Source organism: Trachurus trachurus (genome assembly GCF_905171665.1).
Source record: "Trachurus trachurus genome assembly, chromosome: 15".
In the NCBI taxonomy this organism is placed as follows: domain Eukaryota; kingdom Metazoa; phylum Chordata; class Actinopteri; order Carangiformes; family Carangidae; genus Trachurus; species Trachurus trachurus.
In genome coordinates, this window is record NC_139906.1 from 5008917 (window position 1) to 5081005 (window position 72089).

A 72089-nucleotide genomic window follows, 5' to 3' on the forward strand; every position below is an offset into this window, starting at 1 on the left:
TTCCCCTGAGTAAGTATTATATATAACCATCTAATGATCTTCCATCCATGAATGTTCCTGTTTTTTACGCTTTAAATCACATAATAATTTCACATTAAAGCACAACATACTCATACAGTAGTAGTGTACATTTTATTGGACTCTATTTGACGTGTGCACACATGCAGCAGCAGCAGCAGCAGAGATGCAACCAGTGAGCGCTGCAAACTGACTATACAACGACTATTCATGTGGCAGAAATCTGATTTGTTGATGCTGCTGAATCAGAATCAGTGGTTTCAGCTCCTCTAAAGATGTAAAGATGTTAAACCGTGAACTCGACGACTCTCCTGTGACCTCAGCATCCGTTCACCATGACGACACTCGTCATCTTCTCTGTCGGCAGGTTAACGACAGTCGCATCCCAGCGCTGTAGCGTCTGCTGTCCACATACTTTTGTCAACGTAGTGTAAATTCATAAAGTGGCCTTATTTGACCGGTTTGATTCACTCTTCACCAACTCGCCCACTCCCTTCCCTTTTCTCTCCCACTTGCTCTTTATTCTCTCTCTCCATCCCTCCCCCTCCCTCTCTCTTTCTCTCTCCGCTTTACTCTCCTTCCTCTTCTTCACTTCTCATTTCTCTCCATCTCTCCCACTCTCTTTCTTTCTCTCTACCTCTGCCCGTCGCTCCCGCTCTCTCCCTCTCTCCCTCTCCCTCTCTTATCCCTCCCCCATCTGTGGGAAGCTGCCATTGTGCGCATGTCGCCGATGAGTCAATTTGTGGAGGCAGTGCACGCACACACACACACACTTAACACACACACACACACACACACACACACGTATCCTGTCTCCCACGAAGGCATCTGTTTTAGTCTGTCTCTCTGTGAGATGCAGCACCAACAGAGAAGAGAGGGGGAGATGAGCAGAGGGAGGAGGGAGGAAGAGGAAGAGGAGAAGAAGAAGAGGGAGGGTTAAGAAGAGAAAGAGGAGAGAGGAAGGAGACGTAGCAGAGTGAGAGAGAAGAGGAGAGGAGAGAGTGGAAGAAGGACTGATATCAGAAAGAGTGAAACAGACAGAGAGGGAGAGAAGACAAGACAGAAGACAGGAGGAAGAGGAAGAAGAGGAGGAGGAGGAGGATGTTGCTGCTGCAGCCGAGCATCTCCGCCTCACTTCTGTGGAGTTTGGGACTCGGACATGACAGAGATGCAGCATCCAAGTGCAGTGTGTGAAGCCTGAGTGTGTGAGTGTGTGTGTGTGTGTGTAACAGAGAGTGTGTGTGTGTGTGTGTTAATGTGTGTGAAGCCATGGCGAGCGCTCAGCCTGGCGTCCATGCTCTGAAACTCCAGACTCCCTCCGTCTCTCACACGCTGAGGAAAGGAAGCAACTTCATGAAATGGGACGAGGTAAGAAACACAAGCACCAAAACCAAAACACCTGTTTGTTTGACATGTCATCTTTTATATTTTGTATTTCTCCTTGTTTCCATATAAATATAATATTAAATATATAGAGAGATACATAAATATAATCTAGCAATGTAAGGAAACGATGATCATCATGTTGAATCCGATCCAGTTGAATTGAAATGGAGTGAGATAAAGAAGAGGAGGATGGAGAGGAGGAGGAGGAGGAGATGTGCCATGTTGTCAGATGTGTTTACTATTCATTTGTTGATTGAGCTTTGGCAGCGAGAACCTGTGGATGAGACGCCAGCAACACACACACACACACACACACAGGAGAGTGACAACGCGTGTGTTTATGTGTGTGTGTGTGTGCGAATGTGTGCAAATGTGAGATCCCATTGTGGTCAGTTCCTCTGTTGCCACCTGTTGGTATGTAACCACATTAGTATGCAGCATTTACTGTGGTGGTGTGTGTGTGTTTATATGTGTGTGTGTGCTTTAATAACGTGTTGCTATAAAAGATGCACACATGCACACAACTCCTCCAGTGTGTCACCGTCAAGCACATAATTGTAGGTATTTGCGGAGCTCAGTATGTGTGTGTGTGTGTGTGTATGTGTATGTGTGTGTGTGTGTGTTGGTATGCCGAAGTACAGAGCTCTGACAATGAGAAACGTGCTGTCCGGTTGCCATGGTAACTGGCATGGTTACCACCACCTAAACAGATCTGATGTGTGTGTGTATATGTGTGTGTGTGTGTGTGTGTGGAAAAATGGATGTTTGGCTGTGTGTGTGTGTGTGTGTGAATCAATGTATTGAGATATATAATATAATGAATCATACTTAATTAATCCGATATACAGTTGAATCCATTCAGTGTGTGTGTGTGCGTGTGTATGTGACGTTATTTGAATAACACGTAGAGCTGAGCTTTATGAAAAATAGAATCGGTTGCCATGCCAACGAGTGACAACCAGGGATCTGGTTAACCATCTTCTTCTGAGCTTTTCTGAATTTTTCTGAATCTTTTTTTTTTTATTCCTCTGAACATCAGCGTCACCGTGACGACATCAGCAGCTGCTCCAACGTAACGAATCCATGACCTTTAACAAACAAAGGAATGTATAAAGAACTTTGTAAAGCACAGATATAGGTATGAATATTATGGGATGGTGGACAGAAGAGATGCTGCCAGTGTTAAAAAAAAAAAGGAAAAAAGCAGGTCACCAAATGTGTCTCTGACCTTTCTGTGTCTAATTTCTAAATGACCCTAAACTTAATTGGAAAAACTCAAGGCTGCAACACAACGGCCCTCGGCCCCCAGACCCCCAAGGGCCCCCCCCAAAAAAATGACTTGGGTCCACATATTCTGAGGTGTTGTAGGTTTCACAGTTGCACCACTGAAGTAACGGATGTGGTCTGGTCTGATCTCAGCTGTGTGTCAATATCTAATCTCAGGACAATAACTCTTTTAATTTATCTTCAGCTAATTAGTCTCAGAGTCGTGTTTTATGAGATTCCCCCACTGTGTCAAATTAACATTTACTACATCACAGCAGGACTGTGAGGCTTCGACTACCAATTCTTTTCTCTTTTTTTTCTTTTTTAATTGTTATGACAATCTTCTCTTTATTGTTCACAATCAGGAAGTGACTAATTATGAATCAATTATCATAATCTTTCACTGATTATTGTCACTTGACTTAATGTGTCATTCACAGTTTTATTACTACTTTATGTATGAGTGTGTATGTATGATCTGTATTTGTTAATATATTTATTATTAGCTACTCTATTATCACGGTTTCATTATCGGTGCTAATAGAGAGAAAAGAAACAGAAATGCAAATGGTCAAATGATACAGCGTTTGTAACTTCCTCAGAAGGAAATACTTGTGCTAATCAAATTGCATGTGTAAGATCTTTATCTTACCTAGTTCAATAACGATCTTTTCACTGGATGTATAAACTGAGGTGAAACAACTTGACATTTCAACTTCTTTGTTGTAGTTTTAACATGTTGACATTCATAGATTCATCAGCTGTGGTGTTCCTCAGGGCTCCATCTTGGGTCCCGCTTTATTCTCTATCTGCACTTTCTCTGACTCTAGACAGTTTAAGATGCTGAATACGAGGTTTTTCTATCACATAACACAACTTTGACTTAAGATATGTAACATTTTACAGTTGAACAAAGCTTGTTTAACAACACAACTGTGCTTTTGTCTTTAGTTTAGGGAAACATCACTCTGCAACTCAAGATGCAAAAGATTCAAGATTTTATAATTTCATTTGAAGAATCAAATGTTTCAATTCGAGTTTATTTAATGTTTTATAATATAATATATCTGCTGTGTGCACCTCATAGCCAGTAGGATTACACATGTCAACAAAGAGCATACATGACATACATATCTAGTACATTGGTTTTTATGGTTTGTTTTTTAAGCAGCAGTCTTCAGCTGCTCGTCGGTCACATGAACTCGTCCTCTGAATCACACATCACATTTCATACGACGAGCAGAGACTTTGCAAACAGCTGCACTGTTCGGTTCCACCTGGAGCCAATTAGAAACTGTCGTGGTGGGTTGCTACGGCAACAGGGACAATAGTTGGATGTTGTGACAACTTCACAGAACATTAATCTGAAGCGTGGAGGAGTTATACTGCGTCCATTGTGTTTCCCTGTTTTAATGAGCCCATACAGAGGCGTTTGCTGATTCTGGACACTGACAACAACTGAAATATAATAAAAGTGTGTTTTTTTTATATAAATATATATACTATATATACACACACACACAGCTACTTAAAGCAAATTTAATCATGAGAAAGTATCAAAACTGTGTCACTCGTAGTGATGATGAACCTACAGAGAGTTATTACCTGAATCGGCAGCTCCCATCGGCTTAACACAGCTTTACAGTTTCAGCTCATTATTTAGTCGTCTGTCCTCCGACGTTACTGCTCTGGTTCACTCTCATGCTTTATTTTCTAGAAACAGCTCAACAAAACCACCAACCATCCACCATCAAGCACAGCAGCAAACAAACAAACAGCATTCAGATAGAGAGCAGCTGGTGAACACTGTGCAGGATTTAGACAGATTTCCCTCAGGAGATCAAAACCAGAGCTAAAACAGCTGAAGCTTTGACGTGTGCTGCTGATGGTTGTCATATCAAGTTAAACCAATTATGATATACTAGTGTCTTTACTATTTATACCTGCTGCCTCACAATGGAAAAAGCATCAGTTATGCCATTGGTTAGCATTGACCTGTTGCATTGTGGGAGGAGAATTTTCATTTTTATGGAGGAAATTGTTTTCTGATTACCGGTATATACTTTTTCTGACTAGTCACCGGTTTTTCTTCTGTTTCTCTTCAGGATCTTTCCACCGTTACTCCAGTGACTCTCTACGTGGATCCACATGGATTTTACCTCTACTGGAACGAACAAAACAAGGTTGACTACTGTACACACCATACACATACATGTGCATGAACCATCTTGAATCTAAAGTTTACTTATCAGATGAACAACACATTTAGTTACATACTAAACAAAATAGGTTTTATTAATCTATAAAGTCCTCTTTACTTAATGGGGGAGCTTACATCAGTCCGACTGCCCAAAAGTCCGACGGCTCATTTCTCCGAATACCCATTCGACAGTGAGTGTTAAGGTTAGGTTTAGGGTAAGGTTAAGGGTTAGGGCTACTTTGTCGGAGAAATGGGTAGTCGGACAGACGTCATGCGCCCTACTTAACGCACCAACTTTAGCAAAATCTAAATTTTAAAAGACGTTGGTGTCAACTGTTTCTACTAACTAGGCTACAAGAGCCATAGTCAGTACAGTCCATTGCAACAGTTTGTTTTTGTTTTGTTGGCAACACCTGATACAGCTGCTAAGTGCTTATAGTTATGCTAGTGCTACCTGTCAGTAGTAAAACAGAGCTACGCATGTTATACTAACTCCAACACCAAGTTGAGCAGATTTCTTAATTTGTGTGTATCAGCTGCCATGTCAAAAATACATTTAATCTTGATGCAAAAAAAACAACTAACCAAGTCAGTATCTTACATATGTTATTATATAGTTAGCCAAATGTGTGGTGTTTCTCATGCTAACCTGAAATTAGTGTTTTCATGCAATTTACTTATTTTCTTTTCTTTTCTTTTAAACTGACATACACTTGAGAAATTTAAAACTGCAAGAAATTCATAGTGTCCTTATTTTGACAAAGTAAATCAAAAGTTATTCTGTGATCCCAGATCCCAAAAAAACTTAAAACTGCAACAACTCTCCATGTTGTTTCTTATTGATCATTTCAAAACATAAAACACACCATCAGAAAGATGATATCCTGTGGAAAGAGGCTGCTCCAATGTTGGAACGAAGAAATTATATCAAGTTTGTGTATTACAGGTAATCAAATATGATTTAATTGGATGAACTGTTAAGAGTTACAGTACCATATTTCACACATCAGAGCTGATGCCGCTTTTCAATGTGTGCACCATGTAAATTCCTTTTTCACAAATAACACTATACAGTATGCTGTACATAGCTATGTGCAGTACTCTTCCTGACCTTGAACATGACATATGCATTTAAATGCTGTCAAACAAAGGAGCAGCATATGCATTAAATATGTGCTGGATGATGTGAGCTCTGTAACTGCTTGTGCAATATGACGAGAGGCTACAGGAACAACTTTGAATAGGAGCGGCACACTGAGGCTTATAGACAGCATGTAATCATTGATTGTCACAAACCCACACGCTCACTTTCTCCGTCTCTCTGGGGTGGCCTTAAATCCTTAGCAGGAAACAGGATGAAGCACTTACCTGCCAGATGACAGCTGACTCTGTGTGTGTGTCTGTGTGTGTGTGTGTTGATTGTATGTTTCCATTAGGACACAGAGCTGTTGGATCTGACCCTGGTGAAAGATGTCAGAACGGGGAGAAGCACCAAGACACCGAAGGTATCGTCACCTCAGCTTCACCTTTGTGTTGTTAGGTCCATGTGATCTCCTTCCTACATCACCTTCGTCCTCCTCCTCCTCCTCCTCCTCCTCCCCTCACCCACTGCATCGCACTGACCTTTCACTGACCTATTGTTTACTCTGTGCTTGAACCATCCCTGCCAGCCTCTGTGTTTTTATTCTTCCACTATGAGTTGTTGTGTCCTGTCTTTCTACCACTTTGTGTACGCTGTTTAAAAACCACTATAAAAACAAAAGATTTTGATGTGCATTTTAAATCTTATCCTTATTATTAACATCACTCTGCTACCTGATGAGTTTAAATCAGCATCACCAGAGCTGCTGCTTCACAGCTCTCCAATAATCTCCTCGTTTACCTGTGCATCTGTTTCGTCAGGCAGAAAGTTAAGTTTATACTATTACTGTATGTGAGGAGGGAATTAAACTTATAAAGTAAAATAAAAAAAGATGATCAGACTGTATGAATATTATTGGAGGGATCAGTTTTAATTCCAGTGACAGAAAGAATCACATTTGTTGGAATTAGGTCGACTAATAAAAGTGATACAGACTCACATTCATATTAACGTGATGATGTCAAATTGGAGCATTTACAATGTGAGAGGCAGTGTGAGTTTAGATACTAATCATAATAATTTTATTTATAAAGCACTTATCAAAACAATGTTACAAAGTGCTTTACAAGACAATAAATTAAATAACAAGGTACGATAAAAACAACAAAGATTGTAGCAACCAAATAAAACAGAACAAAGCAAAAACAATCGAAGTACAATGTAATGATTGCAAAACGATGAAAATGATGCCACAATGCAGCAGATACATAAAGTCACATGAGCTCTGGATTTTTTTATTTTTTTCTGCACATTCATGCCTAAATGTATATTTTGCAGTGAGAAAGATCAGCAGCTTCCATCCTGCAACTTGTGGCCAGTTTTAAAATTATGGTTTCAGCCGGAAGGACAGGAAAATGCAACATGAATCAAAACTATTGAACTGTCTTTGCAAAAACTACCGGTCTCTTAGCTCAGCCTGGATGAAAGTTTATAGTTTTTATGAATGTGGAAAAAACAGATTCTCTCTCCTTTGAATCATCAGCAGTTTCTCTTTTAAACATGTTTTTATCTTCCTCTAATGTAACATCAGATGATAGATAAACAGTATCATGAGACACATCGTCCTCCATCTCTCTCCTCCACTCGCCTCACCTCAGCTCACCTGTGAGCCTGCAGCAGCATCCACAGCTCTCACTCGCTCTCTCTCTCTGTGTCGTCCAATAGGAGGCCAAGCTGCGGGAGCTGCTGGACGTGGGGAACCTGGTCGGTCGTCTGGAGAACCGCATGGTTACCGTGGTTACGGCCTCAGACCTCGCCAACGTCAACCTGCTCATCTTCATCGCCACGCAGGAGGACGAGGCCAAGGTGAGTGAGGCCAGACTCAGGGACTGAAGAGGATGATGAGGATGAGGATGAGGATGATGATGATGATGATGATGATGATGATGATGATGATGATGATGATGATGATGATGATGATGATGATGGAGATGAGGATGATGATGATGATGACGATGATGATGTCACCAGGTGTGGTGCGAGGAGCTGTTTTCTCTGTCTTCCAACCTGCTGAGCCACAATCTGAACAGAGACAGCACTCTGCTCAAAGCGTGAGTACACACACACACACACATCACAAAATTAAAAACTAATGTGGCCGACAGTTTAAAGGTATAGTTCAATAATTTGGCAAATTAGCCCATTGCCATAATCCCTATAGTAATAGCAGTAGGTTCGTTACCTTTAATTGTCAGTGCAAGCGTTGTTTTAGAGGGAAATACAGAGACTGCTTGCTGAAAAACTGTCCCTGAAGGCAACGCGCATCAGCGGTTTTGCATGAATTTACCTCTAAAAACAACTCTGTCTGGTAACGTTGTGTTATTATCTCATAGTGTGGTGAACGTGCAGGTCACAACTTGTCCACCAGAGCGTTTTGGAGTTGTTGGATTGTGTATTTGATGAGTTTGATGAGAGAAACCAGGAAATCCCATGAGCCTCTGGAGCGTAGCTCTGAGCAGCTCACGGCTCTGCTCCACTGTTCTAAAAATAGCTTGCACCGACAATTAAAGGTAACGAACCTACTGCTATGACTATAGGGATTATGGCAATGGGCCAATTTGCCAAAATGTTGAACTATCCCTTTAAATGAGGTGAAATGAAGACAAATCTACAACTCTAGATTATTTGAGATTTAGATTTAGAGAGTCAGAAGAAGTGGACACCTGTGTGAATATATGTCTTTAATAATTATTTAATTGTCATTAAAACACTAAATTTAGCACTTATATGTTTCTTTATCTTTCTTAGTGTCAGGAAAAAAGACCAAATCCAAATGAGCATCATGGTTTAGGATTAAGAGACGATATTCAGACAAATTATATCAACTATATCCGGATGTGAGTTTGTCTCAGATCGCAGGTTACAAAGTTGTTTGCAGCTCTTCACTTCAGTGATGATGTTTTCAAGGTTGAAAATTAACTCAAAAAGCAGAAAAACATAGGAAACTTTGGCTGCTCTGTTTGGATTGAACATCTGAGGCTTTGATGATTTAGTTTCCTTTTGTTTTGAGGCTTTGTGACCAGATGATGCAGATGTTTGTGACACGATAACAATGACAGAATCATTTCCGACTAAATCTTTTTTTTTTATATATTACCTCACAGCAGGTCAGAAATGTTTTTGCAGCTGAGGATTCCTCAGACCTTCACCAAGTTTTCTTGTAGTTTGTTCAGTAGATTTTTAAGGGAAAATCAATGAAGGTTCTGATCGTTGATTGATAATTTCTTAAATTCTTGTATCTCTGTGTTTCAGGTACGTGAAGCTGACCCTGCAGCCGAACGCAGAGGGGAGAATCCCCGTCAAGAAGTGAGTCACCGATCATCGTCATCATTTACTGTCCCTTTAGTGTTTAATCAATGAATCTGTCTGAAAGTTAACTTTGAGGCACGTGTCTGAGTCGACGGCTGAGGATGTGATGTGTCAAAAAATAGCCTGGCGAAATCTGCAGAGACTCGCACAAACTTAAACTTTGCTCTTTCCTGTCCCTCGCTTCCAAAAATAAACTTAATTCCATGTGCACTTGGGAAAGCAAAAACAGGGACAGGATTCATGGAGGTGCTTAATTCAGCTCTGACCTGGTAATCAACCGCTGCCGGAGCATGAGACGGAGAATACAGTTAAGATGGAGAGATGTGTTTTACAGGCAAACCAGGAGCAGAATTAAGGTCACTGCATTTATCTTGGAAGGCAAAGGAAAGGAGAGGGTTTGAAGAAACACACTCGTATTATTTAAAGGTCCCATTTCTTATTAACATGTCTTGTTTGATTATTGATCAAGTCTGGATTCTTTATAAATACTGTGAAAGGATCAAGGCCACAGAGAGATGCACACAGCCTTTATTTAGAAAATGAATAAAACCCAGTGATCAGGACTTCCTGTAACTTTGTGATGTCACAACAAAGCAGTCACCAAGCCCTGCCCACTTGCAGGATTTTGTTTCTCTGAGTGTTTTATCCTGGAATCTGCTTTATTATTTGAATAGACTCTATGCCGAGGGTCACATGACCAAACCGGAAAACGGGTAACTCCACTTCCGCTTAGATTCTGACAAGCACAACGCGCGGTAAAAACGAATCAAACCCACTTCATTTTTCCACGATTTTGTTGTTGCTCTTCCCAGGATGGCACAACAACTTTTTTATTCACGATGCCTGCAGGAATTACCCAATCTGAGCATGTCCGACGTCCATTGAATTATATCTAAAGCTCCTACCACGAAAATGGACAAGCTTAATGTTAATAGTTGTGCTAATACTAACTCTCGCTGTCTGTAACTTACTGCCAGGTTATAGACTACTTGTTCCCTGCAAATTCTCACGATTGATTACTGGCTGTGTTAATCTGTTTTTATGAGCCTGTCATCGGTTCACTGCTATTCCAACATGGAAATAAACATTTAAGACTTCCACTGCTTATTTTCCTCATATGTAATGTAGCATAATGTAAAAAAACATCTTGTGGACATGGTAAAAAGGTTAAAAGCTCTAAAAAATGCCTTCTCTATATTTAGGAATGAAATATGAAGTTTATTCAACAATGTCCATTGTTAACATGAAAAAAACATTTAATATACAACTTGTAACCTCCTTGTATGACGTCGGTCTGAAGGAAGTGCCGGCTGCAGACGGTGGTGCTCTTTTTTATTATTACGTTTTTTCTTTTAATATTGTGAATCCACTTCTTTCTTTGGTCCACATAGGTCATTCAGGAACACAGCAAAAGCTGTGGTTGCTAGCACTTCACCTTCTTTTCCCTGTCTTTACTCAACATTTTTCAAACATAAAACATAAAAGCGATAAAAAACATTATACATTACATACAACATAAAAGAGACTATAACGTTATAACTACCTGTAGCAAAAGAACGCGTAGAAGTAGCTGGCTGTGGTCTGTTTGATTTGTTTTTACCGCGCGTTGTGCTTGTCAGAATCTAAGCGGAAGTGGAGTTACCCGTTTTCCGGTTTGGTCATGTGACCCTCGGCATAGAGCATATTAGAGATGAAAGAGTGAGATGCAGCCTTGAAATAGGTTTCAAAAACACAAAATTATTAGATAGCTCAGAAAACAGTCAGCCAATCAGAAGAGAGGCCTCACATCCTCCTCTCTTCTGATTGGCTGACACCGACATGAAGCTGAGGGAGGAGATGGGTAAACTACTCTGAGATGGCTTTTGGTTCTTTAAACTAGAAATATCTTTTCTTCTTCAAAGGAGAAGAGTCAAATCTTTAAGTTCTGGTTTCGCATTTGGGTTGAGTCACGGAAGAAGTTAAATCTGTGGTGTTTAATTAAAAGCGGGGGAGGGAGGTATTGTATTTTAAGAAGTTAAAGTGTACTGTAGGTTCGGGGTGGGTGACATGTTGTGGTTAAGGATGAGCTGATAATGGTGCGATGTCGTCGTCATTGTCTGTCTGTTGCAGCATCGTCCGACTCTTTTCATCCGACCGCAAGAAAGTGGAGAACGCCCTGGAGAGCTGCCGGCTGCCCTACGGACGGGTAAATTATCACTAGTAGCTCTAAAGTCAACAGCACATGTAAGACACACGCAGTCTTTTTCAGTTTGATCCCTGCTTTTTTTCTTCCTCCTCTTCTTCTTTTTTTGACCTCTTTTGCCTTTTTGTCCAGACTGATTCACGAGTAAAACCAGCTCAGATGTGGGTCATCATTTTTTTTTTTTTAATCTGAGATGCAAAGAGTCGGATTCATGTTGAATTGAATTTTTTTCTGCAACCTCAGAAAGATTTTTGAAACTTCTAGTAGGAGGAGGAGGAGGAGGAAGGTGCTGCAGGCGAACAGGATGCTGTTGTCTTTAAGTTAATATCCATGTCTTTTCTATATATTCAACAGGGCGACGGCATCAAACTGGAGGACTTCACGCCGGAGGTTTACCGGAGCTTTCTGGACAGTCTGTGTCCTCGTCCTGAGCTGCCCAACATCTTCAAACTGCAGTGAGTGGAAAAACCTGAACCGGACCTACGAGCTGCGATAAGCTCAGAGACTGTTTATTATATATTATTATTATTATTAATGCTGGAGAAGCTGCTGTTGCTCCACAAAATTAGATTTATTTTTTAGAAGTGTGTTGTTACAGTATTTGCTCGGGGCCAATTTCTTTGATATGTGAAGAATGATAAATAACGATTCATCTCGTGTCCCACTTGTGCACAGAAGAGGATCAGAGAGAGGATGTTAGTGTGTTAAGAAAAGTCTTCAATCTATTATGTTCAGCAAATTCAAAGCCAGGCTGGAGGTGATGATTATAGTTGTTATTACTCATTAATCAGTGGGTGAGTTTGTAAAATCGGACAATAAGGACAAATATATACCACAAAAGAGAGCTCCTGTTTTCATATTCTTATGCTTAATATTATATATATTATATATATTATATTTAACAGCAGGTTTATGCTTCTCAACTTGACAGGACTAGTCAATATTATAGTCTATATAAGAGAACTCAATATAAAACTGTCAGAAGTTGAAGTGATTCTCATATTATGTCACTGCAAAAGATGTTGATACTTTAAAGGGATAGTTCAACATTTTGGCAAATTAGCCCATTGCCATATTCCCTATAGTCATAGCAGTAGGTTCGTTACCTTTAATTGTCGGTGCAAGCTATTTTTAGAACGGCGGAGCAGAGCCGCGAGCTGCTCAGAGCTACGCTACGGAGGCTCATTGGATTTCTCGGTTTCCCTCATCAAACTCATCAAATACACAATCCAACAACTCCAAAACGCTCTGGTGGACAAGTTGTGACCTGCATATTCACCACGCTGTGAGATAATAACACAACGTTACCAGACAGAGTTGTTTTAGAGGGAAATTCAGAGACTGTTTGCTGAAAAACTGTCCCTGAAGGCAACGTGCATCAGCGGTTTTGCATGAATTTCCCTCTAAAACAACTCTGTGTGGTAACGTTGTGTTATTATCTCATAGCGTGGTGAATGTGCAGGTCACAACTTGTCCACCAGAGCGTTGTGGAGTTGTTGGGTTGTGTATTTGATGAGTTTGATGAGGGAAACCAAGAAATCCCATGAGCCTCCGTAGCGTAGCTCTGAGCACCTCGCGGCTCTGCTCTGCCGTTCTAAAAATAACTTGCACCGACAATTAAAGGTAACGCACCTACTGCTAAGACTATAGGTAAAATGTTGAACTATCCCTTTAACGCCCTAAAGTGAGGATCTGACCCGTGTGACCTCTGACCTCTGCTCTGTAGAGGAGGGAAGGACGGCGCCATGAGCGTCGACCAGATGACGGAGTTCATCAACAACAAGCAGAGAGACCCGCGGCTCAACGAGATCCTGTACCCGCCGCTCCGTCCTGCGCAGACACACACCGCGATGGAGAGGTACCAGCACGACCAGGCGCTGCTCAAACAAGGTGCACACACACAGAGACACACACACACTCATGTACGTGCACATGTCGGTCCTCAAATCCTCCTGTAACCGTCCCACACACCCACAGAGAGTAAACTGCTAAAATAAGAAGCTCGGCTCTTCACATTCGTGTCGGATCCTGCAGGAAGAAAACTTGGCAGCGGCTTCAAATCCTCCACCAACAACAACTTTTGTAGGAATCTTTATTTTTTCCATCTGTGATAACAAAAAAAAAACCAAGCAAACCACTGACCTACATAAAAAAAGACTTGCTTCTGTTTCTTCTTGATTCTGAAAACGTCTTACCTGACTTGTATTTGCATCAAATCGAATTTAGGAACAGTTTTATAGTGTTAATTCAGATATTTTTATAATAGAAAATAATCCACAATATTTTATAAGAGTTTGAAATGAACCTTCACCTCATTGTAAACAAGTGATAAGAAGATAAACCTCCTCAGTTTTGTTCAGTTGTTTTAAAATGATCTATAATATTTATATTAAGGAGCAAAAACAGGAAGTTATATCTGCACGTCTAAGAGCTCGTGTTAAGAAGACAAAATGTAATAATCTCCAAAAGGCTGAAAGGATCTTTGTGTTTTGTTTTTTTAATAGTTTAAAAAACCATCCAGACGATTTACAGCTTCATAAAATATTAAAACAAAGAAAACACATTATATTAAGTAGATTTAGACTTTATGACAAACTCTGTGTTTTTGTTCCTTTAACCTGTTTTTATGGGGAAGTCTTTCTTACTTTAATAATGTTTTGTTGTGTTTAATTTGATTTCATTCCGTATTTTGCTGTTTTCTTCTATTGTTCTATATTGAATTTTGAGCTTGTGCATCACCACCGTGGGCGACGGACGGACGGAGTTTGAAATGAGCTTGACGATGACGGACACTTTGACCTCTGCAGGTCAGATCTCCGTGCAGGCGTTCTCCAGCTACCTGTCCAGCGACGAGAACGGAGTCATTCCTCCAGAGAAACTGGACCAGTCTGAAGACATGAGCTTCCCGCTGTCGCACTACTTCATCAAGTCATCGCACAACACCTACCTGACAGGTACACACACACACACACACACACACATATACTATATATACTGTGCATTAACAGATTAATGCCTGCTGAGCTATAGGCTGAGGCACTTTGTGTGGAAACAGGAAGCTGATCAACAACATCAGCCTGGAGGAGTTTCCAGCTGTGAGGGGGCGGCGGCTGAATTAGCTCCGTCTGGATTTCACTGCTCCGCTGTTTATTCATTCACCTCACAGCTGAAAACCAGCAGCAGAGAAATCACAACATGACAGTTTAATGCTGTGAACAAAAAGCTGCACACACTTAACACAGAGCCGGGCCAACAACACCGCAACCTCACATACAGCGAGCGAATGAAACAAAAGTCTCGCGCAAAGGTGTCCTGATATGCAGCGGGACGATTTTGTCGCAAGTATATTCTATTGGTTCAGAATCCAAACCAATGAAATTATCGAGGGACAGCGCTATTTTGAGATTCCTGGCATTTAGTTGCCATTTTTCAACTCAACTCAAAAGTACTTCATTATTCCGTTAGGAACTTCGTTGCGGAAAGACATCAAAAGTGCAGGTGCAAAACAACGATCCACACATACATACCACAGCCATACCCAACACAACAATAATACACATTCCTACAACCACACATAAGTGCAAGTACTCGCAGCAAAGGTTAAAAACAAAGGACACATACAAGGATAAAAATTAGTTAAAAACAGGTTAATTAAAAAAGGAAAAAGTTATGGTGGGAGTTAAGTGTTTAGAAGTCGGATTGAGGTGGGAATGAAACTGGATGATGCTCTCTTTGTCCGGAGTGGGAGTGACCTGTATCTGCGTGCTGATGGTAGTAGGCTGTAGTTGCTGTGTAGTGTGTGTGTTGTGTCTGTGGCAATCTGTGTGCCTTTTTTCTTGACCTGAGTATTGTAGATGTTGATGAGTGGCTCTTGTTCCTGACCTATGATTTTATTGCTGAGTTTGACTATTTTGTTTAGACTGTTTCGGTGGGTGATGCTGAGTGAACCAAACCAGGCTGTGATGTTGAATGTGAGGATGGATTCGATGAAACATTTATAGAAACATCTTGGAGTATTTGTTTTATTTTTTATTCCTCTCATATTCTCCTCTCTCTGCTAACTAGCTTGTCAACAGGAAGCAGCCTGTACTTTTCAACCAATAAGAACCATTTAGGGGCGGGACACGGCCGCAAAATGTCGTCCAGATAGAGACAGAGCGAGCAAGTTTTTCAGGGTTGAGCGACATCGCTGGACAGAGCGATATTGCTCGCGACCACTAGGGGGCCCAAAAAGCAATTAACTTTTTAATGCGTAACTTCTGCCGACCCCTTTCTGCGTAATTGCAAAAATCTTTAATGTTGTTGTTTGACTTCACATTGTTGTTGCAGTTTATTTCAAACCAAAAATAAATAAAAAACAGATGATATGTTAACAGTTTGTTACTTTTAGTTGGCCCCTATGACATTCAGTATCCCACTCAGTACTATATCACTTTGAAAATTAAGTCTAAATCAACCCCAAGCTGCACATTTAGCTGAATTTGCGACCATTTGGGATTAAAAACCATAGATGGGTAAAAACATGTCAGGCTAGGATGGTGATTGATAATGACAGATCAAGGCAAGGCAAGGCATCTTTATTTATATAGCGCATTTCATACCAAGGCAACTCAATGTGCTTGACATAAAGACAAAACATCTAAAAAGAACAGCATAAAACTGCATAAAAACAATTTAAAAAAAAAAAAAAAAAAAATTAAACATTAAAAGCAAGAGCAAAGAAGAATAAAAAAACTAAACTTGGCAGTAATAGGGGGGGCCCAATATAAAATTGTGCTTAGGGCCCCATAGAGACTTGGGCCGGCCCTGCACTTACACACACTGAGAAATATTGTATTTTCCCAGAGTCTTCAGGATGTGTGTTGTGTGTTAACGGTGTTGTGTGTTGTGGTGGTGGTGTGTGTGTGTGTGTGTGTGTGTGTGTGTGTGTGTGTGTGTGTGTGTGTGTGTGTGTGTGTGTGTCTCAGCCGGTCAGCTGGCAGGAAGCTCCTCGGTGGAGATGTACCGGCAGGTTCTCCTGGCCGGGTGTCGCTGCGTGGAGCTGGACGTGTGGAAGGGAAGAACGGCCGAGGAGGAGCCGGTCATCACGCACGGCTTCACCATGACCTCAGAGATCCCCTTCAAGGTGAGTCATCATAAATGTGTCGTAAATCTGAACTTAGTCTCATTGTGTTTGTCATTGTTTTAGATCAGATGTTGTTCTCTGATTTCCAGATGTTTTTAAGTTGTTTATAAAATCCCACGTCCTGTTTATGAATCCCGACATGACATCACTCCTCTCTTCCTTCATGAAGCCGTTGTCAAAGGTCTAGTGAGACAAATATGGTGACATTTCAGTTTCAGTTTGGTTTATTTGAAAGGCACAATGCACATTAATAAACATTGTATAAAAAACACACATGTAAATGCACTCAAATTAGCTTAAAAAGTTGGTTTTCATCGATTGTCCCTTTGCCAGTTTATACAAGGCAACCTTTAAAAAAAACAACAATGGAATAAAATATTGTATTGTTTTTTATGATACCAGCTGATGCTCTAGTGCTTGCATTAGAAACTTTCCTGATCTACTGCTGCTTCATTCAGGAAACATTCTATAGTTGAGACGTGAGACTGATTTGAAGAACGTGTAGAATAAAAAGCTTGTGGTGGAAAATGTTACAAATCTTCCACACAGCACAGAAACAGCAGCCGGTACAATCTAAGAATCACCTCGTCGGGCTTTCTCAGGTTGGACAGTAGCAATAAAGTTTGGCAAACATTTAAAACAAAAGGAACATTTCTTTATTTCTAAACCTTCAAACATTAAAGGATCATAGGGCAGGATTAATGAGAACGGCCAGTGACGTGACGGCCGCTGCGCGTAACTACAGCAACCAGCGAAGCCACCGGCACGGGAGCGCGCACAGACTTTTCACTGTTTACTTTACTCTTTACAGTCTTTCCTATCTGGGGGGGGAGGGGGGGGGGGGTTATTTTACTGTAGGTTCTCTCTCTCTCTCTCTCTCTCTCTCTCTGACAGACAGACAGACACACACACACACACACACACCTCTTCACTGTGCTGCAGCAGGGGGCTGCTTGTCTGTTCCTCTGAGCTCCTCTGCATGGATCTGTATGGGCTCCTACAGGCCGGTACTGAGAATTAACGCGCCGGGTCCGGGTGTCGGACCGCATCTGTCAGGGTCCGCGATCCCATGCAAACCAATCAACACCGGACATATTCATGATTTCATAAAAATAAAATAAAAACGGACGCGTCGCGGACACGCCGGCCAGGACGTGAAAAGTGGACGTGTCCGGGCAAAAGAGGACGTTTGTCCACCTGCCTGATAACGTTATTAAAGTTATAACGTCGTCTTTTAACCGCTAGCTGCGGCTAACGGCTAATAATAAGACAGTAGTGTGATGAGGGAGAGGGTGTGTAAGTTAGTGACCTGCCTGCTGCTGTGTGCGTGTGTGAAGGGAGGGGGAGAGAGAGTGGGGGGGGGGGGGGGGGGGGTTAACAGGGCTTTCAGTTGTGCTGGGTCGTTTGCTGGCAGTAACAGTAATTTGGATCCACCGTGGTTCAGAGCGATTGATATAACGGGGAGTGTCACCACTCTGTTACTATATCAGTCGCTCTGCCGCGGTTGCCCTCTTCATGTCTCCGTTCCATTGATCCATTCGAAGGCAGTCGTGGACGCGCTGACGTCAGGTCCGCCGGCCAGGGCGCGAAATTCACCCCCTGAATTGCAGCGCATTTTGCAGCACAGACCCCGGTCAGAGCAACGGAGAGATACGCGGGTGGGCTCGTTCTTTTTGGTTTTGAACGCTTCCTCACCCATTATTATTTAAAAAACGTAAAACGCATGGGTATTTTCTCACAAATCCTGCCCAAATCCTGCCCTATGATCCTTTAACCTCAGATCTTTATTCAATTTAACTAAAAAAAAAGCAGGAATCACAATGTGAGGTAGAGAAGAAAAGTTGCGATTGGTTTTACCACTGTGACGAACACGATATATCTTCTATTGAATTTTTCGAAATAAGAGACAATTCATTCCTCTGACTCAGAGCTCTGTTTCACAGGAATGAGTCAAAAAATATTTGAGTTAAGTTGTGTAAATGTCTCAAAAAAAAAAAGAACTTCTCAATATTAATTATACTGTTTTGTTGTTTTATCTTTTTCTGAAGCACTTTGTTTTTCATTGAGAATAGTGCTTTATAAATAAAGAATATTATTATAATGATGTACTTATGGGTATCTTGAAAGGCGCTATATAAATCAGCGTTACAATGATTATAATTATTATTTACTCCAGTTAATTATCCCACCTGTAAAACAGCGACAGGTTCGTTTCATTCTCCAGTTTTCAGTCTTGTCGTCGTTTCGTCTCTTGTTTGACAGGAAGTGATCGAAGCCATCGCAGAGTGTGCGTTCAAGACGTCACCGTTCCCCGTCATCCTGTCCTTCGAAAACCACGTGGACTCGTGAGTCAATGTTGATTGAGCTTTTTTTTATTATCATTTATTGTTATTTCATTATTGTTATTATTACCACAGAGTGAGATGTTTAATAAATTACAATAATTACATGTTCATCCACCTGTCAGTTTGAAGCAGCAGGCGAAAATGGCCGAATACTGTCGATCCATTTTTGGAGATGCGTTGTTGATCGACCCTCTGGACAAATACCCTGTAAGATCACACACACACACACACACACACACACAATATATCTTATGTTACACTATAGTTTAGATGTTAATGTATATTGTGTGTGTGTGTGTGTGTGTGTGTAGCTGGAGTCGGGCGTCCCTCTGCCCAGTCCTCAGGAGCTCATGGGTAAAATCCTCATCAAGAACAAGAAATCCCACAAACCCCCCAACAACACCGACACCAAGAGACTGACGGACCAACCTGCCAATCAGAGCAACGAGCCATTGTCTCCTAGCAACAACACAGGAGGTAAGACACAAAGACAAAAGCAGGTTTTTCGCTCTTCTTTTCTTTTTTTTTTCTTACCCAGAAATCCACATGAATCACGTTTCAGCTGTGACACAAAAAAACACAGACGATAAACCAGGAGCTTCAGTGTTTTTGTTTTCTCATGCGTCGCCTGCAAATCAGCTCCATGTCGGACGGACCCAAAACAGAACAGCTGGACCTGCATTTGTATTTCACAATTCACAATTTTTAAGATTTCATTACGTGCAGCACTAATTCAGAATCAGCATAAACTCTTCATGTCCATCAATATAGACTTCTGCACAGTATAATGCAAGTTTATAATATAAATGCATAAATGCAAAAAAAACAAAGAGAGCTGACCTTGATTTTGTTCCTTTTTTTCATAGATACCAGTTCTAAACCATAATAGTGAAGAATTAATTTGTAATTTGTTTTAGAAAAACTCTCATAATACAGTTTATTTTATACATTCAGAGTCACAACAGTTGGACCTGCAAGATTCTGCATCATAGTAAAGAATCAATATCTGCCTCTGTTAGAAATGATAAGATGAGATAAGACTTTTTATTGATTATTGAAATTTACAGCAGCAGAAGTAGAAGTAGAAAAGCAAAGATAACAATTTTTAACAGTATAAAAATAATTAACAGTATAATTTTTGACAGTAAAAAATAAAAGTTAAAGGTTGCTTCAGGAAGCATCAGATGAACACAGGAGTCACCATCAGTCAGAGGCTCAGGTCCACGAAAACGAAACAACTGTCACTTCACCAGCTATTGATAAAATATCAATACAACACTTAAGGATTTTTCATCTACAGAGTTTTTTTTTGTACATAGCACAATGTGAATACAATTACATTGATAAAGAATACGATTTGTGTGACATACAACCCCTTAACCAAAAATAAATCTATAAAAACAAACAAAAACAACCTAAGAACTTTTTTTTTCTGTTTCATATGGTAGTAGAGGATTAAAGCATTAGTACTGTTGTGTTAACTACCGTTCAGACGTTTGAACCCCTTCAGCCACATTTTAGGAGATAACAACACGTCACCTTTAAAAGTGGAGCTACACTCTGAATACAGGACTCATTAGACTCATTAGAGGATCGGACGCCCCTCATGACTCGGTGTTAATTTCCATCCTGACTCGGCCGTAGTGACGCCTCCTCCTCCTCCTCCTCGTCTCCGTCCTCGTCGTTGGGGACGTGTCACTAAGGAGCGCGACCTCCCTGAAGAGGTCGTCGGCTCCGAGCTGCAGCAATTAAAACAGCAGCAGAGCAGGGGGACGTTCAGGATCCCCGCTGACACACCTGCTGTGTCCCGACACACACACACACACACACACACACACACACACACTGACTGTGACCCTGTGAATCACTGCACACATTTGAGTTTTTTATGAATGAACATTGATTATTGGTTCATTTGTGATGAATGTCTCCACATCTCCACAAGTTTTCCTTCTTACTGATTTAAAGGAGAATTCTGGTAATTTTTTTGCTCCCCCAACACTGGGTGACCATCAGGACAACGATTTAGGGGTCAAAACTGACCGGAATTCTCCTTTAAATTAAAAAAAAAAACCCAGATTGTTTTCATATTTCAAAAAGAAGAAGGAGGAGGAGGAGGAGGGATGAAGAGCTGATGAGGATGAAGACTTGTGTGTGTAACTTTAATTTCTAACAGAGATGGAGGCTGAGAGTGAGGAAGATGATGATGATGACGATGATGATGGTAAAAAGGTCAGTGGTGGCGTCGCACGGAGCCGAGGGGCCGTCGCTCGCTCTCACCGCTGTCGCATCGACATTCCTACACGTCTGTTGACCAAAACGTTGTTTATTCCATTGTGGTGTTGTTGTTTATCCTTTTTGCCATTGTCACTGTAACGTTGTTATTGACTCTTGTTGTTGTTGTTGCTCTGCTTTTTGTCGTCATGACGCTTTGTTTTCGCTGAAGCTGCTCAGTTCCCTCCTTGTCGTTGTTGTCGTCCTGTTTTATTTTCCTGTGTGTCCACAGTCGGCCTGTGAGCTACGATCCACTCACTGTTTGACTAGTTTTTATTAAGTTTATCTCCACAAAGAGGAGGAGGAGGAGGAGGAGGAGGAAGATGTTCAACCTAGTAAAACAAGAAAACATCCAAACTGTTGATGAAAATAAGAAAATGAAGAAAAAAAATCACAATTCATGAAGAATTGGACCCAAACAACAGAGAAACTTAATTTTGGGCTGTTTACTCCTGTTATTGTTGTTGTTGTGTTCTTATTATGACTCTGTGTGTCAGTTGCTGCTGTTGCTGTTGTCGCCTTAAAGGAATAGTTCACAAAACAATTAAATTCATCCTTGTGCTGATGAATACTCCAGAGTAGTTTTTTATTCCTCAAAGTGCATCTGGAGACCCGGGAGGCCAACGAAAACTTTATATGAGAGTCAATAGGGCCCGACACAAAAATGTCCATAAGGGGCGGTGCGAGGCGCAGTGGTTAGAGCGGCCGCCCCATGTAGAGGCTACAGTCCTCAACGCAGGCGTCCCCAGTTCGAATCCCGCGCCGGGCGGACCTTTCCTGCATGTCATTCCCCCTCTCTCTGCCTCCCCCTTTCCTGTCTATCTCACTATGTACTATCACATAAAAGGCGAAAAAGCCAAAAAAATATACTTAAAAAAAAAAAAACGTCCATAAAACTACACAAAAACCATTTAATATTCCTCCACACTGCTCGTCCACTGCAATCCAAGTGTCCTGAAGGGAGATAGTCCAGAGTTTACTGGAAACGACCTCATTTAGGACATTTTTACAGCCTAAACAGTCAGTCCTGTATTTAATTTGCCTGGGGACGTGACCGGACTTGCCTCAATTAAATTACGTTGTTTCGAGCAAACTCTGGACTATCTCCCTTCAGGACACTTGGATTGCAGTGGACGAGCAGTGTGGAGGAATATTAAATGGTTTTTGTGTAGTTTTATGGACGTTTTTGTGTCGGGCCCTATTGACTCTCATATAAAGTTTTCATTGGACTACGAACCGGCCTCCCGGGTCTCCAGATGCACTTTGAGGAATAAAAAACTACTCTGGAGTATTCATCAGCATGAGGGTGTTGTCTATAATGACCGAATTTCACTTTCTGGTGAACTATTCCTTTACTAGACTGTATCTAAAGTGTGTGTTGTTGAATCTGTCGCCTCAGCGCATGATTCATCCATGACAGCGTTGAATCCTTGACTCTGAGTCTGAGTCTAAGTGTGTGTGTGTGTGTGTGTGTGTGTGTGTGTGTGTGTGTGTGTGTGTGTGTGTGTGTGTGTGTGTGTGTGTGTGTGTTTCAGGGCTCGGCTGAGCGCGAGGCCGTGGCCACAGAGGAAATGTCCACTCTGGTCAACTACGTCCAACCGACCAAGTTCAACTCCTTCGAAGCATCAAAGAGTAAGAAAAGGCACAGTCATACTGACTATTGAGACTTTTTTCTTTTTTTCCAACTCTAAATTAATCATTTTTAAGATTTTCTTTGAATGCAGCACAAATTCAGAATAAGAAAACAATTCATTTCCATTAATTCAGACGTCTGTGCAGTGTAACAGGAGCTTATATCACATAAATTAAAAAAAAAAACTAGTTGACTTTGATTTTATTCTGTTTTTTTAATAAATAAAAGCTGTAAATCACCAATAATGAAGATTTATTCACCTCAGAAAACAGTTTGAGTCGTTCTCACAGTGATTTAATGTTTCTGCTTTTATCTGTTGATGAGTTTTTGTTTTGTTTGTTCTCCGGAGCAGAGTTGAAGATAATGAGTAGAAAATAGAAAAACCAATGTTGTGATGAGTCATTTTGACCTTTAAGGATGATAATAATACTGATAAACTTTATTTAAAGCACGTTTCTTAACAAAGTTTAAAGCTGCTTGTACAACTGAAAATAAAATAAGATAAATTAAACACAAGTTGTGCAAAGTTTATGGAACTGTTATCTAGAGAAGTTATTGTGTGCGTGCGTGTGTGTGTGTGTGTGTTTAGAGGCGGCCCGCTGTTACAACATGTCGTCTTTCGTGGAGACCAAAGCGCTGGAGCAACTCACAAAGTCGCCAGTGGAGTTTGTGGAGTATCCTTGGCAACGGTTGCCACAGCTACCCCACCATGGCAACAGCCTCTTCTTCCAGTTCTTCATCTTCTTCTTCTTTTGATGTTTCTTTTTTCTTCAGAAAATCTCAGTCACTAAGCAACTTTTAATATTAATGTGCCTCCACAGAGAAGCAGCAGCAGCAGCAGCAGAGAGATAATACGACTCACATTAACATGTATGATGTGATGTTTGTGATATTTTAAACACTTTTCTTCGTCATGACGTCGTCTAACTGTGTCCTTAACTCAGCGTCACTCAGATACAATAAATCCCAGCTCAGCCGTATCTACCCGAAGGGAACCAGAGTCGACTCGTCCAACTACATGCCTCAGCTCTTCTGGAACGCCGGCTGTCAGCTGGTGGCGCTCAACTACCAGACCATCGGTGAAATAACATTTAACATGATTATTTCTAGATTATCTGGATTATTTAAGTACATTTTTATTCTAAATAGTAAATCCTGATTATTTTCAGTCAGTTTGGTTTTACCTCATAACCTCAAAACCCTTGTATCTGCTCTAGCGTTGAGTCATTTAAAGGGATAGTTCAACATTTTGGAAAATTGGCCCATTGTCATAATCCCAATAGTCATAGCAGTAGGTTTGTTACCTTTAATTGTCGGTGCAAGCTATTAATAAGATAGATAATAATGGAGCTTTAAGAGACATAATCTTTTTAGAGGTAAATTCATGCAAAACCGCTGATGCATGTTTCCGTCGGGGAGAGTTTTTCATCAAGCAGTCTCTGCATTTACCTCTAAAACAACTCTGTCTGGTAACGTCGTGTTATTATCTCATAGCGTGGTGAATGTGCAGGTCACAACTTGTCCACCAGAGCGTTTTGGAGTTGTTGGATTGTGTATTTGATGAGTTTGATGAGGGAAACCAAGAAATCCCATGAGCCTCCGTAGCGTAGCTCTGAGCAGCTCACGGCTCTGCTCCGCCATTCTAAAAACAGCTTGCACCAACAATTAAAGGTGACAAACCTACTGCTATGACTATAGGGATTTTGCCAATGGGCCAATTTGCCAAAATGTTGAACTATCCCTTTAAGACCATCTTGAACAAAATGTGCATAATTTAGCTTCTCCTACTACTTTGCAGCAGCATCTTTACCTGCAGTTTTTGTGACGCTGTCGGCTTTTGTTCCTCTCAGATTTGTCCATGCAGCTCAACCTCTTCGTGTTCGAGTACAACGGGCGCAGCGGCTACAGGCTGAAGCCGGAGTTCATGAGACGACCGGACAAACACTTTGACCCCTTCACAGAAAACACAGTGGACGGCATCGTGGCCAACACGCTCTCTGTGAAGGTGCCGACTGTGAATCCTGGTGAAACCTGGGAGCGTTGTGTCGCTACGAGTTGTAAATGTTAAAAAATCCTGCATGAAGAGGGGTCAGGAAAAATGTGTTAAAGGGACAGTTCACCCAAAATTGAAATTTCACTCATTATCTACTCTCCCTCATGGCGACTAAGGGCTGGGAGAAGTTTCAGAGTCCTCCGTGGCTTCTCTGACTTACAGGGGGTCTCGGCGCAACAGTGCATGTCGCAAATGGATACCAACTGTCTTCGTAACAAAAAGACACACCAAAAAACATCCAAATACCTCCATGCTGCTCGTATGTAATGTCCGTCTTGTAATGCGAAATTGTCCCTAAAAAAATTAAATAAGTCTATATTTCAAGCTTGTTTGTAGCGGAAGCTCCTCTTCCCAATTGGATGAACCAGGGTCCGTCCTCTTCCCGGTTCGAGAAGCTTCCACTACAAAACAAGCTTGAAATATAGACTTATTTAATTTTTTTCGGAACAATTTTGCATTTCGGGGCTTCAATACAAGACGGACATTACATACGAGCAGCATGGAGGTATTTGGATGTTTTTTGGTGTGTCTTTTTGTTACGAAGACAGTTGGTATCCATTTGCAACCGTTATATGGACATGCACTGCTACGTGCTATGTGCTATATAAATAAAGTTGATTGATTAATTGATTATGCCGAGACCCCCTGTAACTCAGAGAAGTCACGGAGGACTCTGAAACTTCTCCCAGCCCTTAGTCGACATGAGGGGGAGTAGATAATGAGTGAAATTTCAATTTTGGGTGAACTATCCCTTTAAAGTGTTAATGTATTTATTTGGTTGTGTGTGTCCCAGGTGATTTCGGGTCAGTTCCTGACGGAGCGGCGGGTGGGCGTGTACGTGGAGGTGGAGATGTTTGGACTTCCTGCCGACACCCGGAGGAAGGCGCTGAAGACCAAGACGTCTCAGAACAACAACGCCATCAACCCGGTGTGGGACGAGGAGCCCATCGTCTTCAAAAAGGTGACATGTTTAAGAACAGGAGGGAGGAGTCACATGACATCACATGACATGACGTCACTGACCCACCTGTTTGCTCTCAGGTGATTCTTCCCACTCTGGCGTCTCTGAGAATCGCTGCTTTTGAGGAAGGAGGGAAGTTCATAGGTCATCGGATCATCCCGGTGTCGGCCGTCAGACCAGGTGATGAGTTCATTTATCAATCCCAGAGGGCAATTCTGTTCGGCAGTCCACCAAGAACAATAATACAAGCTCATCCACAACAACACATCAATACAAACTCAACAATACAGACTCATCCACATTCGTACATATGCACAGGTGCCAGTTTGTATTTACAATGTCAGTGGAAGCAAAAGATGACATTTGTCTCCCGTTTGGCCTTCCAGCGTGTAAAAAAAATCAAAAATCAAAAATAAATAGATCAATAAATAAATAATCAAAAATAAAGATAACATTTTTTATTTCCACAAGCTTGGGTCTAGATTTAAGAGTCTGATAGCAGACGGGATGAATGATCTGGAGTAACGGTTGGTTTTCCGTAGTGGAGCTTTAAGACGGCGCCCTGAGGGCATCAGCACAAATTCAGATGACAGGATATGGTCATGCTGATTATCTCTTTTAACCTGAACTAAATATAATATGTATGTCCTATGTTAAAAAAATCACTATCACTATTTCACTGCTGTTTTTCTGTTATTCATTCATAACCTTTATTTAAACTCGGAGATATATTGAGGAGCAACCTCATTTACAATATTACAATTTTCCTTTATGATTTTCAAATAAAACAGTAAAACAGAGCAACAACAAAAAAATGCACATTTCTTATTATTATTATCAAATACATCCCTGATTTGTAAAATTAATATGAACATATTTCTTTTTCCTGTTGTAATTCATGTCTGTGTTGACTGTGAATCCTCTGACAGACGCTTCCTGTCTCCTGCTGTTTTTAAAAACCATCACACACATCACAGAGACGGAGCTGCTGTTTGTGAATGAATGATATTTGATGTGAACTCTCTCTCTCTCTCTATCTCACTCTCCCTCTTTCTTTTCCAAACACTCAGGTTACCGCTACATCGGCCTGAGGAACGAGAAGAACCAGTCTCTGATTCTCCCGGCTGTGTTCGTCTACATCGAGGTCAAAGACTACGTCCCCGACACCTTCGCAGGTACAAAAACTTCAAAAAAAACTTTAACAAACAAACATGAACTCAACTCAACATTTACAGGTTTTTATTTTAATGACTCAGGCTGTTTAAACCACAACACAGTGTTGATACTTTTTCACTTTTATGGGTTGAACTCTGCAGCATCTGGGGAAACTTTACACTTTGTTCTTCTTATTACAAACAGTTTGTAGCTGTTATTAAAATGTCTGTGGATGTTTATTCATTTCATTAATATACTGAGCAGGTCAGAACTGTAAAACTGACCTGAGCTTAAATTAAAACATATTTTAAAATGTGCTTGTGCAGGTCCAGGTTCTGTTATTTTCATTAATTATATCATTGCTGATTACGTAAGTAGAGATAGAGCTGTTCCCAGTCAGTACTCTTACATACGTGTGTGTTTTTTTGTTGTCAGGAGCTTCTTATTGAGTTTTTTATTATCATTATTTCATTTTTAATGCATCATTGATGCCCATTATGCTTTCCTTTTCACTCCCTCACATTAAAGACACACACACGTCATATTAACATACATGAAAACACACATATGAGACAATCTATACACATGATATTCTTTTAATTCCCATATCTCTGTTTCGTTTTCATGGTCGTCTTTTATGTGTGAGTCTTCATATCACACTTGGTTTTTATAATACCATGTCACTAATAAGTATATAATATAATATTGCTAATGGGAACACTGCTTATGTGATGTGATGTGAATTTTATTTAGAGATACATTGAACCAGATGTTTCCACCTGTATTTCCTGATAAATACATGTTATAACAAATTGTCTGTCGTTTTGGTCATCGTGTATCAGGTTTTAAACTCTGTTTCATGTTTCATAATATAGAGGAATTTCTTCCTGAGTTTGAGACTTAAAGTTTTTTTGATTTTTTTGTGTCTGTTTCTTCTTCTCACTTCCTGTCCAGATGTGATCGAGGCTCTGTCCAACCCCATCCGATACGTCAACCTGCTGGAGCAGAGGTCCAAACAGCTGGCGGCTCTGACGCTGGAGGACGGAGAGGAGGAGGCTCAGACCGAGGTCGGCGTTTGTTCGTCTTTACCCTTTTTTTTTAGTTTGTTTGTTTGTCTTCTTCACCCTGAAAAAGCTCAAAACAAAACTGGGTTAATTTTGTGTCTCCATTGAGAGCAGCCTTTGTGCAGTGAGGACAATTTGTATGGTAGATTACTGATCCCCTTGGTTCAGGCTACAAATTTGTTAATTGTTCATATGTTTATTATATTTAACCTCCAACAGGAGAAAAGGGACGATGTAAGAGAGATGTGAAAATAAGGACAGGAGTGAAAAAGTGTTTCTTTTATTTCTTCAAATTTACTCTACGATAACTTTCTTTGAGAATGTATGTTTATATATGTCTCTGCTCCCTGGTGGAGAAGTTGTTGTATACTGTTTGAAAATTGTGTATGTGAAATGTTAAATATTGATATGTGGAATCAATAAAAAACGTTAATAAAAAAAAAAAAGAAAAAGCTCAAAACGTGGCTGTGACATCATGTTGTTGTTGTTGTCGTTCCTCAGGATGAAGTCGACAGCTGTGCAGAGCGGAAGAACGACCTGAAATCAGCTCCTCTGGAAAACGGCCTCAGCCCCGCCCCGGGTCCTGCAGGCCACACCCCCGTCGCCACGACGCCCAAAGCCCATGCGGCCAATCAGCAAGCAGCTAGGACGGCTGCTACGACGACAGGTACTGTATAGCATCCACCATTCAGCATTCAGAGATGGAAAAATGAGACTTTGTGCTGGTTTTATGTGTTTTGATGCAGTTTTAATAATAATACGAGTCATAATTTCAACGTTTTTATTAAATGTGATGATGTTGATTTTCTTCTCTCTGTGTTTCAGAGGCTCCGAAACCGGCAGCAAAGACTGAAGACCTGGTTCTCAGTGTTTTAATAGGTCAGTAGTTCCTGATATGAAATCATTTAATTAAATAAAATGAATCCTGTTGATATTTGACTGTATCTTGCTGTAGATACTGTATATTCCAGATATAAAATGATGTGACTTCACACTTTCATGTTTCACAAACAGGATGAAAAGTAAAACCAGACATCAGCACATTTTAATTACGCTTTTGTTGTTGTTGTTGTTTCACTTTAGTAAAGTTTAAATCAATGTAAGTGTAAAAACACAACTTATTAATGGTTTTGAAGCACCAAATGAACAGAGTAGTTCAAAAAAGTCATTTTATTACCATATGTAGAAGTGGAAAAATGTAAAACCAAGCACTCAGACACAATTAGCATTAATGTACAAACGCAGAGAGCAATAACAAAAATACAAAATGTACAGAGTGAGTAGCTGATAAAACAACTGTACATTACTGTGGCTGTGTTTATGTGGATTATTGGGTTTAATTGATGCTGTTTTAATCTGTTTATATCATTAAAACCTCAAGTTGTGTTTTCTGTCCTTTGTCTGACACTTTATAAAACTTAAACAGCTGAATATTCATCATTGATTCGCTGAATTAGACGTTAATAACATCAAATAAACCACATTATGAACCTCTTCAGTCACCAAAGTTCACGTCTCTGGGTGTTTCTCCGTGCAGACGTGCCGGTGTGCTCGATGGAGAGTCTGCAGCAGACGAAGGTTTACCTGAAGGAGCAGAGACGTCAGTTCAAGGAGCTGAAGGAGCTGGTGAGACGACACCAGAAGAAAACGTCCGAGCTGCTGCGAGAGTTCAACAACAAGTACAAGAAGACGGCCCGACAGTGCAGCAAGAGCCGGTACATACACAAACAAACAAACACACACACATACAGTACACAGAGGAGGTGTTATTGTGTATTTGTGTTTGATGTGTATTTGTGTTACGTTGATCAGGGGTTCGTGCTCGGACAGTGAGAAGGACGAGCGGCTGCAGCAGCTCAGAGACGAGCAGCAGCAGCAGCTTCTGGCTCTGAGGCAGGAACAGTACTACAGCCAGAAGTATCTGCAGAGGGAGCACATCAAGACGGTAAAACTTAAGATTATTATCAATAAAGTTGTGTGAAGACCTAAAGTTGTAGCACTGAGACCAAAGCAGGTGGGATAGTGAGTTTAAAATAGGTACAAATAGCACGCACATCCCAAAAAAAAAGTGTAAAGCTGGGTGCTGGACCAGAGGGTAAGTATGAGATGAAAGAGGAAGTCCGCACTCCTGCAAGTTTTATTAAGTGTAACGTTTCGGGCATATCCTTCGTCAGACATGTAAAGTAATCCCTAGGGTCACCTGACACAATCAGGCGTAGTGAACCACAGGTGTAAACAATTATACATATACTTTTTACGTCAGTGCATACAATACAATAAAAGCTAACACTTTATCAAATAGAAAATACTATATATAATAGAAAATGTTACAAAATATTTCCCTGTGTGGATGCAAACCGAAATGCACACAAATCACAAACACCTTGAATAGCACATGAAGACATCAGGCATAGACCATCATAAACTCATGTGAAAAAATGTTCTTTAATAGGCATCTCAGAAAAATAACTATCCACAGCACAGCAAGAAGAGAACGCAGGATAGTGAGTTTACACATCAATACAAAAAGGAAAACGAGAAAGAAAATGTTTTTTGTTATTTGCATTCAAGATTTAAAGTGACACACACACACTCACATTCACTGGTGGTCCAGGTTTTTCCAGTGATTCATGGTGAACCTTGTGTTCCCTGCAGCTGACGGAGCGGCTCAGCGGTCTGGCCGAGGAGAGTCACAACGCTCAGATGAAGAAGCTCAAAGACATTTGTGACAAGTAAGATTCACCTATCCATCACCTGCGAGCCGTCATTTGTCCACCAGAGCGTTGTGGAGTTGTTGGATTGTGTATTTGATGAGTTTGATGAGGGAAACCAAGAAATCCCATGAGTCTCTGTAGCGTAGCTCTGAGCAGCTCACGGCTCTGCTCCGCCGTTCTAAAAACAGCTTGCACCGACAATTAAAGGTAACAAACCTACTGCTATGACTATAGGGATTATGGTAATGGGCTAATTTGCCAAAACGTTAAACTATCCCTTTAAAGCTACAACTAACTTTCAGATTAAATTATATATAAAATAAATGTTTAAAAAAAGCCAACACATTTTTAAAATGACTTCATCTTTCTGTTAAAAATCATGTCACAATCTCTCAGATTTATCCTCTGAACCTGGAAATAAGATGAAACTTGCACTTTTACTCCTCATAAAGTACTTTTAGTTGTAATGCAGTATTTTCACAGTACACTGATGAATTTGCACTTGTACTGAAGTAAATGATCTGAAATCTTCTTCTATTACTTTCATCACTGACAGTCATTCCTGAGATTAACATATGTGTTTACATAAAAAACAACGATGTTAAAAAGCAGCTTTGAGATTAAAAGAAGAGACAATCACAACACGTTGTGATAAAAGAGACGAATGTTGCATCTGGTGATTTATCTGCTGCTGCTCCGGCGCTTTGATGGAGATAGATGAGCGTTTCTTCTAAAAGCACCTGCAGGTTTTTTTTTTTTGTGTTTGTGTGAATTTTACCTTCGGTTTCCAGGAAGTCTCTCAGACGTCTCAGTTTGAGCCGAGACTTTTCCCACGGTGCGGCTTCACAACTCTTTGAAACAACGGAGAAAAAACTGTTTTTTGTTTTTTTTTTCCTGCTGCTGCTGCTGCAGGGAGAAGAAAGAGCTGAAGAGACAGATGGATCGAAGGAGAACGGAGAAGATCAACCAGGCGAAGACCAAAGAGAAGCATCTGGCCGAGGAGTACGATCCATAAACACACACACACACACACACACACACACACACACACACACACACACACACACACACACTGATATCGCTGCAGCCTCTTCATCTCCTTCATGCACAAATTCATCCAGTGAGTTTTGTCAGATTTAGTCCAAACTCAACAGAGCTCAATGCAACTGTGTGTGTGTGTGTGTGTGTGTGTGTGTGTGTGTGTGTGTGTGTGTGTGTGTGTGTGTGTGTGTGTGTGTGTGTGTGTGTGTGTGTGTGTGTGTGTGTGTGTGTGTGTGTCTGTGTGTGTGTGTGTGTATCCAGGGAGAAGATCGAGATCAATAAATCCTACGTCAATGAAGTCGTCCAGAACATAAAGCGGGTGAGCGGAGGATGATGATTCGACTCCTGCAGAGACGATGACGACGATGATGATGATGAAACTTTGATGTGTGCAGCTCCTCGGTGTCTCTGTGTGTCGTCTTAAAGTCTCTTTGAATGTCTCCCTCTCTCTCTCTGTGTCTCCAGCTGGAGGAGACGCAGACCAAACGCCACGAGCAGCTGGTGGAGCAGCACAACGGGCTCCTGCAGGAGATACAGGACCAGAAACCAAAGGTAAAAAAAAAAAAACAAGGTGTTCAAAAGTAACCTAGTTGGATTTTTGGATGATGGATTGAATCAAATCTTGCCAGGTTCTTCAAAACTAAAGAAATCTGATTACATCATTATCCTCCTGATCCTGCAGTCGGGTGTGATTTAAATTAGATTCAAACTGGTCAAATAAACAACATTTATCATGTTTTATAAACACATTTATTGATTTATGTTTTGCACTTGATTTTTTAAACCATTACAGTGCTAAAGTAAATAACAGTAACTTTTGATCATCCCACAAATAAAAAACTACTGGATATTTAAATTAAATTTGAAACACATGGAAAAATATTCACAATGTATTTGAGTAATGTACACATTGAACATTGAAGAAATAAAAAACAGCACAGAAAACAATATAGAAACACTAGAAGTGACCGCATGCTGCTGTACCTGTTTTTTTTGTTTTTTTTCAGTGTGATACTCAGTCTCATTTACAGCACTTGTTATCCAGATTTGGTAATAATAAATTGTATTTAAAAAGCGCCTTTCAAACCACTCAAGGACACTTTACAGAAGAGAGCATCAAATAAAATCATCAGAAAACAACATCCAAATACAAGAAACATACAATTAACAACATTCAAAACATCAGTAAAAAATAAAAAAGCAAATATTAAATGTACAACATTTAAGAAAACAATAATGAAAAAATAAAAGCTGTGCAAAAGCATGGAATAGGTTGGAGTGTTGGAGTTATGGGTGGTGGGGTGGGTAAGCGTTTTTGAAACAGGGAGTGAGTCGGTATTACAGATGTCGGGTGGTAAAGAGTTCCTGAGTCTTGAAAAGTTTGTATCTAGATCTGGTCTGATCCAGTTTTTCTGAACAACTGTGTAAGATAAGTAAAAGAAAGAAAAGTAAAGATGTTAAAGATAATGTGATCCTGGATGGTAAAACAACAAGGGATTTCAAAATCTGGATCATTTCCACCTCCACCCACGTCTCTGCACATATTTCATGCTGCCGTGTCCTACACAACAAGCAACGTCTTATATTATATTATATTATACATGCGGCTCCAAGCTGCTGCTGCTGCTGCTGTGGATCCACTCCCACACAGTTCAGTCTCCTCTGCTGACGTCAACGCCGGCTGTTTGAGTGATGCAACAACACATCACCCTCTGGCAGCCCAACAGGAGCCGGTAACAGTCGACAAACAGCCTGGTTGAATCTCTGAGCGGAGCTTGTTTCTGACTCACCTGCCCAATTCCAATTCTAATTTTCATCCCTAGCCCTAGCCCTTAAAGGGATAGTTCACCCAAAATTGAAATTGCACTCATTATCTACTCACCCTCATGTCGACTAAGGGCTGGGAGAAGTTTCAGAGTCCTCCGTGGCTTCTCTGAGTTACAGGGGGTCTCGGCGTAGCAGTGCATGTCCATATATATGTCCGGTTGCAAATGGATACCAACTGTCTTCGTAACAAAAAGACACACCAAAAAACATCCAAATACCTCCATGCTGCTCGTATGTAATGTCCGTCTTGTATTGAAGCCCCGAAATGCGAAATTGTTCCGAAAAAAATTAAGTAGTAAGTCTATATATCAAGCTTGTTTTGTAGCGGAAGCTGTACGAGCAGCATGGAGGTATTTGGATGTTTTTTGGTGTGTCTTTTTGTTACGAAGACAGTTGGTATCCATTTGCAACCGTTATATGGACATGCACTGCTACGCCGAGACCCCCTGTAACTCAGAGAAGCCACGGAGGACTCTGAAACTTCTCCCAGCCCTTACGCCGGGTTCACACCGGACGCCGAAGCGCCGCGAATAGCCGCGGAACGGAGACCGCTTCCCTTCGGCGCCCAAGTTAACAGGTTCTGTAGTTCAGACCAGAGGCGACGCGCCGCGAAGCGCCGCGATTGCTCGCGCCGTGCATTTATCGTTTCGGCGTCTGTTCTATTTTGTGCGCGAGCCGCGAGCAATCGCGTCAATCTTGGCAGGAAGTCACACATGAAACAACGAGAGAATCCGGTCAATTTTCAAAATAAAACACTTTTCAAAATAAAATACAGCGACTGACAAATGCGACCGTATTTATATTTGTCAGACTCTCAACAGAGAGCAAGAGAGATGAAAACACACACACAGGATAGGGAGACACGGTGGGCTGGCTGCAGGAGGGAGGAGGGGAGTGGGGAGGGGGGGGGGGGGGGGGGGGGGGGGGGGGGGGTCAAAACACACAAACAAACAGGGAAAGAGAGAGAGAGAGAGAGAGAGAGGCAGAGACGAGTTGTTGTAAAGTGAAGGAGGACGTGAAATTAATCTTGGAAGTGAAGTACAGGGAGTTGTGTGACCCACAGCACATGGTGTTATAATTATATGAGGTTATTTACTTATCCATGATGTAAAAAACACAGCTCTGAATGTGAGTGAACAACAGCTGAGGAGCAGAGGCGGTCGCGACCGCCGCGGAGAAATCAGCGTCTGGTGTGAACTGGAGGGACGCGGCTCGCGCGCGATTTCCGCGGCCGCTCCGCTTCGCGGCGCTTTGGCGTCCGGTGTGAACCCGGCATTAGTCCACATGAGGGTGAGTAGATAATGAGTGAAATTTCAATTTTGGGTGAACTATCCCTTTAACCTTTGCCCCTTGAAACGGAGCTACAAGGGGTAGGGCGTTGAAAGTCAACCCCTACAAATTGGGACACCCCTTCAACAATCACATACGTCAGGCGGCGCTACCCAGGCAGCGCTGCTCCTCTGTCCAATACACACACGAAGCTTCACTTTTAATTCAAACAAACTAATGCGACTGCCACAATTGTTACATTTCATCAATGAGACCAGTATTTATCTCCTAAAAAGAATGTTACCAGCCGGCGGTAAACCTCTAAAAAACCTGCAGGTAAGTTAATTAGCGATCGTCTTTTCTCCCCCGGGATGACGACGGAGGTTGGCCGGCTGACGAGCTCTCTAGATGGGGTGGTGTCTCTGTGACGAGCCGTTGATCTGCTCCACAGGTGGAGCTTCACTTCTCCGAAAAACATTGGAGCAAACGTCTAAACAGCCGTCATTTCAATAAACCAACCTCTCATTGGGGATCTAAACAGTTACTTTCAATTCAATTCAATTCAATTCATTTAGCTTTATTGGCATGAACAGAAATTTGTTGTTGCCAAAGCATTGTACAAACTATTTACAAAGACATTTCAATATAACAAATATACAGTATTCCATCCATCCATCCATTGTCCGCCGCTTATCCGAGTCCGGGTCGCGGGGGCAGCAGTCGGAGCAGGGATCCCCAGACTTCCCTCTCCCCGGACACTTCCTCCAGCTCTTCCGGGGGGACCCCAAGGCGTTCCCAGGCCAGCCGAGTGACGTAGTCACCCCAGCGTGTCCTGGGTCTTCCTCGGGGCCTCCTCCCGGTGGGACATGCCCGGAACACCTCACGAGGGAGGCGTCCAGGGGGCATCCTATACAGGTGCCCGAGCCACCTCAGCTGACTCCTCTCGATGTGGAGGAGCAGCGGCTCTACTCCGAGCTCCTCCCGGGTGACAGAGCTCCTCACCCTATCTCTAAGGGAGCGCCCCGCCACCCTGCGGAGGAAACTCATTTCGGCCGCTTGTATCCGGGATCCTGTCCTTTCGGTCATGACCCAGAGTTCATGACCATAGGTGAGGGTGGGAACGTAGATCGACCGGTAAATCGAGAGCTTTGCCTTTCGGCTCAGCTCCTTCTTCACCACGACGGACCGATACAATGACCGCATTACTGCGGCCGCCGCACCGATCCGCCTGTCAATCTCGCGCTCCGTTCTCCCCTCACTCGTGAACAAGACCCCGAGATACTTAAACTCCTCCACCTGAGGCAGGAACTCTCCCCCGACCTGGAGGGTGCAAGCCACCTTTTTCCGGTCGAGAACCATGGCCTCGGACTTAGAGGTGCTGATTCTCATCCCAGCTGCTTCACACTCGGCTGCAAACCGCCCCAGTGCATGCTGAAGGTCCTGGCTCGAGGGAGCCAACAAGACCACATCATCCGCAAAAAGCAGAGATGAGATCAAGTGGCTCCCGAACCGTACCCCCTCCGGCACTTGGCTGCACCTAGAAATTCTGTCCATAAAGATAATGAACAGAACCGGTGACAAAGGGCAGCCCTGCCGGAGTCCAACACGCACCGGGAACAGGTCTGACTTACTGCCGGCCATGCGAACCAAGCTCCTGCTCCGGTCATACAGGGACCGTACAGCCCTCAGCAGAGGGCCTCCGATCCCATACTCTCGGAGCACCTCCCACAGGATGCCACGTGGGACACGGTCGAAAGCCTTCTCCAGATCCACAAAACACATGTGGACTGGTTGGGCAAACTCCCATGCGCCCTCGAGCACCCTGCGGAGGGTGTAGAGCTGGTCCAGCGTTCCACGGCCAGGGCGAAAACCGCATTGTTCCTCCTGAATCCGAGGTTCGACTATCGGCCGAATTCTCCTCTCCAGCACCCTGGAATAGACTTTCCCCGGGAGGCTGAGGAGTGTGATCCCCCGGTAGTTGGAACACACCCTCCGGTCCCCCTTTTTGAAGAGAGGGACCACCACCCCGGTCTGCCAGTCCAGAGGCACTGTCCCCGACTGCCACGCGATGCTGCAGAGGCGTGTCAGCCACGACAGCCCCGCAACATCCAGAGACTTGAGGTACTCAGGGCGGATCTCATCCACCCCCGGTGCCTTGCCACTGAGGAGCTTCCTGACTACCTCAGTGACTTCAGCTTGGGTGATGAATGAATCGACCTCTGAGTCCCCAGCCTCTGCTTCCTCGATGGAAGACGTGTCAGTGGGATTGAGGAGATCCTCGAAGTATTCCTTCCACCGCCCGACGATATCCCCAGTCGAGGTCAGCAGCTCCCCTCCTCCACTGTAAACAGTGTTGGCGGAGCACTGCTTCCCCCTCCTGAGGCGCCGGATGGTTTGCCAGAATTTCCTCGAGGCCGACCGGTAGTCCTCCTCCATGGCCTCCCCGAACTTTTCCCAGACCCGAGTTTTTGCTTCCGCGACCGCCCGGGCCGCCGTCCGCTTGGCCTGCCGGTACCCGTCAGCTGCCTCGGGGGTCCCCCGAGCTAGCCAGGCTCGGTAGGACTCCTTCTTCAGCTTGACGGCATCCCTTACTTCCGGGCTCCACCACCGGGTTCGGGGATTGCCGCCGCGACAGGCGCCGGAGACCTTACGGCCGCAACTCCGGATGGCCGCGTCAACAATGGAAGTGGAGAACATGGTCCATTCGGACTCAATGTCTCCGGCCTCCCTCGGAATCTGGTCAAAGCTCTCCCGGAGGTGGGAGTTGAAGACCTCCCTGACAGGGGATTCTGCCAGACGTTCCCAGCAGACCCTCACGATACGCTTGGGTCTTCCAGGTCTGACCAGCTTCCTCCCCTGCCAGCGGATCCAACTCACCACCAGGTGGTGATCAGTTGACAGCTCAGCCCCTCTCTTCACCCGAGTGTCCAAGACATACGGCCGGAGGTCAGATGACACGACTACAAAGTCGATCATTGACCTCCGTCCTAGGGTGTCCTGGTGCCACGTGCACTGATGGACACCCTTATGCTCGAACATGGTGTTTGTTATGGACAGACTGTGGCTAGCACAGAAGTCCAATAACAAAACACCGCTCGGGTTCAGATCGGGGAGGCCGTTCCTCCCAATCACACCTCTCCAGGTAACACTGTCGCTGCCCACGTGAGCGTTGAAGTCTCCCAACAGAACGATGGAGTCCCCAGTTGGGGCACTTTCCAGCACCCCTCCCAGGGCCTCCAGGAAGGCCGGGTACTCTGCACTGCCGTTCGGCCCGTAGGCCGAAACGACAGTGAGAGACCTATCCCCGACCCGAAGGCGCAGGGAAGCGACCCTCTCGTTATGCGGGGAGAACTCCAACACATGGCGGCTGAGCTGGGGAGCTATGAGCAAGCCCACACCAGCTCGCCGCCTCTCACCATGGGCAACTCCAGAGTGGAAGAGAGTCCAACCCCTCTCAAGGAGTTGGGTTCCAGAGCCCAGGCTGTGCGTGGAGGTGAGCCCGACTATCTCTAGTCGATACCTCTCAGCCTCCCGCACAAGCTCAGGCTCTTTCCCCCCCAGCGAGGTGACATTCCATGTCCCTAAAGCCAGAGTCGTCATCCGGGGATTGGGTCGCCGGGGCCCCCGCCCACGGCTGCCACCCATATCACACGGCACCTGCCCCTTATGTACCCTCCCGCGGGTGGTGGGCCTACGGGAGGGCGGGCCCACGTCGCTCGTTCGGGCTGCGCCCGGCCGGGTCCCGTGGGCCAAGACCCGGCCACCAGACGCTCGCCTGCGAGCCCCGACCCCAGGCCTGGCTCCAGGGTGGGGCCCCGGTAACGCCAGTCCGGGCGACGTACACGTCCTTGCTGTTACTTTTTTCATAAGGGGCTTTGAACCGCTCTTTGTCTGACCCGTCACCTAGGACCTGTTTGCCTTGGGAGACCCTACCAGGGGCATTAAGCCCCGGACAACATAGCTCCTAGGATCATTCGGGTACTCAAACCCCTCCACCACGGTAAGGTGGCGGTTCAAGGAGGAGTAATATACAGTATTACCTATTTCAATATTCAATAACAAATAAACAATATTCCATATAAACTACATTACAATAGAATTTAGTACAAAAATAATGGTGCAAGTTAAGATGTTAAAGAGTTACTTTCTCTCTCTCTGTGTTGCAGCTGCAGGGAGCCATCGAGGCCGAGTTCCAGGAGAAGTTTGCGTGTTTGCCCGGAGAGATTGAAGACTTCCTGCAGGACAGGAAGACGCCGGAGGTGAGAGGTCACAGCAAGTCCCGACCGTCCACGCCTCACGAGACTCTGTCAGAGGAGGACTGAGGAGAAAGAAGGAGAAAGAAGAGGAGGAGGAGGAGTCAACAACCGAGAAGCAAATCAGAAGCAAGACAGAGAGAGAAGGAGTGAGGGAGGAAAAGAAAAGAGGAGAAGAGAAATAAAAAAAGACTGTTACTTTTCTTTTTAATGGACGAATGCTTTAACAGTTTTTTAACTCTTGTGCATGCACTTTGCTGTACTCCAGCGTTTAGTCAGATCCCATTTAGTCTGAACTTCTGTCATTTTGATGGACAATTGAAACCCAACAGTTTGTACTGCATGACATCTATCTATCTATCTATCTATCTATCTATCTATCTATCTATCTATCTATCTATCTATCTATCTATCTATCTATCTATCTATCTATCTATCTATCTATCTATCTATCTATCTATCTATCAGTTTGTGAACCTGAGCACATCAGACTGTCTCTTATTTTTTATATGCAGACCGTGAGAGACGCAGCTGGAGGTTGATGGCTTTTACTCACACACACATCCACCACATCTGGCTGTATCTGTAAACCTGACGAATTACAGTGTCATTACAAATAACGCTGCACACACACACACACACACACACCGTTACGTAACACTGAATCATTTTACAGTAAAGGAGAGTTTGCAGGACGTGTTTTTTCACTCATGAGGATTTTAACCCCTAAATGTCACCGTGCTGAACAAACCTGTAACCTTTAAACCTTCAAGTATCAACAAACGTGAGTGAGGAGAAACTCAAAACTTTAAAACTTTAAATTGGATCTCAAAGATATGAACACACATTTCATTAACTTATTTATTTCTTTGTTTATTTTATTTATTTCTATGCATCACTAAATCAAAACATCAATAGATCGATACATCAGTGCAAATAATGCCATGTAATATTTCAAGAGTAGCCTGTATCACCAGACCCTGTGAGTTTTTATTAATTCCAGAGCCCACTGGTGGTCAATGAAGGTATTACAAGTGAGCCGCCAAAAATATGCAAGTATAAATAAATAAAAACGACAAAATAATTTTAAATGTTTAAAAAAATATTATTCTAAAATCATTTAACAACTGTTCCTATTCTTTTTTTCTTTTTTTTGTATTGCAGACTAGAAACCATGAAAGATGAGTTAGTTTTTTTATTGGTAGTTTGCTTGTTTTCATTTTTCATTCCTGACCCCCTGAAGTCTGAGGCAGTGACAAATGATTCTGGCAAAAAAAAGAAAAGAATATATATTTAAATATATTAAACTGATCTCCTCCTGGTTTCACTTAAATCCTGGATGTTTGATTATTATGATGAAAATCCAAAGTGCTTTAAGACGACATCATAAAAGTCATGATCCACTGATGTAGAAGTTGAACAGGGTCTGATCCAGAGCTGCAGTGTTTGTTGTTAATTGATCTGGTTTTAATGTGATGAAAGAGGAGACTCTGTTTCATTATGCACTTATTTATTTGTTAGTTTATTTATTTATTTATTAACTAATGAGATGAGGTGACAAACGTCTCCAGGACATGAAGCTGCTGACATGTTGAAATAACCACAGTTTATCACAGCATGAGCGTTAACTTAAGGCTTTTATGGATTTTTAGAGGTCGTCAGACTTTTACTTGTGTTTGTTAAACGTTTGGAGAGGATATGCACTGACAGATGAAGTACTTTGGTTTGTTTTTCTTTGTAAATTAAGTCTTTTTTTTTAAATTTATTTCCTTCTTTTTCTAAAGTGTCTGTTTTCTGACCAGAAGCAGCGTCGTCCATCGGTTCCCTTGGTTTTTTATTTTGTAGACGTGGAGAAGCTGCCACTGCATGATCTGTTTCAATGATGTGGAAGTTGTTTTGACATATTTACCCTCTTCCTCCTCCTCTTCTTCCTCCTCCTCCTCCTCCTCCTCCTCCTCCTCCTCCTCCTCCTCCTCCTCCTCTCCTGATGAAGATGAATATTCATTTCCTTCTTGTAATTTTGATGATAATTAAGCAGCAACAGCTTCATTTATAAAAACCGTTTCAGACTGAAATGAGTCGACTTCTTTTTGACTCTTTGTACAGCGATCATCTGACAGAAACAGGACTTGTTGGGACATTTTACATGTTTTGTTTTGTTTTCCTCTGGATTTAAACCGCCGAGGCTGAAGCTGCGTTCAACAACGTTTTATCAAAGTGAAAAGTTCAACTTATCCAGATTCACTCTTTATGACATTTAGGAACATCATTAAATCATTGAGTTATAGTTCATGTGTTCAGAGCAGCTGAGGTTGTTGAACGCAGCCCGGCTCTATTGATTAAAGTGAGCATGCTTTATTAGTCAGTTTATCTGTTTCCTGGTTTTAATTGAATGCTATTTTAAGACTGATCGGAGAAAAAAACAACTATTAAAACATTTGATCTACAAACTTTCCTGCCTGATGCTGCTACTGATGTGTTAACTAAGTGTGTGTGTGCGCGTGTTATAATAGATAATTACTGTTGTCAAACACATCACAACAAACTCACCGCCCTCAAACTTTACTGTTGTTGTTTAACACTGTTAACACTGTTCACAAGCAGTGACGAGGCGTTCAATGTCCTCGACGTTGTGGAGGAGGATTTTTTTTGAAGCTGTCACATTTAATTAACTGAGTGAAATAAACTGGATTTAAAGGATAAACTCAGACAATACAGATGTTCAGTGGAGTAAATCTACACGTCATTAAACACTGTGAGTGTTCCTGCTGCAGCTCGTTTCTATAGTGTGTTGTTTTGATTATTTCCTCAGTGGAACATTTAATATTTATTTTGCTTTTTATTTTTGGTTGAGATCCAGAATAGTTTCTGATCCCAAATACAGGAATTTGACATCCATAAAATCATTATAGCTCTAATGTCTTTTAATCAGATGCTCAGAAAGGTTTTTGTGACGACTCCACAGATGAACATCAGTCATTTAGCTGATAGTTTTGTTTAATTTTTGGCTCTTTTACCGTCTGTTTCAGTCTCCAAGTTCCCATGAATGTTGTTTCTGGTTCTTCAGGTACAGTATAAATGTAAATTCACTCATATTAATTCATTAATATTTACATAACAAGTCTCATCAGAGAGATAAAAGAGAAAAAAATATTTTGATTTTTCGAATCGCCTTTAACACCTTTTCCCATGTTTATAAATCATAATAATAATAATAATAATAAAAACTTCAGTGTCACATTTCAACAATATTGTCTGATATTTTGCTTGACAACTCCAGCTTATAACTTTTTTTGAATTTTATAGAAAGAATGAGAATTGGTCTCTATGGAAGAGGTTTGTGGACGATTATGCAGCTAATAGATCTTGATTTGAAGTTTTTATTATTTCACCAGCACTGATAAGAGATGGATATGAGAGCCGATTAAATGCCTGCAATGAAAATATATTGATTAGAATCTATAATGTGTTAGATTTTTTTTTTATCATCAGTGTGTGTCCTCTTCTCTCCAGCAGATGGAGGCATCGCGTCGTGAATGGCCTCTCTCTCTCTCCGTAGAAGAAGAGCCGCAGCCTCTCAGCATCAGCACCAGCAGAGACATCCCTCCTCCTCCTCCTCCTCCTCTCTCTGCTCTGCTCTGCTCTGCTCTGCTCCTCTCCGTCCACTGCGGAACATCACCACCTCGGCCTGTTTTCCTCCCCTCTCAGACCCAGCAGCAGCTCGCCATGGACAACTCGGGCAAAGAGAAGGAGGCCATGCAGCTGATGGCTGAAGCCGACAAGAAGGTCAAGGCGTCCGGATCCTTCCTGGGAGGGATGTTCGGGTAAAAGGAGGCTTCCATTATCATCTTCTGTTTACCTCTCTCTCCCTCCTTCTCTCTCTCTCTCTGTGGTATGGGGGGAGGGCTTCATGCATGCACGCACGCAGGGCCCATCATCAGACCTGTCACTGCTGTTTCTGCTTTTATTCTCTGCGCTAAAATGTCCAAATCGCATCCAGCGGTGAATCCCTGTGTCACCGCGCTGCTGTGATGGGCAGTGAGCCTAAAGATCCAGACGCCTGATCGGATCAGATCTTGTGTGTTGCATCCAATCATGTGTTTAGGATCAATAATGATCAGATCTGATCCGATCTTACTCTATATAGGCTACATCGCTTTCACTTTCACTGTGACATTGCGTCCTTGTGAGATAAATATTCATCCAGCGGCGCCTCGATCGGCTCGAAGCGTCAGAGATCTGAGCTGTCATCGCTCTCTGGATGTGGCCTGCGTGTCGTGGCCTGTCACGCAACAGAAATGTAAATGTAGCTAGTGCATGATGGTCTGTCTGGTCTGGTGTAACGGAGCAGAGGAGCAGAGCGGGGCTCGGCTGCAGCGTGAGGCCGAGCCAAGGCTGCAGGGAGGCGGGGAGAGCAGCGCAGTCAGGACGGTGCGAAGAAAACAGTCGGTGGAGGTGGAGATGCGGGGGCTGTGTGTGTGTGTGTGTGTGTGTGTGTGTGTGTGTGTGTGTGTGTGTGTGTGTGTGTGTGTGTGTGTGTGTGTGTGTGTGTGTGTGTGTGTGTGTGTGTGTGTGCGTGTGTGCGTGTGCGCGTGTGCGTGTGAGAGAGAACAGGATGATGATGGGAGTGGGCTGGTGGCCTTCATCATGTGTTTGGGAGGGGTGGATGTTTACAGGCCGGATAGATAGATAGATAGATAGATAGATAGATAGATAGATAGATAGATAGATAGATAGATAGATAGATAGATAGATAGATAGATAGATAGATAGATAGATAGATAGATAGATAGATAGATAGATAGATAGATAGATAGATAGATAGATAGATAGATAGATAGATAGATAGATAGATAGATGGTCCTTCACTGAGATTGGTTATTGAGTTGCTTCCTTTTAAATTTTAAATGGCAAACAGATAATCAATAAAACAGTCAATGGATGGATCAATAATGTAAAGTCACTGTCTCATCTGATGGACAGAAGAAAGAAACACAGACACACTCTGACATCATTGCGTCAGATTTTTTTTATGTCTTTGTCCTAAAAAAATATACTTATGACGTTGGATCAATAAGTTGATCAAGATTCCTGATTTAGCCTCCGGCCCCAAACACTGAGACGTGAAGTGGGTCACATCTGTTCTGTCCACATGGGAAGCAGCAGGAGTTTTATTATTTATTTATATTTTAATGAGTCTCAGTCGTGGATCAGTGATGACATCGTCCACTGTGACTCAGAGCTCCTTCACACTCATGTGTTAAAACACCGTGTTCATGTAGAAATGGAGCATTAATTTGGCACTTACTCAAATACATGAAGGAAAAACATTGAGGCTCATAAATCACAACATGTTATTGATCAAACAAACACCAAGATAGTAACATCTGTAACATCTGCACTGGACTGAAACCTTCTCTGTTTGCTCACAACTCCACACAGAGAGAATCACCAGCAACAGCTGCAATAACAAGGATCAGTAGGATTCAATATGATTATTATTGTGCAATATTTGAACTATAACTAATATTATAAAACTATTATAACTTAAGAAATTGCAGATGCAGTTTGATTTATCTCCTTGTTGCAGCTATAGATCATGTCTGTCAAGGAAAAAAAAAATGTTTTCTCTAACAAGATAAAGTTCTCAGTCTGTTCATGGCACTTGAATCATCTGTATTCCTGATGAATGTGATCCTCAATCCAATAAAGTCAGAAAAAAGTCCTCCAGTATTGAACATTTTAGAAATGTATATAATCAAACCCTAAAAACTTATGCACACCTCAAAAGACAGATAGGTGCGTCGGAGGAGAGGACCGAACGGCTGGTTTATTAGGGTTACAATGTTTCCGTCTTCACGTTGTAACCTCAGTAAACCTGATGCAGTGTGCAGGAGTTTCCTCTGCTGAGTAATTTATAATATAAATGTTTGATACTTGGTAATATCATGATGTATTGATTTTCATTTTTTTGTACTAACAGTCTGTCGTTGCAGGTGTTTCCTCCTCTGACTCTCACATTTTCCTGAAGTCAAAATAACTAATACATCTACAGTATATAATCTATATAGGAGTCCTCAGATTTAACAGAGTTATTACACACTTATTGATATGTAATGATTAGATGATGAGACTGTTCAGTCTCTCCACCTGCTGCTCAGTGTCTCTGTCTCTCTGTCTGATGGAGGAGGAGGATGGAAACACTGTGAACTAGTTCATGCTGCCGTCACGTGACCTCATGTAGGACGTATGTCAGACTGGATGTTCAAATTAACACGAGACTAAAGAAAAAGAAAGAAAGAAGTAAAAAGACAGAGAAAGTGGGTAGAAGAAAGAAAGAAGAAAAATGGAAAAAAGAGACAGAGAGGGGGTGATAGATAGAGGTAGATAGATAGAGATAGAGAGGGGTAGAAAGAAAGAAAGAAAAAAGAGACAGAGAGGGGGATGATAGAAAGAGGTAGATAGATAGACATAGAGAGGGGTAGAAAGAAGGAAGTAAAAAGAAAGAAAGGGGGTAGGTAGAAAGAAAGAAAGAAAGAAAGAAAGAAAGAAAGAAAGAAAGAAAGAAAGAAAGAAAGAAAGAAAGAAAGAAAGAAAGAAAGAAAGAATAGAGACATCCAGAGAGGGATGATAGAAAGAGGTAGATAGAGAAAGGGGGTAGAAAGAAAGAAAGAAAAAAGAGACAGAGAGGGGGATGATAGAAAGAGGTAGATAGATAGACATAGAGAGGGGTAGAAAGAAGGAAGTAAAAAGAAAGAGAAAGGGGGTAGGTAGAAAGAAAGAAAGAAAGAAAGAAAGAAAGAAAGAAAGAAAGAAAGAAAGAAAGAAAGAAAGAAAGAAAGAAAGAAAGAAAGAAAGAAAGAAAGAAAGAAAGAAAGAATAGAGACATCCAGAGAGGGATGATAGAAAGAGGTAGATAGAGAAAGGGGGTAGAAAGAAAGAAAGAAAAAAGAGACAGAGAGGGGGATGATAGAAAGAGGTAGATAGATAGAGATAGAAAGGGGTAGAAAGAAAGAACAAAAGAGTGATTTGCTGATGTGAGCAGATTTCAGAGTTTGAGCTGCTGCTGCTGCTGCTGCTGCAGGCGTGTGTGTCCTCACACCGACGTCCTTCAACTGGACTCTGCTGCTGCTGCTGCTGCTGCTGCTGCTGTTGGTGTTGGTGCATGATAATTTAACACAGCTTTTCATTTTAGTGTGTGTGTGTGTGTGTGTGACGGTTTTCAATATTAAAATGAATCAACGCTCAGAAAAATGAAGCTTGAAAAAAAAATCTATTATTACCTACTATTTTAAAAGTGCGTCACAAATTGAAAAGGTCAACAAGCTGGAAATGATTCATTTGTTTTTCTCTTTCTCTTTGTGTGTGTGTGTCTCTGTGTGTGTGACAGGGGGAACCATAAGGTGGAGGACGCCTGTGAAATGTACGCCAGAGCAGCCAACATGTTTAAGATGGCAAAGAACTGGAGTGGTAGGTAACACACACACACACACACACACACACACACACACACACACACACACACACACACACACACACACACACACACACACACACACACACACACAGTGTATGTCACATCCATACTGCACGCTCAACAAAAAAAAATGAACACATAAATCTGTGCACAAATAAACAAACACCCACTCAAACTCCCCCATACTCTTACACACACACACACACACACACACAGACACACACACCTATTCCAATGCTGTTTTTCCACCCACATTTCAACTGTGTATAAATAATGCAGCAGTCAGCAGCGCACAATATTGCGTTGCCAGCCTTAAACACACACACAATGGACTCATATATGAACATTAATGATGACGACATTGTTGCAGAAACCTGAAAAGACAAAGGAGCCAATAATAGATCAGACTTTAGCTCTTTAGATGTGTGTGTGTTTGTGTGTGTGTGTGTGTGTGTGTAATCATGATCACAGTCATTTGTGTATTTGTTTATTTATAGGATCCCCATTAGCCGATGTCATGACATTAGACTGTAACACCTCATCATCATATACACAAACAGCAAACAGTCTAATCTAAAATATATTATTAGGTACAAAGAATACATCATACATCACATTACAGTACCACAACAGTTCAACCCACAAATAAATTCCTATAATAGATTATTATACATTATATATTTCTTACTCATTGAATTTACAATTTATTTAAAAAATAGTCTATTACTACCTTTTTAAAAATGTGTTTTTTTTTAGTTAATATTTTTGATGTTATTAGGTAATAATGTGTTCCATCCTATAATGGCTCTGTATATTACAGTAGGTTTTACGTAAAAAGTTTGTTCTTGGTTTAGGAGCCAGTAAATGATCACATCTTGATTGTCTGGTTGCATATTTGTTGACATTTCTGGTGAACACTATCTGGTCTGAGAAATATTGTGGTTTTTTATTGTTACGTAATCAAATTTCTCATGAAAGTTATAGGAGACTTAATTTCAGTCTGTCTCCAACCAGAAGCCATGATAAATTCTGATGCATTTTTAAGATATTTGCATGCAGTGAACAATTGAAATGGGCTTCCATACTTATGAATGTGCTATGCACCCACACTTCACATAAAGTGTTCCCCCTAATTCTAATGTTTCCCATCATCTCTCATATGTGTAATCCTTGTTCTCTCACTAAATGTCAAAGATCCTGTATCCTTATGTCTAAAGAAGACCTTCAAAAGTAAACACAACGGAAATATTACTCATTGATTCTTATACTACATACGGAGAATCATTTATTCACTTCAGTTACATTTACAACATTCAAACAGTTTGTTTAAATGAATCTCAGATATGGAAAAGAAAATAATAAATCATCTCCTACAGTAATTAGTGATAATCATAAATCCGGGAGACCTTATTTATGGATGGATTTAAACAACAACATTTGATCTGACAAACACATCACTGGAAATGTAATTCTAGATCTTTTTTTTTTTGTTACACACTGAAAAGAAAATATCCCAATAGCCCATACAGTGTAAGATAAGCAACAAAAACAACAACAACAACAACAACAAACAAATCAGTGTAAATGTGATTGTAGATTTCTTAGTTTCCACAGTGAGAACAAAGCTCAGTGATACAGGAAGGTCTGGTGGTTTCTCTGTTAAGGCCCAAACAACAACAACAACAACAACAACAACACACAAACACATCAACACAAATATCCAACAAACATTCAGAGTTCAGAGAAGTTTCTATTTCCATGTGGAGAAATGTGAGTTTAGGTAAAGAAACTTCATCATGAGCAGTGATCTCCTCCACGGCTCCAGCTCCACCTCAACAAACTCAAACATCAACACAACAAGAAAATGACAACAAGAGGTCAAAGTCCCGCCCACAATGTTTAATGATTGACAGGTGATCTCTGTGCAGTGCAGAGACACAACAGCAATGAGCTTTTAGCAACAAACATGGAGACTAAAGAAAGAGATGAACTAAAATACAGATTTTAACCAACTGCACCTTAAATGATCTTTGACTATTTGAGTTTACACAACTCTGCTGTGTTTCCTAAGTCCCAGAAAAGACAAAGTCCAGCATGTAGAGGCTGAGTGAATGTGGTCTGGACTCTGTGGAGGAGAGTCATGGTTTCAGAGACGCTGTAGAAGGACAGAATACCTGCTCTGTGGTCCAGGTACACTCCTACTCTGGAGGACCGAGGACCTGAGACTGGAGTCTCGATCTTGTTGAACCAAAATCTGAAACTGTTCTTGGAACAATCTAATGACCAAGATTTGTCACTACGTCCAAACAAACTTCCATTCCCTGCTCTGTTGACATTCTTGTATGCTACTGCTACATAAACTCTTCCTCTCCTCTCCACCTCCCAGTAACAACGTCCAGTCAGACTCTCTCTACTCAGGACCTGCTCATATGTGGTGAATCTGTCTGGGTGACTAGAATAAGACTGTGGTTGACCCCATGTCACTTTTCTGTTTCCTTCAGATAATATCAGGTATCTGTTTACTGTGTTTGGATCCAGTGTGATTTCCTGTGAATATCTTAAGAAGTCAGCTCTGGTCCTGGGCTCTGGTGGTGGTGACAGTAAAACATCCACTTGAGTCTGTACTGGTATTGGTTCTGGTACTGGTACTGGTCGGTTGAATTGCCCCCTTGGCCCTACCTCTTTGTTTTGCGCGTTCACGTGAAGTGGTAGGGTGACCCGATTCTGAGTCACTTGAGTCTCAGTCCTTGAGACATTTGTCCATGTGTCTCTCAGAAGGTCCTGTAGTTTATCTCTGAGCTCTGACACAGCTGCTGTCACATCCTCAAAGTGTCTGAGAGGACGGATGTTGATGCTGGATGAGTGTGTAGATGGACTGAGTGCTGACAGTGAGGGGTAGTTGTGTAGAAACTGGGTGTGATCCTCTGTGTGTGACAGCAGCTTCAGCTCAGCGTCTTTCCTCTTCAGCTCAGTGATCTCCTGCTCCAGCTTCTTCTGAAGCTCTTTGACTCCACTCACTTGAGTTTCCTGCTGGGATCTGATCTGCTGCTTCAGCTCAGAGCTTCTTTTCTCCATGAGACGGATCAGCTGAGTGAAGATCTTCTCACTGTCCTCCACTGCTTTATCAGCAGAGCCATTGATGGCCTCCACCTCCTGTTGAAGCACCTTCACATCTTTCTCTCTGAGCTGGATTCTCTGATGGATTTTCTGTCGACTCAGCTGCAGCTCTCTCTGCCTCTCAGTCCTTTCTGCTGCAGCTGAGACTGTGTCGTGGCCTCTATGTTCATCCACAAGGCAGACAAGACAAATACACTTCTTATCAGTGCGGCAGAAAATCTTCAGCACCTCATTATGACAAGAGCAGATGTTCTCCTGGAGCTTCTTGGAGGGCTCCACCAGCTTGTGATTCTTAAACGTAGGAGACTCAAAATGAGGTTGGAGATGATTCTCACAGTAGGACGCCAAACAAACCAGACAGGACTTGACAGCTTTGAGTTTCCTCCCAGTGCAGAAATCACAGGCCACATCTTCAGGTCCAGCATAGCAGTGATCAGCAGAAGCAGCTTGGAGTCCAGTCTTCTTCAGCTCCTCCACTAAAGCTGAAAACATGATGTTTTTCACCAGAGGAGGCCTCGGTGTGAAGGTCTGCCTACACTGAGGGCAGCTGTAGATTTTCCTCCCATCCTCTGCATCCCAGTGGGTTTTAATACAGTTGAAGCAGTAGCTGTGTCCACAGGGAATAGTCACTGGATCCTTCAGTAGATCCAGACAGATGGAACAAGAGAAGGTCTCCTGGTCCAGATGAACTCCTTTCTGCGCCATTTCACCTCTCACAGACGACGACGACGACTGTCTTGAGTTTCTGTTGCTCAGAAGTGAAACTAGTCTGAGCTCTGATCTCAACAACATGTGTCTCTGCAGTGAACGGGGCCTGTCGGCTCCTCCTCTTCACCACATGTTGGTTCCACCCATCTTCAAACTGTAGATCTGAAGGGGAGGGAACAAGGAAACACCTGATCAAGGTGCAGCTCAGTTTGACAGCAGATAATCAGATATTTCCTCATTCCAGTGCGAGGAGCAGCAGCTGTAAATCTCAACTTTTCCTATTTACAATGAAGTCTGGTTGTATTATTGTTACCTTATAGACTCAAGAAAACATCCATTCCAGACATGGAAGATGCTCAACATATTAATTTTCAGTTCTCACACACTATATACATACAACGTGCATAAATACATATCACCAAAGTTTATTGTCAACAACATTAGCTATATATTCAGACATTTCACTCAGAGAATGCAAACATTGGTCTGTTAGCTGTCATACATCATTCTCTGTAGTGTAATGATCTCATCTATTGATACCTGGAGTTCAACATACACTGATTGTTTCTGTAAAGTTGGGACAAGAGCAACAAAAGGCTGGAAAAGTAAATGACACGAATAATAAACAGCTGGAGGAGCAACTAGTTAGGTTAATTAGTAACATGGGTATGATTATAATCATGATGTTTACACTTTGATTAAAGCTCATAGACCTTATTAGTGAGTGGATCTGAACAAACACATTAACACAAATATCCAACAAACATTCAGAGCTCAGAGAAGTTTCTATTTCCATGTGGAGAAATGTGAGTTTAGGTAAAGAAACGTCATCATGAGCAGTGATCTCCTCCACGGCTCCAGCTCCACCTCAACAAACTCAAACATCAACACAACAAGAAAATGACAACAAGAGGTCAAAGTCCCGCCCACAATGTTTAATGATTGACAGGTGATCTCTGTGCAGTGCAGAGACACAACAGCAATGAGCTTTTAGAATACATCATACATCACATTACAGTACCACAACAGTTCAACCCACAAATAAATTCCCATAATAAATTATTATACATTATGCAGTATATGTCTTACTCATTGAATTTACAATTTATTAAAAAATAGTTTATTACTACCTTTTTAAAAATGTGTTTTGAGTTAATATTTTTGATGTTATTAGGTAATAATGTGTTCCATCCTATAATGGCTCTGTATATTACAGTAGGTTTTTACGTAAAAAGTTTGTTCTTGGTTTAGGAGCCAGTAAATTATCACATCTTGATTATCTGGTTGCATATTTGTTGACATTTCTGGTGAACACTATCTGGTCTGAGAAATATTGTGTTTTTTTTATTGTTACGTAATCAAATTTCTCATGAAAGTTACAGGAGACTTAATTTCAGTCTGTCTCCAACCAGAAGCCATGATAAATTCTGATGCATTTTTAAGATATTTGCATGCAGTGAACAATTGAAATGGGCTTCCATACTTATGAATGTGCTATGCACCCACACTTCACATAAAGTGTTCCCCCTAATTCTAATGTTTCCCATCATCTCTCATATGTGTAATCCATGTTCTCTCACTAAATGTCAAAGATCCTGTATCCTTATGTCTAAAGAAGACCTTCAAAAGTAAACACAACGGAAATATTACTCATTGATTCTTATACTACATACGGAGAATCATTTATTCACTTCAGTTACATTTACAACATTCAAACAGTTTGTTTAACATAAATCTCAGATATGGAAAAGAAAATAATAAATAATCTCCTACAGTAATTAGTGATAATCATAAATCCGGGAGACCTTATTTATGGATGGATTTAAACAACAACATTTGATCTGACAAACACATCACTGTAAATGTAATTCTAGATCTTTTTTTTTTTTTGTCACACACTGAAAAGAAAATATCCCAATAGCCCATACAGTGTATGATAAGCAACAACAACAACAACAAACAAATCAGTATAAATTTGATTGTAGATTTATTAGTTTCCACAGTGAGAACAAAGCTCAGTGATAAAGGTCAAGGTCAAGGTCAAGGTTTCTTTATTAATACCAGCTGGTAAATTTGTTGTGCAGACAGGCACTCAGCAGTCCCAGTACAAAAAACAGCCGCACACACACAAATCACAAATATAAAAGACAACATAATCAAAATACATGGTCAAAGTCATAGGAGTAGAAATAGAAAAGTGCTTCTACATAGAAAAGTGCTTCTACATGTCCCTAGGGTCAACTAAGTTCAATATGAACAAGATCACCTTGTGGCTTTACTATTCAGCATTACAATTGCTGTGGGTATGAAGCTACTTCTGTACCGTTTTGTCCTGCCCTTAGGGGCCACAAAACGACAGCCAGAGCGAAGGAGCTGGAACTCGCCATGCAAGGGATGTGAGCAGTCATTACGAATAGCGCTGGCTTTACGCTGCAGCTGTGTGTCATAAAGGAAGGTCTGGTGGTTTCTCTGTTAAGGCCCAAACAACAACAACAATACACAAACACATCAACACAAATACCCAACAAACATTCAGAGCTCAGAGAAGTTTCTATTTCCATGTGGAGAAATTTGAGTTTAGGTAAAGAAACGTCATCATGAGCAGTGATCTCCTCCACGGCTCCAGCTCCACCTCAACAAACTCAAACATCAACACAACGAGAAAATGACAACAAGAGGTCAAAGTCCCGCCCACAATGTTTAATGATTGACAGGTGATCTCTGTGCAGTGCAGAGACACAACAGCAATGAGCTTTTAGCAACAAACATGGAGACTAAAGAAAGTGATGAACTAAAATACAGATTTTAACTAACTGCTCCTTCAATGATCTTTGTCTATTTGAGTTTACACAACTCTGCTGTGCATCCATAAAAAACACAAACTCCAGCATGTAGAGGCTGAGTGAATGTGGTCTGGACTCTGTGGAGGAGAGTCATGGTTTCAGAGACGCTGTAGAAGGACAGAATACCTGCTCTGTGGTCCAGGTACACTCCTACTCTGGAGGACTGAGGACCTGAGACTGGAGTCTGGATCTTGTTGAACCAAAATGTGAAACTGTTGTTGGAACAATCTAATGACCAAGATTTGTCGTTACGTCCAAACAAACTTTCCCACTCTGTTCTGCTGATATTCTTGTATACGACTGCTACATAAACTCCTACTCCTCTCCACTCCACCTCCCAGTAACAACGTCCAGTCAGACTCTCTCTACTCAGGACCTGAGGCCATGAAGTGAATCTGTCTGGGTGACTAGAATAAGACTGAGCTTTACCCATATGTGTCACTTTTCTGTTTCCTTCAGATAATAACAGTTCTCTGTATGCTGTGTTTGGATCCAGTGTGATTTCCTGTGAATATCTTAAGAAGTCAGCTCTGGTCCTGGGCTCTGGTGGTGACAGTAAAACATCCTCTTGAGTCTGTACTGGTATTGGTACTGGTTCTGGTACTGGTACTGGTCGGTTGAATTGCCCCCTTGGCCCTACCCCTTTGTTTTGCACGTTCACGTGAAGTGGTAGGGTGACCCGATTCTGAGTCACTTGAGTCACTGTCAGTGAGACGTTTGTCCATGTGTCTCTCAGAAGGTCCTGTAGTTTGTCTCTGAGCTCTGACACCGCTGCTGTCACATCCTCAAAGTGTCTGAGAGGACGGATGTCGATGCTGGATGAGTGTGTAGATGGACTGAGTGCTGACAGTGAGGGGTAGTTGTGTAGAAACTGGGTGTGATCCTCTGTGTGCGACAGCAGCTTCAGCTCAGCGTCTTTCCTCTTCAGCTCAGTGATCTCCTGCTCCAGCTTCTTCTGAAGCTCTTTGACTCCACTCACTTGAGTTTCCTGCTGGGATCTGATCTGCTGCTTCAGCTCAGAGCTTCTTTTCTCCATGAGACTGATCAGCTGAGTGAAGATCTTCTCACTGTCCTCCACTGCTTTATCAGCAGAGCCATTGATGGCCTCCACCTCCTGTTGAAGCACCTTCACGTCTTTCTCTGTGTCCTGGATTCTCTGATGGATTTTCTGTCGACTCAGCTGCAGCTCTCTCTGCCTCTCAGTCCTTTCTGCTGCAGCTGAGACTGTGTCGTGGCCTTTATGTTCATCCACAAGGCAGACAAGACAAATACACTTCTTATCAGTGCGGCAGAAAATCTTCAATACCTCATTATGACGAGAGCAGATGTTCTCCTGGAGCTTCTTGGAGGGCTCCACCAGCTTGTGATTCTTAAATGTAGGAGACTCAAAATGAGGTTGGAGATGATTCTCACAGTAGGAGGCCAAACAAACCAGACAGGACTTGACAGCTTTGAGTTTCCTCCCAGTGCAGGAATCACAGGCCACATCTTCAGGTCCAGCATAGCAGTGATCAGCAGGAGCAGCTTGGAGTCCAGTCTTCTTCAGCTCCTCCACTAAAGCTGCTAACATGATGTTTTTCACCAGAGGAGGCCTCGGTGTGAAGGTCTGCCTACACTGAGGACAGCTGTAGATTTTCCTCCCATCCTCTGCATCCCAGTGGGTTTTAATACAGTTGAAGCAGTAGCTGTGTCCACAGGGAATAGTCACTGGATCCTTCAGTAGATCCAGACAGATGGAACAAGAGAAGGTCTCCTGGTCCAGATGAACTCCTTTCTGCGCCATTTCACCTCTCACAGACGACGACGACGACGACTGTCTGAGTTTCTGTTGCTCAGAAGTGAAACTAGTCTGAGCTCTGATCTCAACAACATGTGTCTCTGCAGTGAACGGGGCCTGTCGGCTCCTCCTCTTCACCACGTGTTGGTTCCACCCATCTTCAAACTGTAGATCTGAAGGGGAGGGAACAAGGAAACACCTGATCAAGGTGCAGCAGCTCAGTGTGTTTGAGAGCAGATAATCAGATATTTCCTCATTCCAGTGCGAGGAGCAGCAGCTGTAAATCTCAACTTTTCCTATTTACAATGAAGTCTGGTTGTATTATTGTTACCTTATAGACTCAAGAAAACATCCATTCCAGACATGGAAGATGCTCAACATATTTATTTTCAGTTCTCACACACTATATACATACAAAGTGCAAAAATACATATCACCAAAGTTTATTGTCAACAACATTAGCTATATATTCAGACATTTCACTCAGAGAATGCAAACATTGGTCTATTAGCTGTCATACATCATTCTCTGTAGTGTAATGATCTCATCTATTGATACCTGGAGTTCAACATACACTGATTGTTTCTGTAAAGTTGGGACAAGAGCAACAAAAGGTTGGAAAAGTAAATGACACGAATAATAAACAGCTGGAGGAGCAACTAGTTAGGTTAATTAGTAACATGGGTATGATTATAATCATGATGTTTACACTTTGATTAAAGCAGATATCAGCTTCACGGCCGTTTCGGCTAATGCTGCGTTCAAGGCAGGCTTTTGAAACCGTAAGTTACAGCTTCAAGTCACAACTACGACTTGGTAGCGTTCCAGGTAACCCGTAGCTCGTGTTTTTACCATCCTGTTGTCTGTGAAAGTTCCCTATAACGGCCACTCGTAACTTCCGACCCGTGAACTCGTACCAGATCGAACTGGTATGACTTCACAGGAAGGAAAAACACAAAGTACGAGTTTCTTTGAACGCACCATGAGTTAGCAGCCCCCGCCCTTGTCAGGCATCAATTGGTCCTCGTGCTACGTCACCACATTCACGCGCATCCCTTGGCTGCACACACAGCCCTTCATGCCGTTCTCTCTCCTCATTGGATAACACTTGTATCCCACAAGGAAAATTTTCTCCTCGGGTTACAGCAGAGCAGAGTGACGGAGAGACTCGTGTTTAGGCTGAAATACTTCATGTAAGTGATTGCTGACGGAAAATAGGACTATTTAGGAATTATATTAACAAAAACATTCCACTGATATCTGCTTTAAAGCTCATAGACCTTATTAGTGAGTGGATCTGAACAAACACATCAACACAAATATCCAACAAACATTCAGAGCTCAGAGAAGTTTCTATTTCCATGTGGAGAAGTGTGAGTTTAGGTAAAGAAACGGCATCATGAGCAGTGATCTCCTCCACGGCTCCGGCTCCACCTCAACAAACTCAAACATCAACACAACAAGAAATGACAACAAGAGGTCAAAGTCCCGCCCACAATGTTTAATGATTGACAGGTGATCTCTGTGCAGTGCAGATACACCACAGCAATGAGCTTTTAGAATACATCATACATCACATTACAGTACCACAACAGTTCAACCCACAAATAAATTCCTATAATAAATTAGTATACATTATACAGTATATGTCTTACTCATTGAATTTACAATTTATTTAAAAAATAGTTTATTACTACCTTTTTAAAAATGTGTTTTGAGTTAATATTTTTGATGTTATTAGGTAATAATGTGTTCCATCCTATAATGGCTCTGTATATTACAGTATGTTTTTAAAAAAAAAATTTGGTTTAGGTGCCAGTAAATTATCACATCTAGATTGTCTGGTTGCATATTTGTTGACATTTCTGGTGAACACTATCTGGTCTGAGAAATATTGTGGGTTTTTTATTGTTACGTAATCAAATTTCTCATGAAAGTTATAGGAGACTTAATTTCAGTCTGTCTCCAACCAGAAGCCATGATAAATTCTGATGCATTTTTAAGATATTTGCATGCAGTGAACAATTGAAATGGGCTTCCATACTTATGAATGTGCTATGCACCCACACTTCACATAAAGTGTTCCCCCTAATTCTAATGTTTCCCATCATCTCTCATATGTGTAATCCTTGTTCTCTCACTAAATGTCAAAGATCCTGTATCCTTATGTCTAAAGAAGACCTTCAAAAGTAAACACAACGGAAATATTACTCATTGATTCTTATACTACATATGGAGAATCATTTATTCACTTCAGTTACATTTACAACATTCAAACAGTTTGTTTAACATAAATCTCAGATATGGAAAAGAAAATAATAAATCATCTCCTACAGTAATTAGTGATAATCATAAATCCGGGAGACCTTATTTATGGATGGATTTAAACAACAACATTTGATCTGACAAACACATCACTGTAAATGTAATTCTGGATCTTTTTTTTTTGTTACACACTGAAAAGAAAATATCCCAATAGCCCATACAGTGTAAGATAAGCAACAACAACAACAACAACAACAACAACAACAACAACAACAACAACAACAACAACAACCAAAAAAATCAGTGTAAATGTGATTGTAGATTTCTTAGTTTCCACAGTGAGAACAAAGCTCAGTGATAAAGGAAGGTCTGGTGATTTCTCTGTCAAGGCCCAAACAACAACAACAATACACAAACACATCAACACAAATATCCAACAAACATTCAGAGCTCAGAGAAGTTTCTATTTCCATGTGGAGAAATGTGAGTTCAGGTAAAGAAACATCAACATGAGCAGTGATCTCCTCCACGGCTCCAGCTCCACCTCAACAAACTCAAACATCAACACAACAAGAAATGACAACAAGAGGTCAAAGTCCCGCCCACAATGTTTAATGATTGACAGGTGATCTCTGTGCAGTGCAGAGACACAACAGCAATGAGCTTTTAGCAACAAACATGGAGACTAAAGAAAGTGATGAACTAAAATACAGATTTTAACAAACTGCTCCTTCAATGATCTTTGACTATTTGAGTTTACACAACTCTGCTGTGACTCCATTAGACCAGTCAAGATACACTCCAGCATGTAGAGGCTGAGTGAATGTGGTCTGGACTCTGTGGAGGAGAGTCATGGTTTCAGAGACGCTGTAGAAGGACAGAATACCTGCACTGTGGTCCAGGTACACTCCTACTCTGGAGGACTGAGGACCTGAGACTGGAGTCTGGATGTTGTTGAACCTAAATGTGAAACTGTTGTTGGAACAATCTAATGACCAAGATTTGTCACTACATCCAAACAAACTTTTATTCCCTGCTCTGCTGATATTCTTGTATGAGACTGCTACATAAACTCTTCCTCCTCTCCTCTCCACCTCCCAGTAACAACGTCCAGTCAGACTCTCTCTACTCAGGACCTGATAATGCCAGGTGAATCTGTCTGAGTGACGAGAATAAGACTGATCTTTACCCATATATGTCACTCTTCTGTTTCCTTCAGATAATAACAGTTGTCTGTGTGCTGTGTTTGGATCCAGTGTGACTTCCTGTGAATATCTTAAGAAGTCAGCTCTGGTCCTGGGCTCTGGTGGTGGTGACAATAAAACATCCACTTGAGTCTGTACTGGTATTGGTACTGGTCGGTTGAATTGCCCCCTTGGCCCTACCCCTTTGTTTTGCGCGTTCACGTGAAGTGGTAGGGTGACCCGATTCTGAGTCACTTGAGTCTCAGTCCTTGAGACGTTTGTCCATGTGTCTCTCAGAAGGTCCTGTAGTTTGTCTCTGAGCTCTGACACAGCTGCTGTCACATCCTCAAAGTGTCTGAGAGGACGGATGTTGATGCTGGATGAGTGTGTAGATGGACTGAGTGCTGACAGTGAGGGGTAGTTGTGTAGAAACTGGGTGTGATCCTCTGTGTGTGACAGCAGCTTCAGCTCAGCGTCTTTCCTCTTCAGCTCAGTGATCTCCTGCTCCAGCTTCTTCTGAAGCTCTTTGACTCCACTCACTTGAGTTTCCTGCTGGGATCTGATCTGCTGCTTCAGCTCAGAGCTTCTTTCCTCCATGAGACGGATCAGCTGAGTGAAGATCTTCTCACTATCCTCCACTGCTTTATCAGCAGAGCCATTGATGGCCTCCACCTCCTGTTGAAGCACCTTCACGTCTTTCTCTCTGTCCTGGATTCTCTGCTGGATTTTCTGTCGACTCAGCTCCAGCTCTCTCTGCCTCTCAGTCCTTTCTGCTGCAGCTGAGACTGTGTCGTGGCCTTTATGTTCATCCACAAGGCAGACAAGACAAATACACTTCTTATCAGTGCGGCAGAACATCTTCATCACCTCATTATGACGAGAGCAGATGTTCTCCTGGAGCTTCTTGGAGGGCTCCACCAGCTTGTGATTCTTAAATGTAGGAGACTCAAAATGAGGTTGGAGATGATTCTCACAGTAGGAGGCCAAACAAACCAGACAGGACTTGACAGCTTTGAGTTTCCTCCCAGTGCAGAAATCACAGGCCACATCTTCAGGTCCAGCATAGCAGTGATCAGCAGGAGCAGCTTGGAGTCCAGTCTTCTTCAGCTCCTCCACTAAAGCTGCAAACATGATGTTTTTCACCAGAGGAGGCCTCGGTGTGAAGGTCTGCCTACACTGAGGACAGCTGTAGATGTTCTTCCCATCCTCTGCATCCCAGTGGGTTTTAATACAGCTGAAGCAGTAGCTGTGTCCACAGGGAATAGTCACTGGATCCTTCAGTAGATCCAGACAGATGGAACAAGAGAAGGTCTCCTGGTCCAGATGAACTCCTTTCTGCGCCATTTCACCTCTCACAGACGACGACGACAACTGTCTGAGTTTCTGTTGCTCAGAAGTGAAACTAGTTTGAGCTCTGATCTCAACAACATGTGTCTCTGCAGTGAACGGGGCCTGTCGGCTCCTCCTCTTCACCACATGTTGGTTCCACCCATCTTCAAACTGTAGATCTGAAGGGGAGGGAACAAGGAAAGACCTGATCAAGGTGCAGCAGCTCAGTGTGTTTGAGAGCAGATAATCAGATATTTCCTCATTCCAGTGCGAGGAGCAGCAGCTGTAAATCTCAACTTTTCCTATTTACAATGAAGTCTGGTTTATTATTGTTACCTTATAGACTCAAGAAAACATCCATTCCAGACATGGAAGATGCTCAACATTAATAATTATTTTTCAGTTCTCACACACTATATACATACAAAGTGCAAAAATACATATCACCAAAGTTTATTGTCAACAACATTAGCTATATATTCAGACATTTCACTCAGAGAATGCAAACATTGGTCTATTAGCTGTCATACATCATTCTCTGTAGTGTAATGATCTCATCTATTGATACCTGGAGTACAACATACACTGATTGTTTCTGTAAAGTTGGGACAAGAGCAACAAAAGGCTGGAAAAGTAAATGACACGAATAATAAACAGCTGGAGGAGCAACTAGTTAGGTTAATTAGTAACATGGGTATGATTATAATCGTGATGTTTACACTTTGATTAAAGCTCATAGACCTTATTAGTGAGTGGATCTGAACAAACACATCAAGACAAATATCCAACAAACATTTAGAGCTCAGAGAAGTTTCTATTTCCATGTGGAGAAATGTGAGTTCAGGTAAAGAAACGTCATCATGAGCAGTGATCTCCTCCACGGCTCCAGCTCCACCTCAACAAACTCAAACATCAACACAACAAGAAATGACAACAAGAGGTCAAAGTCCCGCCCACAATGTTTAATGATTGACAGGTGATCTCTGTGCAGTGCAGAGACACAACAGCAATGAGCTTTTAGAATACATCATACATCACATTACAGTACCACAACAGTTCAACCCACAAATAAATTCCCATAATAAATTATTATACATTATATATAGTATATGTCTTACTCATTGAATTTACAATTTATTTAAAAAATAGTCTATTACTACCTTTTTAAAAATGTGTTTTGAGTTAATATTTTTGATGTTATTAGGTAATAATGTGTTCCATCCTATAATGGCTCTGTATATTACAGTAGGTTTTACGTAAAGAGTTTGTTCTTGGTTTAGGAGCCAGTAAATTATCACATCTTGATTGTCTGGTTGCATATTTGTTGACATTTCTGGTGAACACTATCTGGTCTGAGAAATATTGTGGTTTTTTATTGTTATGTAATCAAATTTCTCATGAAAGTTATAGGAGACTTAATTTCAGTCTGTCTCCAACCAGAAGCCATGATAAATTCTGATGCATTTTTAAGATATTTGCATGCAGTGAACAATTGAAATGGGCTTCCATACTTATGAATGTGCTATGCACCCACACTTCACACAAAGTGTTCCCCCTAATTCTAATGTTTCCCATCATCTCTCATATGTGTAATCCTTGTTCTCTCACTAAATGTCAAAGATCCTGAATCCTTATGTCTAAAGAAGACCTTCAAAAGTAAACACAACGGAAATATTACTCATTGATTCTTATACTACATATGGAGAATCATTTATTCACTTCAGTTACATTGTTTGTTTAACATAAATCTCAGATATGGAAAAGAAAATAATAAATCATCTCCTACAGTAATTAGTGATAATCATAAATCCGGGAGACCTTATTCATGGATGGATTTAAACAACAACATTTGATCTGACAAACACATCACTGTAAATGTAATTCTAGATCTTTTTTTTTTGTTACACACTGAAAATAAAATATCCCAATAGCCCATACAGTGTAAGATAAGCAACAACAACAACAACAACAACAAACAAATCAGTGTAAATGTGATTGTAGATTTCTTAGTTTCCACAGTGAGAACAAAGCTCAGTGATAAAGGAAGGTCTGGTGGTTTCTCTGTTAAGGACCAAACAACAACAACAACACACAAACACATCAAGACAAATATCCAACAAACATTCAGAGCTCAGAGAAGTTTCTATTTCCATGTGGAGAAATGTGAGTTCAGGTAAATAAACTTCATCATGAGCAGTGATCTCCTCCACGGCTCCAGCTCCACCTCAACAAACTCAAACATCAACACAACGAGAAAATGACAACAAGAGGTCAAAGTCCCGCCCACAATGTTTAATGATTGACAGGTGATCTCTGTGCAGTGCAGAGACACAACAGCAATGAGCTTTTAGCAACAAACATGGAGACTAAAGAAAGTGATGAACTAAAATACAGATTTTAACCAACTGCTCCTTCAATGATCTTTGTCTATTTGAGTTTACACAACTCTGCTGTGTCTCCATCAAACCCGTAAAGACAAACTCCAGCATGTAGAGGCTGAGTGAATGTGGTCTGGACTCTGTGGAGGAGAGTCATTGTTTCAGAGACGCTGTAGAAGGACAGAATACCTGCTCTGTGATCCAGGTACACTCCTACTCTGGAGGACTGAGGACCTGAGACTGGAGTCTTGGTGTTGTTGAACCAAAATGTGAAACTGTTGTTGTTACAATCTAATGACCAAGATTTGTCACTACCTCCAAACAAACTTTCTCTGCTGATATTCTTGTATGCGACTGCTACATAAACTCCTACTCCTCTCCACTCCACCTCCCAGTAACAACGTCCAGTCAGACTCTCTCTACTCAGGACCTGAGCATACATAGTGAATCTGTCTGGGTGACTAGAATAAGACTGAACTTTACCCATATATGTCACTTTTCTGTTTCCTTCAGATAATAACAGCCATCTGTTTACTGTGTTTGGATCCAGTGTGATTTTCTGTGAATATCTTAAGAAGTCAGCTCTGGTCCTGGGCTCTGGTGGTGGTGACAGTAAAACATCCGGTACTGGTACTGGTACTGGTCGGTTGAATTGCCCCCTTGGCCCTACCCTTTTGTTTTGCGCGTTCACGTGAAGTGGTAGGGTGACCCGATTCTGAGTCATTTGAGTCTCAGTCCTTGAGACGTTTGTCCATGTGTCTCTCAGAAGGTCCTGTAGTTTGTCTCTGAGCTCTGACACAGCTGCTGTCACATCCTCAAAGTGTCTGAGAGGACGGATGTTGACGCTGGATGAGTGTGTAGATGGACTGAGTGCTGACAGTGAGGGGTAGTTGTGTAGAAACTGGGTGTGATCCTCTGTGTGTGACAGCAGCTTCAGCTCAGCGTCTTTCCTCTTCAGTTCAGTGATCTCCTGCTCCAGCTTCTTCTCAAGCTCTTTGACTCCACTCACTTGAGTTTCCTGCTGGGATCTGATCTGCTGCTTCAGCTCAGAGCTTCTTTTCTCCATGAGACGGATCAGCTGAGTGAAGATCTTCTCACTGTCCTCCGCTGCTTTATCAGCAGAGCCATTGATGGCCTCCACCTCCTGTTGAAGCACCTTCACGTCTTTCTCTGTGTCCTGGATTCTCTGCTGGATTTTCTGTCGACTCAGCTCCAGCTCTCTCTGCCTCTCAGTCCTTTCTGCTGCAGCTGAGACTGTGTCGTGGCCTTTATGTTCATCCACAAGGCAGACAAGACAAATACACTTCTTATCAGTGCGGCAGAAAATCTTCAGCACCTCATTATGACGAGAGCAGATGTTCTCCTGGAGCTTCTTGGAGGGCTCCACCAGCTTGTGTTTCTTAAATGTAGGAGACTCAAAATGAGGTTGGAGATGATTCTCACAGTAGGAGGCCAGACATTGCAGACAGGACTTGACAGCTTTGAGTTTCCTCCCAGTGCAGAAATCACAGGCCACATCTTCAGGTCCAGCATAGCAGTGATCAGCAGGAGCAGCTTGGAGTCCAGTCTTCTTCAGCTCCTCCACTAAATCTGCTAACATGGTGCTTTTCACCAGAGGAGGCCTCGGTGTGAAGGTCTGCCTACACTGAGGACAGCTGTGGATTTTCTTCCCATCCTCTGCATCCCAGTGGGTTTTAATACAGTTGAAGCAGTAGCTGTGTCCACAGGGAATAGTCACTGGATCCTTCAGTAGATCCAGACAGATGGAACAAGAGAAGGTCTCCTGGTCCAGATGAACTCCTTTCTGCGCCATTTCACCTCTCACAGACGACGACGACGACTGTCTGAGTTTCTGTTGCTCAGAAGTGAAACTAGTTTGAGCTCTGATCTCAACAACATGTGTCTCTGCAGTGAACGGGGCCTGTCGGCTCCTCCTCTTCACCACATGTTGGTTCCACCCATCTTCAAACTGTAGATCTGAAGGGGAGGGAACAAGGAAACACCTGATCAAGGTGCAGCTCAGTGTGTTTGAGAGCAGATAATCAGATATTTCCTCATTCCAGTGCGAGGAGCAGCAGCTGTAAATCTCAACTTTTCCTATTTACAATGAAGTCTGGTTGCATTATTGTTACCTTATAGACTCAAGAAAACATCCATTCCAGACATGGAAGATGCTCAACATATTTATTTTCAGTTCTCACACACTATATACATACAAAGTGCAAAAATACATATCACCAAAGTTTATTGTCAACAACATTAGCTATATATTCAGACATTTCACTCAGAGAATGCAAACATTGGTCTATTAGCTGTCATACATCATTCTCTGTAGTGTAATGATCTCATCTATTGATACCTGCAGTACAACATACACTGATTGTTTCTGTAAAGTTGGGACAAGAGCAACAAAAGGCTGGAAAAGTAAATGACACGGATAATAAACAGCTGGAGGAGCAACTAGTTAGGTTAATTAGTAACATGGGTATGATTATAATCATGATGTTTACACTTTGATTAAAGCTCATAGACCTTATTAGTGAGTGGATCTGAACAAACACATCAACACAAATATCCAACAAACATTCAGAGCTCAGAGAAGTTTCTATTTCCATGTGGAGAAATGTGAGTTTAGGTAAAGAAACGTCATCATGAGCAGTGATCTCCTCCACGGCTCCAGCTCCACCTCAACAAACTCAAACATCAACACAACAAGAAAATGACAACAAGAGGTCAAAGTCCCGCCCACAATGTTTAATGATTTTGATGATCTGTGCAGTGCAGAGACACAACAGCAATGAGCTTTTATAATACATCATACATCACATTACAGTACCACAACAGTTCAACCCACAAATAAATTCCCATAATAAATTATTATACATTATACAGTATATGTCTTACTCATTGAATTTACAATTTATTTAAAAAATAGTTTATTACTACCTTTTTAAACATGTGTTTTGAGTTAATATTTTTGATGTTATTAGGTAATAATGTGTTCCATCCTATAATGGCTCTGTATATTACAGTAGGTTTTACGTAAAAAGTTTGTTCTTGGTTTAGGAGCCAGTAAATTATCATATCTAGATTGTCTGGTTGCATATTTGTTGACATTTCTGGTGAACACTATCTGGTCTGAGAAATATTGTGTTTTTTTATTGTTACGTAATCAAATTTCTCATGAAAGTTATAGGAGACTTAATTTCAGTCTGTCTCCAACCAGAAGCCATGATAAATTCTGATGCATTTTTAAGATATTTGCATGCAGTGAACAATTGAAATGGGCTTCCATACTTATGAATGTGCTATGCACCCACACTTCACATAAAGTGTTCCCCCTAATTCTAATGTTTCCCATCATCTCTCATATGTGTAATCCTTGTTCTCTCACTAAATGTCAAAGATCCTGTATCCTTATGTCTAAAGAAGACCTTCAAAAGTAAACACAACGGAAATATTACTCATTGATTCTTATACTACATACGGAGAATCATTTATTCACTTCAGTTACATTTACAACATTCAAACAGTTTGTTTAAATGAATCTCAGATATGGAAAAGAAAATAATAAATCATCTCCTACAGTAATTAGTGATAATCATAAATCCGGGAGACCTTATTTATGGATGGATTTAAACAACAACATTTGATCTGACAAACACATCACTGTAAATGTAATTCTAGATCTTTTTTTTTTTTGTTACACACTGAAAAGAAAATATCCCAATAGCCCATACAGTGTAAGATAAGCAACAACAACAACAACAACAACAACAACAACAAACAAATCAGTGTAAATGTGATTGTATATTTCTTAGTTTCCACAGTGAGAACAAAGCTCAGTGATAAAGGAAGGTCTGGTGGTTTCTCTGTTAAGGCCCAAACAACAACAACAACAACAACAACAACAACAACAACAACAACAACACCACACAAACACATCAACACAAATATCCAACAAACATTTAGAGCTCAGAGAAGTTTCTATTTCCATGTGGAGAAATGTGAGTTCAGGTAAAGAAACTTCATCATGAGCAGTGATCTCCTCCACGGCTCCAGCTCCACCTCAACAAACTCAAACATCAACACAACAAGAAAATGACAACAAGAGGTCAAAGTCCCCCCCACAATGTTTGATTGACAGGTGATCTCTGTGCAGTGCAGAGACACGACAGCAACGAGCTTTTAGCAACAAACATGGAGACTAAAGAAAGTGATGAACTAAAATACAGATTTTAACCAACTGCTCCTTCAATGATCTTTGACTATTTGAGTTTACACAACTCTGCTGTGACTCCGAAGTCCCGGTAAAGCCAAACTCCAGCATGTAGAGGCTGAGTGAATGTGGTCTGGACTCTGTGGAGGAGAGTCATGGTTTCAGAGACGCTGTAGAAGGACAGAATACCTGCTCTGTGATCCAGGTACACTCCTACTCTGGAGGACTGAGGACCTGAGACTGGAGTCTTGATGTCGTTGAACCAAAATGTGAAACTGTTGTTGGAACACTCTAATGACCAAGATTTGTCACTACATCCAAACAAACTTTCTCCCCCTGCTCTGCTGATATTCTTGTATGCGACTGCTACATAAACTGCTCTTCCTCTCCACTCCACCTCCCAGTAACAACGTCCAGTCAGACTCTCTCTACTCAGGACCTGAAAACATGAAGTGAATCTGTCTTGGTGACTAGAATAAGACTGAACTTTACACATGAATGTTACTTTTCTGTTTCCTTCAGATAATAACAGATGTCTGAATGCTGTGTTTGGATCCAGTGTGATTTCCTGTGAATATCTTAAGAAGTCAGCTCTGGTCCTGGGCTCTGGTGGTGGTGACAGTGAAACATCCACTTGAGTCACTGTCAGTGAGACGTTTGTCCATGTGTCTCTCAGAAGGTCCTGTAGTTTGTCTCTGAGCTCTGACACAGCTGCTGTCACATCCTCAAAGTGTCTGAGAGGACGGATGTTGATGCTGGATGAGTGTGTAGATGGACTGAGTGCTGACAGTGAGGGGTAGTTGTGTAGAAACTGGGTGTGATCCTCTGTGTGCGCCAGCAGCTTCAGCTCAGCGTCTTTCCTCTTCAGCTCAGTGATCTCCTGCTCCAGCTTCTTCTGAAGCTCTTTGACTCCACTCACTTGAGTTTCCTGCTGGGATCTGATCTGCTGCTTCAGCTCAGAGCTTCTTTCCTCCATGAGACGGATCAGCTGAGTGAAGATCTTCTCACTGTCCTCCACTGCTTTATCAGCAGAGCCATTGATGGCCTCCACCTCCTGTTGAAGCACCTTCACATCTTTCTCTGTGTCCTGGATTCTCTGCTGGATTTTCTGTCGACTCAGCTGCAGCTCTCTCTGCCTCTCAGTCCTTTCTGCTGCAGCTGAGACTGTGTCGTGGCCTCTATGTTCATCCACAAGGCAGACAAGACAAATACACTTCTTATCAGTGCGGCAGAACATCTTCAGCACCTCATTATGACGAGAGCAGATGTTCTCCTGGAGCTTCTTGGAGGGCTCCACCAGCTTGTGATTCTTAAATGTAGGAGACTCATAATGAGGTTGGAGATGATTCTCACAGTAGGAGGCCAGACAATGCAGACAGGACTTGACAGCTTTGAGTTTCCTCCCAGTGCAGAAATCACAGGCCACATCTTCAGGTCCAGCATAGCAGTGATCAGCAGGAGCAGCTTGGAGTCCAGTCTTCTTCAGCTCCTCCACTAAATCTGCTAACATGGTGCTTTTCACCAGAGGAGGCCTCGGTGTGAAGGTCTGCCTACACTGAGGACAGCTGTGATGTTCTTCCCATCCTCTGCATCCCAGTGGGTTTTAATACAGCTGAAGCAGTAGCTGTGTCCACAGGGAATAGTCACTGGATCCTTCAGTAGATCCAGACAGATGGAACAAGAGAAGGTCTCCTGGTCCAGATGAACTCCTTTCTGCGCCATTTCACCTCTCACAGACGACGACGACGACGATGACTGTCTGAGTTTCTGTTGCTCAGAAGTTAAACTAGTTTGAGCTCTGATCTCAACAACATGTGTCTCTGCAGTGAACGGGGCCTGTCGGCTCCTCCTCTTCACCACATGTTGGTTCCACCCATCTTCAAACTGTAGATCTGAAGGGGAGGGAACAAGGAAAGACCTGATCAAGGTGCAGCAGCTCAGTGTGTTTGAGAGCAGATAATCAGATATTTCCTCATTCCAGTGCGAGGAGCAGCAGCTGTAAATCTCAACTTTTCCTATTTACAATGAAGTCTGGTTTATTATTGTTACCTTATAGACTCAAGAAAACATCCATTCCAGACATGGAAGATGCTCAACATTATATTATTTTCAGTTCTCACACACTATATACATACAAAGTGCAAAAATACATATCACCAAAGTTTATTGTCAACAACATTAGCTATATATTCAGACATTTCACTCAGAGAATGCAAACATTGGTCTATTAGCTGTCATACATCATTCTCTGTAGTGTAATGATCTCATCTATTGATACCTGGAGTACAACATACACTGATTGTTTCTGTAAAGTTGGGACAAGAGCAACAAAAGGCTGGAAAAGTAAATGACACGAATAATAAACAGCTGGAGGAGCAACTAGTTAGGTTAATTAGTAACATGGGTATGATTATAATCGTGATGTTTACACTTTGATTAAAGCTCATAGACCTTATTAGTGAGTGGATCTGAACAAACACATCAAGACAAATATCCAACAAACATTAGAGCTCAGAGAAGTTTCTATTTCCATGTGGAGAAATGTGAGTTCAGGTAAAGAAACGTCATCATGAGCAGTGATCTCCTCCACGGCTCCAGCTCCACCTCAACAAACTCAAACATCAACACAACAAGAAATGACAACAAGAGGTCAAAGTCCCGCCCACAATGTTTAATGATTGACAGGTGATCTCTGTGCAGTGCAGAGACACAACAGCAATGAGCTTTTAGAATACATCATACATCACATTACAGTACCACAACAGTTCAACCCACAAATAAATTCCCATAATAAATTATTATACATTATATAGTATATGTCTTACTCATTGAATTTACAATTTATTTAAAAAATAGTCTATTACTACCTTTTTAAAAATGTGTTTTGAGTTAATATTTTTGATGTTATTAGGTAATAATGTGTTCCATCCTATAATGGCTCTGTATATTACAGTAGGTTTTACGTAAAGAGTTTGTTCTTGGTTTAGGAGCCAGTAAATTATCACATCTTGATTGTCTGGTTGCATATTTGTTGACATTTCTGGTGAACACTATCTGGTCTGAGAAATATTGTGGTTTTTTATTGTTATGTAATCAAATTTCTCATGAAAGTTATAGGAGACTTAATTTCAGTCTGTCTCCAACCAGAAGCCATGATAAATTCTGATGCATTTTTAAGATATTTGCATGCAGTGAACAATTGAAATGGGCTTCCATACTTATGAATGTGCTATGCACCCACACTTCACACAAAGTGTTCCCCCTAATTCTAATGTTTCCCATCATCTCTCATATGTGTAATCCTTGTTCTCTCACTAAATGTCAAAGATCCTGAATCCTTATGTCTAAAGAAGACCTTCAAAAGTAAACACAACGGAAATATTACTCATTGATTCTTATACTACATATGGAGAATCATTTATTCACTTCAGTTACATTGTTTGTTTAACATAAATCTCAGATATGGAAAAGAAAATAATAAATCATCTCCTACAGTAATTAGTGATAATCATAAATCCGGGAGACCTTATTCATGGATGGATTTAAACAACAACATTTGATCTGACAAACACATCACTGTAAATGTAATTCTAGATCTTTTTTTTTTGTTACACACTGAAAATAAAATATCCCAATAGCCCATACAGTGTAAGATAAGCAACAACAACAACAACAACAACAAACAAATCAGTGTAAATGTGATTGTAGATTTCTTAGTTTCCACAGTGAGAACAAAGCTCAGTGATAAAGGAAGGTCTGGTGGTTTCTCTGTTAAGGACCAAACAACAACAACAACACACAAACACATCAAGACAAATATCCAACAAACATTCAGAGCTCAGAGAAGTTTCTATTTCCATGTGGAGAAATGTGAGTTCAGGTAAATAAACTTCATCATGAGCAGTGATCTCCTCCACGGCTCCAGCTCCACCTCAACAAACTCAAACATCAACACAACGAGAAATGACAACAAGAGGTCAAAGTCCCGCCCACAATGTTTAATGATTGACAGGTGATCTCTGTGCAGTGCAGAGACACAACAGCAATGAGCTTTTAGCAACAAACATGGAGACTAAAGAAAGTGATGAACTAAAATACAGATTTTAACCAACTGCTCCTTCAATGATCTTTGTCTATTTGAGTTTACACAACTCTGCTGTGTCTCCATCAAACCCGTAAAGACAAACTCCAGCATGTAGAGGCTGAGTGAATGTGGTCTGGACTCTGTGGAGGAGAGTCATTGTTTCAGAGACGCTGTAGAAGGACAGAATACCTGCTCTGTGATCCAGGTACACTCCTACTCTGGAGGACTGAGGACCTGAGACTGGAGTCTTGGTGTTGTTGAACCAAAATGTGAAACTGTTGTTGTTACAATCTAATGACCAAGATTTGTCACTACCTCCAAACAAACTTTCTCTGCTGATATTCTTGTATGCGACTGCTACATAAACTCCTACTCCTCTCCACTCCACCTCCCAGTAACAACGTCCAGTCAGACTCTCTCTACTCAGGACCTGAGCATACATAGTGAATCTGTCTGGGTGACTAGAATAAGACTGAACTTTACCCATATATGTCACTTTTCTGTTTCCTTCAGATAATAACAGCCATCTGTTTACTGTGTTTGGATCCAGTGTGATTTTCTGTGAATATCTTAAGAAGTCAGCTCTGGTCCTGGGCTCTGGTGGTGGTGACAGTAAAACATCCGGTACTGGTACTGGTACTGGTCGGTTGAATTGCCCCCTTGGCCCTACCCTTTTGTTTTGCGCGTTCACGTGAAGTGGTAGGGTGACCCGATTCTGAGTCATTTGAGTCTCAGTCCTTGAGACGTTTGTCCATGTGTCTCTCAGAAGGTCCTGTAGTTTGTCTCTGAGCTCTGACACAGCTGCTGTCACATCCTCAAAGTGTCTGAGAGGACGGATGTTGACGCTGGATGAGTGTGTAGATGGACTGAGTGCTGACAGTGAGGGGTAGTTGTGTAGAAACTGGGTGTGATCCTCTGTGTGTGACAGCAGCTTCAGCTCAGCGTCTTTCCTCTTCAGTTCAGTGATCTCCTGCTCCAGCTTCTTCTCAAGCTCTTTGACTCCACTCACTTGAGTTTCCTGCTGGGATCTGATCTGCTGCTTCAGCTCAGAGCTTCTTTTCTCCATGAGACGGATCAGCTGAGTGAAGATCTTCTCACTGTCCTCCGCTGCTTTATCAGCAGAGCCATTGATGGCCTCCACCTCCTGTTGAAGCACCTTCACGTCTTTCTCTGTGTCCTGGATTCTCTGCTGGATTTTCTGTCGACTCAGCTCCAGCTCTCTCTGCCTCTCAGTCCTTTCTGCTGCAGCTGAGACTGTGTCGTGGCCTTTATGTTCATCCACAAGGCAGACAAGACAAATACACTTCTTATCAGTGCGGCAGAAAATCTTCAGCACCTCATTATGACGAGAGCAGATGTTCTCCTGGAGCTTCTTGGAGGGCTCCACCAGCTTGTGTTTCTTAAATGTAGGAGACTCAAAATGAGGTTGGAGATGATTCTCACAGTAGGAGGCCAGACATTGCAGACAGGACTTGACAGCTTTGAGTTTCCT

The 72089-nt window shown here is 41.8% G+C and overlaps 6 protein-coding genes and 1 pseudogene across 9 annotated transcripts in view; 2 read left to right on the forward strand and 5 right to left on the reverse strand.

Annotated features, from left to right (window-relative positions):
* Positions 1-1287: 1287 nt before the first annotated feature.
* On the forward strand, positions 1288-39285 carry plcb1 (phospholipase C beta 1; the record flags this gene model as incomplete). The annotated part of the gene is made up of 32 exons (XM_083988321.1): positions 1288-1386; positions 4776-4853; positions 6307-6375; positions 7677-7817; positions 7983-8062; positions 9264-9317; positions 11430-11505; positions 11857-11957; positions 13229-13392; positions 14310-14456; positions 16470-16627; positions 18890-18972; positions 19095-19179; positions 19284-19449; positions 21149-21204; positions 22782-22878; positions 23469-23553; positions 23834-23958; positions 24730-24884; positions 25726-25893; positions 25974-26073; positions 26964-27068; positions 28003-28115; positions 28614-28779; positions 28938-28991; positions 29650-29827; positions 29925-30057; positions 30768-30844; positions 31739-31828; positions 32129-32186; positions 32333-32419; positions 39130-39285. The coding sequence occupies 32 exons, from the start codon at positions 1288-1290 to the stop codon at positions 39283-39285; spliced, it is 3504 nt and encodes a 1167-aa protein (XP_083844447.1).
* Positions 39286-42942: 3657 nt separating this feature from the next.
* napba (N-ethylmaleimide-sensitive factor attachment protein, beta a) overlaps positions 42943-72089 on the forward strand; it is a gene marked incomplete at both ends in the record, with an annotated part of 47520 nt that continues 18373 nt past the window's right edge. For both annotated transcript variants that reach the window (XM_083988337.1, XM_083988338.1), the window contains 2 exons: positions 42943-43040; positions 46607-46686. In XM_083988337.1, coding sequence (XP_083844463.1) covers positions 42943-43040; positions 46607-46686 — 178 coding nt within the window. The remainder of the gene's footprint in view (positions 43041-46606; positions 46687-72089) is intronic.
* On the reverse strand, positions 48728-50515 carry LOC310998554 (tripartite motif-containing protein 16-like; the record flags this gene model as incomplete). Its single annotated transcript, XM_083988663.1, has 1 exon — positions 48728-50515. The coding sequence occupies one exon, from the start codon at positions 50513-50515 to the stop codon at positions 48728-48730; it is 1788 nt and encodes a 595-aa protein (XP_083844789.1).
* LOC310998555 (uncharacterized protein) lies at positions 52977-59931 on the reverse strand (the record flags this gene model as incomplete). Its single annotated transcript, XM_083988664.1, has 4 exons — positions 52977-55144; positions 57741-57753; positions 58151-58740; positions 58843-59931. 4 exons carry the CDS (start codon positions 59929-59931, stop codon positions 53354-53356), a joined length of 3483 nt encoding a protein of 1160 aa, XP_083844790.1. The 3' UTR covers positions 52977-53353.
* LOC310998347 (tripartite motif-containing protein 16-like) lies at positions 61679-64119 on the reverse strand (the record flags this gene model as incomplete). Of its 2 annotated transcripts, XM_083988334.1 has the most annotated exons (2): positions 61679-62337; positions 62536-64107. In XM_083988334.1, the coding sequence occupies 2 exons, from the start codon at positions 64105-64107 to the stop codon at positions 62314-62316; spliced, it is 1596 nt and encodes a 531-aa protein (XP_083844460.1). In that variant the 3' UTR covers positions 61679-62313. The 2 variants fall into 2 exon arrangements, with proteins under 2 accessions (XP_083844460.1, XP_083844461.1); XM_083988335.1 differs by having other exon boundaries at positions 61679-64119.
* Positions 66563-68235, reverse strand: LOC310998346 (tripartite motif-containing protein 16-like; annotated as a pseudogene). Its single transcript has one exon. The product of its transcript is annotated as a tripartite motif-containing protein 16-like (transcript).
* LOC310998348 (tripartite motif-containing protein 16-like) overlaps positions 69984-72089 on the reverse strand; it is a 2442-nt gene continuing 336 nt past the window's right edge. Inside the window, exon 1 of the mRNA XM_083988336.1 lies at positions 69984-72089. This exon is cut by the window's right edge and continues 336 nt beyond it. Within this exon, the coding sequence (XP_083844462.1) occupies positions 70647-72089 (1443 nt within the window). The 3' untranslated portion in view covers positions 69984-70646.